We start from the raw sequence: 60948 nt of genomic DNA, 5'->3' as shown, positions 1-60948 counted from the left end.
CGGCTTACGTCCGAGCAGGTTGATTTACAGTATTCATTGTCGTTTTTCAATTGTTTACCATCTTTGACTTGTCATTTAATCCTCAAATACTTCTAACCTGGGTTTCAAGCCCACGCTCTACAAATCATATTGTTTAAGGCTCATTGGGCCTGAGCCCGTAACTGTTCTTGGGGCCAGGTGCAATTGTGCACTTACAGCTACTAAACAATAAAAAAAAAACTATCTTTACACAAGATTTTCTATCGAAACAAACAAAGAGCAGTTACCAGACCCATTGGACCTATTGAAATAAAGATTTCATGGCATGTACGCAACACAGTATCGTGTCAACTCCAAACAGTGCCTTAAGGTCCAATTTGTAGCCAACCACTACCAAACTGCCACAACAACACACGTGAGGTTCGATCAATACCAAGTTTCGCATTTCTTATTTTCCCCAAATCTCCAAACCGAACCGCCGAGAAAACCCCTTTTCTCTCTACAATTCTTCCGATTCCTCTGCCTACCCAACACATCTAACCATTCACCAAACTCAGACTAAATCTCGACCGTTAAAAAAGAACCCGCCGCCGCATCATAAAGTTTGCGCCGCCGTCGCACCGAATTCCCATCACCTTTCATCTCTCAGGTACTGCAAGTAAATTATTTTCAGCTACAAATATATGTTTTTGAGAGAAAAAAAAAAAATAGTTCTTTATTTTATTTTGGTTTTATAGGATATTGAAATATATTTAATTGATTTAGTGAGTAACCCAGCTGAGCATTAATGTTTATCCAATTGGCTATAGCTTCTTTTTTTTTTTTTTTTTTTTTTATTGTGTTTGATGCTATACTTTATTGAAGGTTTGTTTAATTTCGTATTATTGAATGAAGAATTTGCTATCAGCATGCTAACTAGGAACGCTGACAGAGACTCAGACATGCATACACATATTGATTTTCACGCCAAAAAGAATGTACCCATGTTGATTTTGTACTAGGAATCAGTTAGAAGTTCACATAGAAAGTGTGTGGAACATTGATGAAGGGCTGGTACTAATACTATGTTGGTTTGGCAGTTTTTTGTTGAGAATATGAGTTCAAGAATCTTCATTTTGATATTGTACTGTGCTTTATATTTTTTTGAGGCTTATTTTGGTGCTCAACTATGAAGAGGGACATGGTTGAAGACTAGGTTCTGTTGTTGAGCATTGGTAACAATGTTCTGCAGCTTCCTTCTGTTTCTTTTATGCTTAAGGTTTGTTTGGTATCCGCTTATTTTGCTGAAAGTATTGTAAATAAAGCTAACTTAATAAAGCTAAAAGTTAGCTGAAATAGTATAGTAGACCCATGAATAGTACTAAAAAGTGTAGTGGGTCTATGAATAGTAGAAAAAATAAGTTGAATAGTAAAATAAGTTGGCAAAAATAAGCTAGCCAAACAAACACTTAATGGTGGGGAGGATCATGGTTTTTCCTGTTGCCTTCTGTTATTGAATCTGCTGTTCATGCTCAATGTTTGATATGTTTATATCAGTATGTAACTTCACGTTGCGCATTAACATGAATTATAAAACTATGAAAGGTTGTTCTTCATCAGTTGCTGCTGTATGTTTGTCTCAATTAATTTTTTCCCCATGTCTACTGAAGGTCAGATGGGCAGTGGTGAGCCTAATATAACAGGTCATCCACAGGAAAAGGATATCGAAAATGAATGTCAAACATCATCCACATTGGTGATTGATACAAAGCAGGAATCTCAGAGCCCAAAAGAATCCTTCGTTGAACAGGGTCACGTGGTTGTTGGTGGTGAGCATGAGAGTCAAAGTCCTACTGTTTCTTCTGTTGACAAGAGTCAGGTAGTTATTGACAGTGATCATGATTCCGAGACTCCAAGTGTTTCTTCTGTTGACAAAAGTCAGGAGGAAATTGATGGTGAGGACTGTCAGACCCCAAGGGTTTCCAACGTTAGCAAGTTTGAGATGGACATTGTTGGTGAGCAGGAGTGTCAGAACCCAAATGCTATCTCTGCAGGGGTCAGCGTAGTTGTAAAGAGTGAGGATGATGTATATGTGATACCAAAAGTTGGCATGGAGTTTGAATCAGAAGATGAGGCATACAAGTGCTACAGTAGATATGCTGTTCTGGAAGGTTTCAGCATTCGAAAAGATTTTGTAAACAAAAGTAGGGTAAATGGTGCAGTTGTCTCTAGAAGGTACACTTGCTACAGACAAGGTTATCGGCCTACCAAATATAATTCAAATGTGAAAAAATCCCGGCAGGAAACAAGAACTGGTTGCTTGGCACATATGACTATTGCGCGTCAGCCTAATGGTAAGTTTCGTGTCACTCATTTTGAGACAAAGCACAATCATGAGTTTGTTACGCCATCTACAGCTCATAAGTTACCTTCACAAAAGAGATTAAAATTTGCTCAAGCAGTCGAAGCTGATTCAACCAGTCATTCTGGGATGGATGGGGTACCAAAACTTGGGATGGGATTTGACTCAGAGGATCATGCCTATGAGTTTTACAATACATATGCTGGACGGGTAGGATTCAGTGTCCGGAAAGATTATGTAAATAGGAGTAAGATAGATGGTGCTGTGGCATCTAGACGGTTTACGTGTTTTAGAGAAGGTTTTCGACAGAAGGACAAGCGGGATATGAATGTGAAGAGACCTCGAAAGGAAACAAGAATTGGCTGTTTGGCACAACTGGTCATTTCTCGTCAGCCTGATGGTAAATATCGTGTCACTCACTTTGAAGAAAAGCACAATCATGAGCTTGTTGCAGCATGTAGAGTTCGCATGTTACGATCTCAAAAGAGACTAGCTGTAGCTCAGGCTGTTGATGGCAACTTTGTTGATGGTTCTAAGATCGAGCCAAAATCAGCCTGTGAGTTACAATATAAGATGATTGGAGATTGTGAGTATATTGGTTATGACCCCATAGATTATAAAAGTAAACTACCTTCCCGTCGTATGAAGGAGTTGAGAGAAGGAGAAGCGGAAAGGATGCAGCAATATTTTCAAAGCAAACAATTAAAGAATCCCTCTTTCTTTTATGCTATCCAACTTGATGCTGATGATCAACTAGCTAATGTATTTTGGGCTGATGCAAAGATGGTGGTGGACTACAGTGATTTTGGTGATGTGGTTTGCTTTGATACAACTTGCAGATTATATAGAGATTGCCGACCTTTTTCAACTTTCATTGGGATGAACCATCATAAGCAAATGGTGATTTTTGGTGCTGCACTTTTATACGATGAAACTGTTGAATCTTTCAAATGGCTGTTTCGAACTTTCATAGAAGCAATGTCTGGGAAGAAGCCAAAGACTATCCTCACAGATGGAGATGCAACAATCACTGAAGCAATTGATTTAATATTGCCTGGAACACCTCATCGAATGTGTGTATGGCATGTGTACCAAAATGCGCTTAAGCAACTTAATCACATGGTTGTGGGCTCAGATTCTTTCATAAATGATTTAAGCAGTTGCTTTTTTGAACATGAGGACGAGGATGATTTCATTAATGGATGGAAGGCTATGCTAGACGTTTATGGTCTGTGGGAAAATGAGTGGTTGCATGAGATATTTGAATGTAGAGAGAAATGGGCTGTAGTATATGGAAGGCATAACTTTTGTGCTGACTTAAAAAGTGCACTATTGCGTGAAAATTTTACTGCTACCTTAAAGAAGTATCTAAAGTCTGACTCAGATGTGCTTCCATTTTTCAAACATCTTGGGAAGGTGGTGAATGAATGGCACTATAAAGAATTAGAAGCTAATTTTGATATGAGCCAACATATGCCAAGACTAATGGGGGATGTAATTATGCTGAAGCAGGCAAGAGATATATATACACCAAAAATTTTTGAATTGTTCCAGCTAGAATATGAAACATGTTTAAATATTGTTGTAAACCAATGTACTGAGAGTGAATCATTGTTTGAGTACAAAGTAAGCATATATGGGCAACTAAGCGAGTACACAGTTACTTTTAATTCCACTGATGAGACTGTTGCCTGTAATTGTATGAAATTCGAGTTTATGGGAGTTTTATGTAGCCATGCATTAAAAGTGCTCGATTATAGGAACATAAAGCTGCTACCAACCAAGTACATCCTGAAGAGGTGGACAAAAGATGCAAGAGTCTGAATAACAGAGGAAATTTTGGGGCTCCAGATAGGAATATTACAAGTTGGCTGCAAGGAAGCTGTTGCTTGCTAGGTTATGTAGCAGAGTTTCAAGTTCATCAAAATGGCTGCTGCATTCTTCATGGTGCATGGCAACCTGAACTGAGGTCCCAAATTTGAGCAAGATTTAATGTACTTCCAAAAGCAAATGAATCATTGCTTATTTTCTGACCTAGGTGACATTCATTTCCTAATTGTCAGATATACTTGGTTCATTTCTGTTACTTTAACTGTGTAAAGGTGTAAATAAATTGATTTCATTACCAGAGTACTTTCTTCAATTTAAATTATTGCCTTAATGTGGCGTTTGGTATAGGGCAATGTTTTAAGATTCTTAGGAATGTTTAAAGATTCTCATCTTTGGTTGCAAATCACGCTAGGGAATCAGATGACAGAAGAATCTAGATTCCCCCTTAAACCCCTCTCAGGAATGTGAATTTTCTTTAAAACAAGTGGGAATTCAGATTTTCAAGCTTAAAAGAAATTGTATTTTTTTTATAAATTGACAATATTAACTATTTTTTCTTATCATTTAAGCAATTAAGATAAAATGTAAAACAAATCATCAATATCTTTTCTCTGCCAAAATAATATAAACAGGATAGACAACTATGTTGATATATTTTTTAACAAAGTTTTATTTAGGTTTCACGTGTGGAAAAAAAAAATTATCAGGTTATTTTGTTATGAATTAAACTCTTTTAAAAAATTATTATTAAGAATAAAAGCATTTGAGAATTTAAATGGTTATTTTTGTATTGTACTTGTCATTTTGTCATTTTGAAATGTTAAACTATAATTTTAATAAATTTATCATAATTAATAATTGATATTTGGTTTTTCATTATTTATTTAGAGGAAGATTTTTTTTAAAGGACTTGGTAGTTCACATTCAAATCTAAGGATAGAATAGGAAAATAAATAATTTATTTAAGATTCCTAGAATAAACCAAATATTATTATTTCACATTCCCAATGAAACTAAACATAGAAATAGTTACATTCCTAAGAATTTGGATGTCAGGAGTAATGTAGATTCCCCGTACCAAACACCACGTCAGATTACTGAAGCAATTGCAAATAACATGTGGAGTTTGTGTTAGGGACTCTGTTGGGCTAAGGCCCAATGTAATGCACTTATATTGTGTGTTTCAGGATGCTACAAACTTTAGAAATAAATGAACAGGTGCGCACTTTGAAACTCAAGTAGTAACTTGGATAAAAAGTTTCAAGGGTAGCACAAGTGGTCAGGGACCATGGCTCATGAAGTGATCATCATTGATTCAATCTCCCCGTCGTTCTCCTCATGGTCATTCACAATAATGGGAAGGAGAAGGGGGAAAGAAGAGCATATTGGTGTATACATGAGAGAGTGTGACTAATTCAAGTCATAGATTAGGTTTAGACACAATAGTGATATAAAATTAATTTTCAAACCCATACATGCTCAAGCTTTAGGCTTAAAGTGGTGTATAATACCTTATATCAAGGTCTCACTTGAAAATTCTCGAAGGTGTTTATCTCCACGATAAATGGTATTAGAGCTGACCGTGGGTTATGGCATGGTGGATGATAGTTGTCTACTTTCCCTTTCATAGTTGAAGAGATTAGAGTGGCTTGCAAGGGTAAGTTTGTAAGTGAGAGTGGTTAAATCCATATCAGGCAATGGTATTCACAAGTGTGATTAATTGACATATTAATATGATAACAATGATTGTTGTTTATCTCGCCAAAAAAACTTGGGTATAATGACACTGCACACGTGCCTAAGATATGTACACAGCATGCCACTTTTCAGTTACAGTGTTGTTGGCTATATATTTGAAATTTTCTAGTTGTCAAGGCCTTATGAATTCCACATTAGTTCCCTCAAAATCCTAGCAAATTTGATTTTTCTATACAAGTCTAGATATTCATAAGATGAAACCCTTTTCTAAATTCACCTCGCAACTCCACATGGCAGGCGGGCTTCATAAGGTACACAATGCATGTAGTTAAAGTATTTGGTACAGACAAAGGAAAGTAATTTACAATACAAATGTCTACCAAGTGCTAATTCTAGAAAGAAACTTTGCATAAATGTTGGAATTTACTCTACACAAATGGTCCCATATTGTTGGCAATTTCCTATTGGTATCCAGAATCCCCATGCAAGTCTGAAAGTCCTTGAAGCTTCAAGCAACAGTGGCATTACTGAATAATATTGGACATTGTTCAATGATATTCTTCTCTCCATATTCATTTGTAATAATTGTAGTTCTGGCTATCCATCTGAATATTTGGAGATGTATTCTCAGGAGTATCCACTACAAATTGTGAAGTAAGAGAATGAGTCGGAGTTTGACTATCCTTTCCCTGGACATGCTTGGAGCCACTTCTTTTGATTGAAGGCCTCTCTACTATGATGCGAGTGGGCTTTCTACCTAACATGGGTGACTGAGGATGTGTTACTGGAACCTGCAAGAAAGAAGGGTGGAAAATATGCTAAATTAATCATAATTTTCATAGACTAAAATGACATCACTCAGAATGGCATTTATGCAGAATTTCTGTATATATGAAAATTTTGAAAGATGAACTATGAAATAAGTTGTAGTTATTTTTGCAAGAGCTATTGTTGGAGATGAGCTGTAACTTTTGCGCAGCAGCTGTTCTTCGAGAACCTGAACATCTTACCCATCATGATGTGATGAGGAAGTCAATGATCACACTTCCTCAACTATAGAATAACTTTTGATAAAGCCATATGTTCTTAAATTGATATTTCCTAGCTGCTGTATTAAGTTGATGTATTTCTGGTTGCTTTGTGATCTGTCGTGAGTACTTATTGTGGGTATTATCCGGAGCTCCGTAAACGATTGAGCCACTATAATTGTTGCAGCAGCTCTGTTTAATTATACCAGATAGCCTAGTAAGGTAACAAAGATTAAAGGTACCTTCTTTATCTCGTCCTTTGGCTCTCTCCTTTCCTTGTAAAAATTAGGCAGTGGCCTGGCTTTGAAGCAAAGGGTTTGGCGCAATTTTCTAATTTCTGTTTCTGCTTTCTCCTGCACAAATGGTCATGGGTTCAATGTCATTGATTGAGCCAAGTTATTCCAACTAAATTTAGCTTTTACTGAATATAATGCAAAGACTGCCATAATTTTCCATTTAAACCCATGAAGCTGCATGGCATTCTAGTTTACATCACAGTATGCTTAGGTAACTCATATAAAACAGATCTGGATTCAAATGAAGTTGGTAATGAGATAATAACCTTGAGTGTCGTTTGCAGCTGCACCTTTTGTGCCTCATTAGCATTGAACTTCTCTTCTAGCTTCTGAAAGCAACCAAGGAGAAATAGCAGAGTTATACAAATGCTTAAGATACATATCTGTAGTCCACAAAATAAAGTTCATTCTATAAAAATCTGAAAGCACCAAGATCAACCCTTGCCTTCTTTCTTCTTTCGGCTCTTTCTTCTGTCCTAAAGCTGAAAGGGGTGGATAAATTTGGGGACTGCATTTTGTTTCTGCATGCACTCAAATATTTGGAACAACTGGCATTAAAAAAAACTATTATCAGAAGAACTTAAAGGACCTTTACTTATGAAGAAAACACACACAACTCAAAGGGCCTTTAACTCCTTAATGTTAAAAATGATATGGTCCACATCAAATATTAGTTAACTAAATGTTTGCCTTGGTCTTCTCAACAAAAATTATGAAAATTTTCTTCAGTATTTTTTTTCTCTGTTTAGTCTTAAGATAGGTTCTTACTCATTTCCATGAGTTCCATTAGCAGTAGAATGGGATTTGATATGCTGATGCTAGTAATTCTTTTTTTTTTTTTTTACTATCCCTAGTTTCACGATATCAGCTCTATTTAACCCTAGTTCCATGCTCTACTGTCCCTAGTATCATAAATTCTCTATGTAGTAAACAAATGCAAACAATTTCTCTAAGTGAAATATTCTTACTCAGAAGGGAGCAAGCGCCATCTCTGGCCGACCGTTTTACTTCCGGAGGCTGAGGGATGGATTGGTGTTCTGGCCCTGTGAATTATAGATGTCACAGCATTTATGTACAGGAGCTCAAAGTTTTAAACAAATACATAATCATTTAGAAGGTATATAACATTCAATTTATATATTTATTTTCTGATTCTACTAATTTCAGTTACCTTCTCTTCTCTGACCAAGGGGTAGCTGAAGATTGCTTTTCTACGTCATTTTTAGATACCTGAAGTTTGAATATGAACTCATCTTAGTGCAAAGTTAGTAGTACATTTCAGTGAAAGAAAGTGTTCAATTTAATTGAGAGGCCAACTGGCCAAGTGCAGGGAGATAAGAAAGCACCATAGTTGGGGTCCTCAAAGGAGTTGAGCAATCCTTAGATGCCTTGGAAGAACTAGCACCAACTCTTGAACTTTCAATCTTCCTCATAACTGTTGAAGTGAATCTATTAAGTTCTCTAATAGGAGTGAAATTGACTGACTTATGAATTGATTTTGGAGTTGATCTCTTCCTATCTGTACAGTCTATTGCAGGCTTCTGGTTCATTGGAGTGGCATTATAATCCTTCTTGGGACAGATTGGAACTGTGTGTTTGGCAGGTGAAGATGGGAGCTTAGATGCTCTATTATGAATCAATGGCTTCGAGGAAGAAAGCGATGGTTTCTTCTTGCTCATTGATGCCAAAGAATCTTGATTTGATTTGGAACTCTATTGCAATAACAATCAGGTCAGCACTATGACCTCAAATTCAAAACCAAAAGTCATGGACATAAATCAATAGTGTTTACCTTCAATAGAGGTTTCTCCATTTGGGGCGTTCCCCCAAGCTCCGTTTCAGTTACCGTGTGATTGTCAGCATCATCTAGGTGGTTTGATTGTTCAACTTCCAAAGAATTCTTCACAAAAGCTTGGTTTTTGGGTTCCGGGGCAGCTACATCCACAATATTACTTTCAAATTTATCTATCTCAGCATTTGAGCTATATTTATTGTCATTAACAATGGAATATGCCCCACTATGTGGGGCCTTGACCTCATGTTGTTGGTTGACAACCTCGTCGGATTTTGAACTTTTCGTCTGCGAATTATTGGTACTAATATTGTTAACAAAATCTTCTTCAGCTGGTTTTGGGGCATTATTTGATGCAGCATTTGCTTGTTCAAGCAAGGCTGCTGCCTTTTGAGCAGCAATTTTCTTGTAATGAGCTTCAAAGAAAGCTTTCTTCTGAGCTACTGAGCCAGGCCTGGCATACCTTTCAGCTTCTTCAACATAGCGGTTGTGGGAGAAGCTTGACCACTTCTCCCAGGCTAAGGACTCTGACATGAATCTCCCAAATGAGATTGACTGCCCCAGAGCATGTATGGGGTTTCCCTGAAGCAAGCAATGTTTCTTAGAGCCATCTGAAACTTAACTATAGTAATTTTGAGCAATTACAAAAGATTTGATATTAATGAAACCATGGAAGTGGAAAGGTGAAGAATGTGCTGGAAAACAAATGTACTTCTTCTCAGTTTTAATTTAGTGAGAAAGCTAGTAAGTACTACCCAGTTGAACCTCATACAATTACAACTAAAACTTTCAGGTAAGGGTAATTCAATTAGTAAATGCAGAAATAGTGCATAACATGCAATTTCTAGCTCTATTCTTTTCCTCAGCTTCTCAGCAACCAAAATTTTTTCCAGAGAAACAAGAAAAGCAAAGCAAAAATCTTCAGCAGCCTCATTATGAAAATAATGCAAGATAAAATCTTTGAATTGCAAGCACCCAATATATATACAAGATAGAAAAACAAAACAAAAAAAGTACTCAAATGGAATAGTGAAGCTTAATGAACTGACCTCATTGGCTTCATTGGGAATGCCAGCAGTGTAAGAGAATGGTTGCATGAGACAAGCAGAGTCTCCCATGCTTATTCAACTGTTAAAACCTCAAAAGATCCAAACTTTAGAACTCTTGTGCTTCTTCTCTATTATTCTATGTTGTCTTTCTCATATGGGTATGATTCAAATTTGAAATTCAAATGGAAAGCAACATTGAGCCTATCTTTGTGGAAAAGTAGGACACAGCCAGATGAGGAAAAAGTATAGTGTAGTGCATTCTTTTATTTCTGAAAGTAAAGTGGGGTCTCCCAACAATGTTTGGAGTAGCTCCAACACTTTTTAGCTTGATGTGGGTCCCACATGTTTGACATTAAAAAACAGGATCTCTACAACGTTCAATTGTTGGTTAAATTTGAATTTGAAGAGTCCTCTTCAATATACTCTAAGCATTAATTAAGTACATTTTACTTTTACAGTTGAATTTTTATTTATTGGTCTAATGTTAATGTGAGAGAGAGAGAGAGAGTGGTAGTTAGATTGGAGAAGGTGGAGATGTAACCGGCTGAACAACCAGTAGTTGCAACATTACCATAAACAACTAACGAAACAAAATGTTGTTGAATGTGGACATCGACATACATCCTAGGTAGGATAGCTTGGTAAACTATGGAACACAATGGCCTTTAGTTAATAACACGAGAATGCACGTAAAAATAAATAAAAATGTAAAAAAAAGACATAGGAAAACTTTTATAATTTGTTTCACAATATCCTAAGATATAAAATCGTCATTTTATTATAATCCACTGCTCATTAGACTTATTATAAAATAGATTATAGTATACTTTTAACCCTTAATTGTTTAGGATTGTTTTCATTTTTGATCCTTTACATTTTAAAATTTTCATTTTTGTCTTTTATGTTTGATTCCGATTTCTTTTTTTTTTTTTAATTTCAATTTCATGTTAGTCATACTATCTATGTGGTATCTTATGTATTTGCTACATGTAGCATCTCTATCATATGGAGCATACACAACAAACAGTGTTCACTAAGGCCATTTCTGATTTTATATATATAAATAAATAATTGTAATCAGGGCCGGCCCAACAAAATTTGGGGCCTAAGGCGAAAATTTTATATGAGGCTTTTTTATATGTAAACATTAATTAAATAAATATATATAATACAAATTAAATTAAGACTAATTTGATGTAAATACAGAAATTGATGAATAATAATAATTAAACTAAGGTTAATTTCATACAAAGGATTGAATATCATAGTTAAACCATAAATTTAAACAAAGAGAACTAGAAAAAATATTATTTTTTAAAAAAAGAAACTTATTATAACTTGGATATATAACTATGCATAGTTAAGTACAGTTGTAATCTAAATTTTAATTTATATATTCTTTTTAAGAGAAAGAGATAGATAAATATTATTTGGTGCGTGGGTTTGTAAGATATTAGTTTACAAAAATTAAGATCACAAACTATTAGAGGAGATTAGTCATCATTGATGTTCTATCACATTTGCAGTATTTTTTTGAAACATTTTAGGGTTTCAATTGGTTTTAATTTCTATTGGTCTCCTATTTTGGAAGCCTTGTTAGAAATGAACAATTGGTTTTAAAAATGTTCACAATATAATGTGATAATGACTGTAATTGATAAAATTCAACAACTTAATTTATTTGTGTTTGAATTAATTTTTTATGTGATTGGTGACATGTTAGTTAAATTTAAACTTAAACCTATAGTAAAATTTGTAGTATCTTTAACATCACTTTTAAAAAAAGTACTAATTATTTAAAAAATGTTATATTTTTATAAAATTTTGGGCATTTACAAATGGAAATGGGGCCTTTTTTAGTAGGGAATTTTTTTTTTGGTTGTGGGGCCTTAGGCCTAGGCCTAAGTTGCCTAGGCCTTGAGCCGGCACTGATTGTAATGACTTTATAGTGTGTGGATATTACATATTGTGAGACACCTATTAAATATTGAGATCTCATTTTTTGCTGTCTGATAACGTGATGTGGTTTTTTATTCAGTCAACCCATGGCAACTCAAATATTATGTCACAAAACATGAGTGTTAGGCCAAACTTGCACAAAGCCCAAATGACTCATTAAATGTTTGGTCACGCAGGTAGGGTTATATATATATATTTGGTTCAAATTCTCTATATGCAGCGAACCTATTTGGATTCTTACGTCACTTCGTAATTGGGCCTCAAAATCTCTGAATTTTTTCTTCACAATATGGATTTATGATGCATGGACTTCACTGTATGCCACAAGGTCAATTTTTTTTAAAGCTCCTAACTTAGTCTCAGCCAATATACCACACATACACTGCAAGAACACTCAAAATAGAATTATCAAGAGAATTCACACACAGTATTTACAGGGCACCAACCCCAACTTTTATTACTCACCAACCCCAACTTTTATTACTCAATATTCAAGTACAAAGAAAGCCTGGAAAATACACACGAAATTCTCTAAACTAAAATACACTCTTGCTGTTGAAAACTCCAATAGCCTAGGATTTATGCACAGAAATAACTGTCACGACAATTACTGCCAACTGACTACCCCATGTCCAAGACTTGCTGCCGCATGTGGTCTGACTTAGGACACCTTTAATTAATGTTGTCTTGACCTACTCTCCACGTTTCCGGCCCCTACACAACAGGTCTAAACATCCAACAAGCTAGGAACTGCTTGATAACTCCTACTGCACACTCTACACATGCCAGCCCATCACTCAACACATCATGAGGCCTCTGCCCTTATTCCAGCAACCCACACATGATTGTTCCATCACGTTTTAGAAGCTTGGCCCCTGCCCAAGCCCTTTTCATCAGCATCATAGCCCACACAGCATGCCCATATGCAGCACACCAAGTAACTGCCATTAGCCCACTCACACAAGTCCATGCATTATACCAACACTAACCAGCCCAATGTCTTGCACAGCCTATGATCATCACAATAGTCTAGCACTGCCTTGCACTCAAGCCACCAATCCCACACAGAAAGCAACCATCAGTCAAGCCACCATGCCATGAACCATTACCTAGGGTCAACACCACCTGCTGCTGCCCATCATCTCCAAAACCATCTATGCCCACCATGGCTCACCTCTACCATGGTCTTGAGGCATCATGTGGAGCAAGGTGCCTCCACATACTACCCCTCATTATGCTCATCATTTTGAATCCAACAAGGAGACAAGACTTATCCCCCTCAAAAAGCAATAAGGAACCTCACTAGATAGGCACGAGGAGTCATTGGTGTCTTGAGAAAACATTGAGCCAAGTGACTAGCCTGATGTTGTCCAAAAATTCCAATTTCTCATGCCATTATTAGCAACTCGTAAAGCTCCTGTGTGTACTTTTCAACCCAAAATATTCTCTTCACTGATTGGGCTCATGGGCCATATCTTCTCTTACTTTAATAATTGGGCTGCTTATGGTCCATACTTCTATTTGCCTCACAAGGTCAACCTCACGGCCCATGGGTTTTTGCCACGTGACATGCTCATAGGCTCACATTTTGGTTTGTGAATTCTCCTACTGTTTGTAAAGAACAATGAATTGCATGAAAGGAAAAACAAAGGACACTGATACTTGAAAACAATTTTTGTCTTCTTGAGGAGCCTCTAATTGCCATTTATTTTAGGCAACACAAGCTTGTATTTGTAAATTTGTATTGCCAACACTAGTTATCAAAAAGAAAAAGATCTGCATGGAATACTTAGCATCCAAATTTCTGTAATATAGATTATGCTTTATTAGGTTAGTGTACAAGCACCAAACATATAACATTAACCAAAGAGTAAGCAATTGTACAATTTGATACAGATAAGAATCCCTAGGTTTTTAAAAATATCATGCATACAAATGCTACCTTTCCTTTTGGGTGTCCTATTTCCCATGTCCATCTTGAGCTTTTGACTACTGTAAAAACTGCTTAAATATATTCGGAGGCTGAACGCTAGAATGGATTTGTCTAGCCGATTCAACGTAGTGTACACTCAACTACTCTACTTCTCATCACTCGTCTCAATCTTCTGATGTAGCCTGTCTTCTTTCATATGGTGTAGTTCCCAAAATATAACTCCCCAAATAAATGTCATAAGGATGCATCAGCACTGCGAATTTGTCTATCACGTCCATTCATATCCGAGTATCCTGAATATGAGGATCTTTTCTTGTTTCTGTAAATTTTACCCCTTGTTCCTCTTCTTTTAGGACCAGAAAACACCACAAACATGACTGCTAAGAAACCCAGGCCAGCAAACACCCATAGAGCAACAACCCAAAACCTGAAAGAACTAAATGTCCCATCTATCATAGCAGGTTTTGATGATTTGTGAGAATTATTCTTTGGCATCTGGTTGCTTCTAGAAGCAGATATTTCATCAAAGCTACCGAATTTCCTTGACATTGTGACATCCTTGCCTGAATTCAAGTTGGAGGTGGAAATGGTACTAGGATCAGGGCAGTTCCTTCTCTTATGGTGCAGACGTAGTGCCTCATTTAGTGTCTTTGCACATTCTATGCTAAGCAGGTCCCGCTGTCGTATGTCCTCATCAGCCTGATCAAGTGTTGAAGGATCTGGTGGGTCTGGAAACTTTTCCCAGCATTTATTGATCATGTCAACATTTCTATAGTTTGCCTTGTCAATGCTCCAATTCCCAACTTTAAACTCCAATCCGTAGTGGAAAACTCTATAACTGACACCAGGTTCAGGAATGTATCCTGGGTATATCAATATCTCCTTGTTAATGATATGCCTTAATTTCAACTGCATGGAAAGGAAGAAGAAAGAGAGTGGGATGGGGAGGTACACTGTCAGAGTATTATAGTCATTTCATAGAAACCTAAAACTCTTCTAGGCATATAGATCATTTTGCAACATTCTATGACAAAACTAGAATCCACACAAATGAGTTGCTTCACAAGAAACAAATTACCTCTGCTGCACCGAATGAGTAACCATACATCTCACTAATCCATCCAGATGCATATATATCTCCTGTGATATTTGTAGCATAATGAGCTTTGTCAGCCCGGACCTCCTCGGTTTTATGCAACCATAGCATAGCAAACTTCTGGAGATCATCTATATGCATGATGATTACACCTCCAACCTTGTCACATGCCTCAGGATGGCGGGTATGGAGTCTCGCGAGCTCATTATCACAGCCAATGAGGTAGCTGGCATATATAGAGCATAATACAATAGTTATATAAAATCACATGCAACTTCCAATGCAGGCATAACACTTCAGCATAAACTCACAAACATGTGCTGAAGCGCCCTACATGCAAAAGTACATTACACACAAAGCAATGCCCAAATTATACTTGAGTGCCTACACAAAAAATGCAAAAGGGAGATATAGATTACTGTATCTTACTCATAGGGAGTTGAAACTGGCCGCCCACGTTCTGCTTTGAACTCCCATGGTGTAATCGGACCTCTCAAGATCATATCAGCATCAAGAATTACTATGAACTCTGCATCAATGTTTGCATGGTTAAGCCAGTGAAGGACTGCAGCAGGTTTATTGATTGCTGGATACCTGACATGGAACAAACAAAAGCAAGATTATTATCCTCCTCTACTTATCCTGCCATCACTTCTACTTGTCTGAGGAGGGAAATCAGTGTTACCAAAATCAGTATCACAAAAATTTGTCAGATTTTTTTTTTCCAGGGGGTGGGGAGGGCGTTTCTTTCTCTCTGGGGACATGATACACATGGAATGTATGTATGTGAGTTCAAAATAATTCAATCAAAGAGTTAAATAGATATTTTGGAAGAACTTGTATAGTAAAACTGAACAAAAACAAATTTGTCAATATTTTTATAATAATTAGAAACATCAGAAGTAAACTGGTCAGATGAAATGGTGCAGTCAAGTTAAACTAAGGCACATTTGCTTAAGTCAAGGGAGTAAAGGAAATTTAAAAAGTATAACAATTAGATGACAGTTGCTAAAGTTCAAATATTTTTTTGAGCTTAACAGAAGATGTTACTGAGGATAGTGGTAGATACACAAACTAAAATCAGGACAGCACATTTACATTAAACAAATGGCTGGATTCCAACAGTGAAATGAACATCATGACCTGTAACGAATCTATCAAAACTGAAAGAAATTTTATGAAGAATATAGAATTACCAATCGCCTGTTAATGGATGTCGACTCATAGATGGAACATAATGGGTGGGAACCAGATCATGACCAGTATACTTCTTCAAGTCTTCATCAGTACAGCTGAGAAGTCGTGTGATATTTCCTGGTTGGCCACTTAGGTGAAAGCTGTGGACAAGTCCTACAGTCTGCCAATCAAAGTACGTGGTACATTCTGTGGAAAAAATGGTGTGAATTTTTGGATGTTTCTTCCCAGGCTCATCAATGACCAGCTTCTGTACAGTCTGTATTGATTCATCCATAGTTTGTAGAGTAGGAGTCAAAAATCTTGGTCGAGTAAGTTCGGCAAAAGTTTTGCTCCTTAAAAAGCTCAAATATTTTGACCAACTAGGTTTAGAGCATCCATTTGCTTTGTGTTGTAATAAGAGACCCTCATTCAAAGTGTTAATGCATTCTATACTTAAAAATAGGGACCGTTTTATATTTGGATCAGATTCCATGAGTTGCACCTGCACAAGGAAAGGATCTTAAGTTTCCCCCATACGAACTACAAAAACATCATTTACCAAAAAAAAAATTCAAAAAAAAAAATCAAACTTTTGAATGTAAATTTTCCATGTAGATAACTGCATTGTATTGAATCTTTAGTATGTGGGCTTTGACACATAATTAATGGGCTGCTACTTAACACAAATTGTTTCCTCTACTAAGATGAATAATTATTTTTTATTGATAATATACCTCTCTTGGATACGGGGGTTCAGGAAAGAGCCGACCACAGTCATAGACTATATCATCTTCATGGTGATCTAATTTACTAAAAGACCAATTTCCCACTTTGAATGGCAAGCCATAGTGAAAAAGTATAGGCTCAACTCCCTCTCTTGGAATATAGCCTGGGTATATCATCAAGTTATCATTGATCTTGTGATGAAGTCCAACCTGAAAATCCCAAGGAAAATTAAAACATCAAACCCATTAAGATATTGAGTACAGCTCAAGTTTAAGATGGGTAGAATGGAGTTGAGATAAGTGTTAGGTTCACATCTGGATTAGAAAAGGGCAGAAAATTTGTTGAAGGGAGATATTTAAACCAACTTACTTCTGCTGCACCAAAAGAGTATCCATACATCTCACTGATCCACCCTTTTGCATAGATATCACCAGTTATATTGGTTGCCCAGTGAGCTCTATCTTCTCGCACTTCTTCTGTTTTTGAAAGCCACATGGGAGCCAAGGCTCGAAGATCATCTATATGCATGGCTAAAAGCCCACCAACTTTGTCACATAGCTCCGGGTGTTCTGTGTGCAACTTAGCTAGTATATTATCGCATCCAATCAAATACCTAAAGGAGAAATTTATTGCTTGAATATGAATTGATTGCAACAATCCCCAAAAGGGGCCAAAAGAACATAGAAATCTGAATCAAGATAAATCTACTGCTTCATGAAATCCTCCAAAGTAAGGTTTAAGAAGAATGACCCAAATGCCAGAACAGAAAAGCTCTCATGTTTTCATTTTTTTTTTTTTTGGCCATCTTCATCTGACAATTGCCATTTACAATGCTAGTCCGTCTCCTTCATGTAACATCTTAAGAATGTCAAGTGCAAACATTATAATGAAAGTTTTTTACAAGGAAATAAAAAAATTGATCCTTATGGTCATCCCCTGATTGCAGTAAATTCAGAAAATTACCATGGGAGGATACCCTGCTTTGACACAGTATAACTTATACCCAAAAGAGAGAGAGGCAGAGAGAGATTTTAGATACCCATAATAAGCTGCAACAGGTCTGCCTTTCTCAGCACCAAGCTCCCAAGGTATTATTGGGCCACGGATGATCATGTCTGCGTCCAGAATCACAACCCAATCAACATTCTCTGCATCTTTACTATTTTCAAGCCAGTGCACTACTCCAGCAGGTTTGTTAATCGCAGGGTACCTGCAAAACCAATCAAAAGATTTTTACTTTATTTTGCCCCCCTTTATAGAAAGGGTTCCCCAAAACTGTAAGGTATAAAAATGTTTTCTATAGAGAAGCAAGCACCAACACAAAAATAAAATGAAAAAGTTTATGGAAAGACAACTTTTATTGTAAAATTTGAGAATAACATCAGTGTGCAAACAACCCACTAAGAAGCATACAGCAGAAGGAATAGGAATCGAGAGCAAGAAACAAAATAGTTGGTCTGTTTAGGATTCGCTTATTTTGCTGAAACTGAAAACTTTTGTTGAAAGTACTGTAGATAAAGGTAAAAGTTAGCTGAAATAGTACTGTAGAACCCATGAATAATACCAAAAGTGCAATGGAGCACATGAATAGTAGCAAAAATAAGCTGAATAGTAAATTAAGCTGGCAAATTTCATCCATGCCAAACACACACTTAGGGTCCGTTTGGATAGAGCTTATTGCTGAAAACCTATGAAGCACGGGTGCGGCGTTTGGGCCGCCGCACCCGCGTCGGACGCGGCGACGCGCAGGCGACGCCGCTGCCTGCGCGTCCGTGCCGCGTCCAGCAATAAAAAATCATTTTTTTCGGCGCGATTCACGCCGATACGGCGCCAATTCGGGCCGACGCGCGCGAAATCGGGCCGATTCGCGCCGATTCGGCCCGAATCGGTCCGTATCGGGTGAAATCGGTCCGGCCGAAATTCAAAAAAAACAACAACAACAACAGGTGCTTATGGCTGAAAAAAAAAAAAAAAAAAAAAAAAAAAAAAAGGTGCAAACGCACCGTTTGGAAAAAAACCAAGACCCAACCCTCTCCCTCTTCATTTTTCTTGAGCCTCTCTCCCACTCTCTACCTTCACTCTTCAGCTAGGCTCTCTCCTATTCTCTGTATTCTAGTTATTATTTACCATTGTTCTTAAATTTGGTATATATTTATATAATGTGAAAAATGTATGTTTAGTAATATATTAAAAATATTTTTAATAATTTTTTAATCGCCGCACCCCGCCGCACCCTACTTTTTCAAAAATTGCCGAGTCCCGCACCCACACCAGCACCCAAATCCCGAAACGCACCCGTGCTTCATAGCTGAAAACTGAAAACACTGTAGCAAAATAATTTTTAAATGTGTGAATAGTGTTGTGGGACCCATTTTTAATATTTTTTTCTGAATAAAGTGCTTGTGGGTCCCATGAACAGTGCGTAAACAGTGTGTGAACAGTGAAATTGGTCTCCTGCACAGTAAAATACCGTGCATGAACAGTACCGTACTGTTCATGCACGTTGAAAGAAAAAAAAAAAAAAAAAAAAAACGCAGAATCGCTGGACGTGGCCACAAAACGCTGTATCCAAACTCAGCCTTAATGCCTGTATGCTGAAATTTTGTAAGGCAGGCCCTTCTTTTGGTAGATAAATTGAATTATATAGAATGATCTCAATGAGCACAATTGCACAAACACCAAAGAAGCTCTTGAAAATCTTATATCTTCCACAAAAAGCAAAAGATATAGAAACCATTTCCACATACTGTAATATCAGAACCTAAACATATGATGTAAGAAGTCTATATTCAGGAGAACTAAAAACTTTTTCGGCATTATCAGCAAGATAAGAAACATAGCACTTAAACAACATTACTCAATTGCCAATGCCAAGCCAATGCTGCCACCAGCAAATAAACCATATCCACCTTTAACACAGAGTAGTTCTTGTCCCTTCTTCTCTCTCACTGCTAACCAGACTTACACCCAAAATGGTTTGATGTGCTTTTTCACATAATCTATGGTTGTGCCCCCTAAACTCAAATGTTGCAAATCCCTTCTTCTCTACCTTAGCTATATCCCTCTCAATTTTAGTCTCCCTTATTCAGTAAAATTTTATTCTATCCCTGTCCCCTGTGCTATCTTCCTTCTCAATTGTCCCACTTCACCTCTCCTCCTACTTTGCACAGCTTTACAACATTTTGCTTCCCATGGCACAAAAATAAAATAAATCATCAAATTTTCACCTCTCCTTTCCACACCTCTAAACCATATCAAATCAGTATTGACATAAAACAGGAAAAGCACCAAGTACATTAAAACTTCAAAATTTGGCAGAAAGGAAAAAGTCCCATCCTGTTAGGCTTTTAGCCCATTTCCAAAGCAAATGAAAGTTGATGCATACAACAAGTTAGCAAAATTTGCAAGATGATAGCTAAGTATTCCATTTTTAGCCCAAACCCACTATTATTACCCAAAAAACTAATAAAGAATTCCAAAACAAAGAGTGCTCTTGGGGAAGTGAAAGAGATAATCATGAATTGCCATAAACATGACTCATATAAGAGATTAGCAAAACTTGCAAAATCATAACTAAGCGTAACATTTTTAGACCAACCCATTTATTATTGCCAAAAACCAATAAAGAACTCCAAGGCAAACCCATAATTTAATACCAAATCCAGACACCAAACTACTAAAAGAAGAGTGCTCTTGGGGAGGTGAATGAGATGATCATGAATTACCAAAAACATGATTTATATAAGAGATTAGCAAAACTTGCAAAATGACATTTTTAGACCAAACCCATTTATTATTACCAAAAAACCTATCAAGAATTTCAAGGCAAACCCAGAATTCAATATCAAATTCAGACACCGAACTACTAAAAAAATAGTACTTTTGGGGAAGGGAAAGAGATGATCATGAATAAACAAAAACATGACTTATAGTAAGAGATTAGCAAAACTTGCAAAATGATAGCTAAGTATGACATTTTTAGACCAAACCCATTTGTTATTGCCAAAAAAACTATCAAGAATTTCTAAGCAAACCCAGAATTCAAACACCAAACTACTATAAAAAAAAAAAAAAAAAAAGAGTAAAGTGAAAGAGATGATGATGAAGAATTACCAGTCACCAGTCCTGGGGTGTCTACTCATAGAAGGGACCTCAAGAGTTGGAGCCAAATCCATCCCTCTGTATTTCTGCTTCTCCTCGTCCGTACAGCTGAGCAGTCTTGTTATTGGCCCTGGTTGCTGGGCCTTCTTGAAGCTATGCATGAGTCCCACAGTTTGCCAATCGAAGTAGTTCTGGCACTCCACCGAGAACAGCGTGTGAATCCTCCATGGAGCCTTTTGTCCCGTTTCCACGCCTTCAATGCCCAGACCCACCAATCCCAACACCACCACTAACCCCAAAGCTATCAACTTTGCCATTGTAGCTCAAAATTCAGGCTCAGATTTCATCTGGGTATTGTCTCAAAGGTCTAAATTTCCATGGCTTTCAGGTCAAATTTGGAGGTTTCATATATAAATAATTATGTCCACCCTGTAACATGGGCCATATGTATTACTAGTGGTTACTTTCCGTTTGACTTTTTGTTTGTTGTGGTTGTTATTTTTAATTTAATTAATAACATTATCAAAACATCTTTGGTCGTTGATGCATGAGCATGGATTTTAATTTTGTATATAGAAAAAATGTTTAATATAATAGAAATCTGACTAGTAGAAGAAATAAACTACTTCTCTCCACTGTAGCTCACATGACAGGAAGTACATTTTTCCAGCTTCAGTTGCTGTCTTGCTGACTCTTTCTAATTTATTATTGTCTTGATGAGGGGTTTAAGCCAAGGCCAGATTTATTGACAGTGAATTTTTTGGGAGTTGGAAATAGTGGGAAAAACGATAGCAATTTTAAAGTCTTGAATTTTTTTTTTTTTTAATAATTCAATAGTTATATTAATTGAGAGAGAGATTCAACTCATTATTTCTCTTTAATAAAGCAAAGCCAGACCATATGTAGAGATCAAAGTGTGATATAAAAGTTTAGTATTAAATTCTTGTAAATAAAAAGTTGGACTTTTAACAGACTAAATAATTTCCATATGAGCTTATCCAAAAAAAAAAATTATATGCAGAGGTCAATGTGTGATATAAAGTTGGATGATAAATTCTTGTATATATAAAGTGGGAGAAATTATTATTTACACCGAAAGAACTGTTGATGTGATCCTTCCTAAACAATGAGATGATATCATCTAAATATATGTATGAATTCCCTAATCAGTACAATGAATAAAAAATAAAAACTACCGGATGATATCTGTTGAGGTCTAAAAAATCATGACACAAAGCCCAAAGAAATAGTACATTAGGTCAACCCCATGGAAAGTAAAATTAAAAAGGGGTTGAGCTCACAAAAGGAAAAGATGGTAGGCCCCAAGATCCATGAAGGGGCAGGTTTTAGAACCCATGAAACAAAGGGAAGAAAGAAAATGGTCTAGCCTGCCAAGATCAGAGAACTGAAGAGAGTCCAGTAGAAAGAACTAGGCTAGGATCTTGGAGACTACCAAGGGCCCGGGATCCGTGGGACGTGCAGCACAGCCAAAGTGGGATTGAGACAGCTCAAAAGAGGAATCAAAAAGCACAAGAAACGGAGGACAAATATGTCCTTCTCAAGCACTCAGTGATGCAGTAAAGAACCAGAGGGTTTGGAGAGCAACAACTCACGAACAAGGAAGCTGGTACCTCGGGGAACCCAGGAACAAGAACTGTGAAGGGAAGTAGCTAAAGGAACTTTCAACCTGGTAGGAATAGAATTGGCCCACTTAGGAAAAATAACAAAAAGGAAGGGCGACCAAAAGCTGAGTCTGGGAAAGGGAAAATAGAGAAGCCTTGTAAAAAGAGAAATTGAAGATCAACTCCCCCAAAGACATCTTAAAATGGAAGGCCAGCAAAGGACTTTTGGAGAAAAGATATCAAAAGAAGGAAACTGTGAGAAATAAGGATGGATTAGCCACCAAAGCCACTAGCACGGTGCGGGCTCTAGGACCAAGGGGAGCAAAGAAAGGGAACCAGTGGTACCTCGGAGCCCTAAGATGATGTTATAAAATGAGGAAGCAGCAACAGTGAAGGGGCCTTCAGTAATAGTAAAATCATAATAGAATCATTAAGAAAACTCTGTCAAAAGTCAAAGAAAGTAGGGAAATATCGTCCGGTATCCTTGAAATAGCCATTATAGTACATACTTGGATTCAAAATGATTCAAAAGGATTCAAACTTTGCAAGTCTTAGATGCTTAGATAGCCATCTAAGTCTGTAATTTTTGAGCTTATTTGGACCTTGTATCACGTCTTAATGAGCACATTGTAATTCATAATTAAGAAAATTAATGGAGTATTTCTTATTGATTTGAGGATCCTTAACAATTATTTTGTGTGTTTCTTTATTACATTGCCTTCCTTTGTTGTTTTCTTGTTATTCAATATATATATATTCTCACTTGCTAGTGTATAAGTATTGTAGGAATCTTGCTTTGTGCACCACTTGGTTTTATAAACAGCCCATTTAGCTACGGTGAACTAAGCCCAGTCCCTTTAAACTGCAACAAGAGGGCCCGGGGTTCATGCTTAAGCTTGGGCCTGGACATCGTCCAAAAACAGACCCTCACAATGTCACATTTGCATAAATAATAACATTTTATTTGTTGAGAGGTTAGAGAAGACCACGTCAGTAGTCCTAAGGGACCTAATAATTTCTCGGACTTTACTGTTTACACAATAATAATTTCCATATGTAGATGACTTTACACACTACTTTCCTTATTTTTCTTCTTATTTTATTTTAATGAATCCATTGAAATGTATGCTAATTTTCAGATTATGGTTGAGTGAACTTTGACTTGTTGAGATTGTCCTTATTGCTTGTATGAAGTATTTTGTAAAACTATTTCCTTTCTTATCACATTCTGTTATCTAGTTGGATGACTATATTATGAAACTCTCTTTGTGTCCGTGTGCATTTCTTTGATTTGATTCTTTGCTATGAAATAATTTTAACGACTGCCCATAGTAGCAATAGATGGACCATAATTTGGATTATTTAACAGTGTGAAAGTTGGGTGTGTTGTTGAGATAGATGTTGTGGTTGTAGTTGATACCTTAATAGTTTATGATGATTATTACTTTCCAGTAACCCCACTCATGTGGTAATATATAGGTTGAGAGTGTTGCTAAAATGGATGTTAAGATTGTAGTAAATGTAAATGTAACCCTACTCATGGGGGTAATATATGGGTTTGATCCATCCTATCCAATACTAAAATATGACATCTTATATATAGATAGCAAATATGTGACATGCATCTATTTTATATTATTTATACCTTTCTAGTAATCAGTTTTATTATGTCAAAGGCCTTGTAGCTGAATTGACACCTCCCCATATACAAAGTGTTTGGGGGTCTAGGGGAGAAAATGTTCAAGCTGTGAAGTTAGCAGCATATTGTAATTATTTCTAAAAAAAAATCAATTGTATTATAAATAATTATGATGTTGTGATTTATAGAATTGATTCATATATTCTAAGCCACTTATTTTAGCCTCGTTTATGTTCTATTTGCTTTCTTATTTTTGTACAAACCTAGTTGCTCGTTTGTTACCTCATTTTGGTAGTGTGTGATTTATCACTTACTAGTCTTTAAGCTCATTTCTCTATTTTCCCTACATTTTCATATTAACTGCCAATATTTGTCACAATATATTGTGAGGACATGATCACTACATCTTCGAGTGGACTATCATTGTGATTTGAAATGTATGATAAGGCTTAAAGAATTATGTATAAGAGGTTTAAACATTATTTTAAGAGTAATTAGTTAGGTCATGAGTGTTATTGTTTATGTTTTATCTTAGGTAGTCCAAATTATTTTGTTTTTTTGGAGCTTTTTAACGAATTATTATTATATGTTTGGATTTGTGAGTAAATTTAGATATTCTGAAACATTTTGACTTGATGGTTTTCTTAGAATGGAAAAATAAATGTTTCTTTTCCATACTGCCCTGGTATCCCTAGTCCCATGTTCCAACTTCCAATGTCTCCCTCTTTCTATTTTATATGTTATAAATAATTAAATATCGACCACTATCCTAGAATTAGGAATGCTCTACGTATTAAACAATTATGAGGTATCTGTTACAATGTACAAAAGTGAAATATGCTTATGAGGAAGCAAGTCTACACGTTGAGGCCCAAAGTGCTATTTTGGAAATGAGGTTTGGTTTGCATCTAGTACTCCAATGGAACATGAATATGCAGATAAAATGGCCACGTGTCCATATTGTATTATGCTCAATGCATTAGATATTTACCTTATTCTTAATATAATTATATTTGTGGGAGGGGTAAGATCCAAGTACAGAATATGGCTTGTGAGATGGAAGGGCCCGTCCACACTTAAGTTCTAACCCAACCCATGGATGAGAATTCGAGGAGGAAGGATGAGGAGGTCAACTCCCAGAGGAGCCCGATGAGAAAGCCTACCTCAAGAAGCATTAAGTGAGCCACTTGCACCAAAAGACAGAATACCGAGGAAGACAATAAAGACGTGCAAGTAAAGAAGAAGAGAAATATTTAGATAAAGTAGTCATTACCTTCACACTTAATACACTATACCAATTCAGTTGGCCGCATTAATGCAAGAATGATTCCTGAACAGTAATTTTACAACTAACGGCACACTCTACCACCTCCAGCAAAGCCTTGACGGGACAAGCATCCAAGCTAAGGCCTTTGGTTGTACAAGTAGAGGGTTTAATTGACTATTTAAGGAAATGAAATCTCTCCAAATAGGGGGACGAAGAATTAAAAAGAGAACACAAAGGCAGTGTAGAATAATCCTGTGTTCGAGACTTGAAACTTTTTATGAGCTTTTGCTCCTCGACCAAATCCGAGGTAGTGTTAATCCCAATTTCAATCTCTCTCCTTTTATGATTCATACAGCTTTTCTTTCCCATTTATCTAGCAACTAGACCATAAAAGTGCATTAAAATTGACCTTAGAAGTCCATTTTTTACAAATTAATTGCATTGGACCTTCTAATCCTAACTCCACTACTCTAAGTGGACTTAGCCTTTTTTGGGCTCGTGCAATATTAATAACTATGATAATCATATTCTTAGTAACATAATTACCATGGTTATGAAAATCATGATTACATTGTTGTATGTCCTATTTATTGCTTATTATGAAAATTTTGGCCCTTTTTCACTAAGATATGAATAAATAAATACCACATCAGAATAAATAACTAAAAAAGAAAGGTCCAATGGCCCACAAATGCTACAAAATTACACCCCAAACCCTCAAAACTTCCAATATGTGAATAGCAAACAAACCCCAAACTCCAAGGCCCAAACTTCGCAGCTGGATATTTGATAATTGGGCCCGAAACCCTCTTCCCCTCTTCTTCTTTTCAGTTTTCGTTTAAAACGCCCTAAAAAAGCTAAATTACGCTTAATTCCCAAATCATCAAATAAAATAAAAACCGAACCAGTCCTTCCTCACCGCTGCCCCTCAGCTCCGCCGTGCCGTTTATTGCCGCCGCGTCTGGGTCCATCTCATTCTCAGGTAAGCATGGTTTCCTATTTCTAGAATTTCATCTGTTTCTTGTAATTGGGTTGTCGTGAAATTGGCTTTTCAAAACTTGAATTCAATCTGTAAGTAACCATGTCTTTTTTCAAGCAGTTGGGAAGGAAAGACATATGGGTTTTAGTTTTTGTGACTGTTTGTTTGAGTTTGAGATATTACAACGTTTGTTACTTACTTGTACCTCAGTCATAAGACCGCCCAAGTCTCTCTCTCTCTCTCTCTCTCTCTTTTTGTTTTTGTGTGTGTGTTGTTCTATGCTTTTGGCCAAATTAATAATGTTAGCATGAATTGAAGCTCTATTATGTCTGCGCCAAGTTGTTATTATTATTATTTTTATTTATATGAATTACTGAATAGACAACTTCAATGAGTTATAACTAAGGCTGATGCTGAATTGTTAAATTTGTAAAGATAATTGATTCTGATGATAACTTCTTCATGTAGTGACCCTAAATTTGCATTATTTTGCTTGGTTTAAGATAATTGATACAATTGAAAATTTTTTGTTTCCATTTAATATTAAATTTGAGCTGAAGTTCTAGCAGGTATCCATTCACTAAAACTCTGCTCTCTCTCTCTCTCTCTCCCCACTAAATTTAGTTACGCTTATTGGGCTAATGCTTTATTTTTTTTTTATGCGATACACCAAACTTCACTTGCTCTTGTATCCATCTGTATATAAACATGATTGTTGCAGCTGGTATCATGTGAAACTGATCACTGCCGTCGTTGTTTAGTTGGTATTTTTTCTTCTTGTATATAATCTGAACACGATTGTTGTTATGTTTTCTTCTTGTATATATACCAAACCTTACATCACTACACAAAACCCATACAATTTCTTCATAAACAATTTTTTTTTGGTTTAAAATTTAAAATTTTCTCCTTCTTTATCTTAATACCTTCAATATATAATTAGATTAACATGTTAATTTCTTTTACTCTCTAAAATTCTAACATTACAAGCATCAGATTATTTAAGAATTTTTTTTTTGAGGGCATATAAATAAATTATCTCAGGGTCTGACCAGGGTTCATTTTCAGCTTTTTCTGGCTTATGTACAATTTGTTAGAGCCTTATGTTTTTTTAGCTGCAGCCATACTTATTTTGTTTAGCTATATATGAACTTGTTCCCACCTCTTTTTTTTAATCCAATAAACCAATGAAATACTCTCCCAAACGATTACTTAGCACTTAGTGTTAAAGTCCTAAGGAAAGGATGTTGCCTGTTGCTACACAAGATCCAGTGTTGTTAAGTAAAACTACTTCCACCACAAAACCTTAGAAATGATCCCAGGACACATTCAAACCTATATATAAATATATTTTTTTAGTTTTTTCCACCTCCCTAATCAAAAATTATCTCATAGATCTGATATATGAATCCTCTTTCTCATAGTGTCTGGACCCCTACAGTTGTGTGTGACCCACACATTGTGAAAGAAAGGATGCATATATCCAATGCATGAGACGCATTCTCCTCCCCAACCTAGAACTAACCCCTCATTGCACATCAAATCACCAAATTTGCAGAGCGTTAGAACCTCCGTCACCGTAAGCAATGATAGCATGTTCATCATCAAAATAGTGTCAGTCTTCTTTTTTTTTTTTGATAAGTAATCAGAAAGCTTATAAAGAAAAGAAAAAGAAAGACATACAAGAAGTTCATGATGATGAACAACAAGAGAATGAGAAAAACTACTAGGGAACAAAGCTAAGAGAGGACATAAACACTGAGAGAGAAGAACAATTAGTAAACCCCCAACACCGAGACCACTCTAATAGATTACGCTGGCATAAAAGCTTTAGCTCAAACAAGGTCTTCTCTTTGTCCTCAAAGGAACGGCGATTCCGCTCCAACCACACAGTCCACATTAAGCACCCTGGTATCAAATTCCATATGTCCGACTTATCCTTTCCATGCCACTGATGTCAGCAAGAGATCAATTCCGCCACCGATCCTGGCATAACCCAAGGAATCCCAAAGGCCTGAAGCATCGAATACCATAGAGAGTGGGTAACAGGACAGTGCAGGAGAAGGTGGTTAACCGACTCCCCATCCATGCAACACAAACAACACCTATTAACCAAAGGCCTACCCTTAAGCATGAGGTTATCCAGGGTGAGAATCCGGCTATGAGCAGCAGACCACAGAAAGAACGCCACCCGCTTAGGGATCTTAGGTTTCCAAACCCCCTTCCAAGGAAGCCAAGAATCCGAAGCACCCCGGATCGCTAGGTAATAAGACCGAGCATCAAACATACCATCCCCTTTGAGCCTCCAATAAAGGATGTCTCTCCTACTACCCTGAGGGATACGAGCTTGGATAAGCCGGAGAAGAGAATACGAAGCCGCCAACTCCCAATCCTCAAAAGCTCTATAAAACGTTATATTCCACACTCTAACAGTACCCCCTTCTGGAATCCACAAAACTTCTGAGATACAGGCATCCTTGACCGATGAACACTCGTAAAGCTCAGGATAGAGAACTTTTAGAGTAGCATCACCAACCCACCTGTCATGCCAAAAGCGGATACGAGTGAACTTCTTTGTCTTCCTCAATAGATAACGCTGAAGCCTTTGTGCTTAAATACTGAGGGAACCAAGAACTTGCTTACTAGGGGGCAAGCCAAAACCAGCTGAAGGAAGAGCTTCATAGCCTGACTTTATTATTAGATTTCACAAAAATGCTCTCTGATTTTGGTCCAAAGCTTCTTTTAGCTCATGATTCATTCTTTTTTCTTTTGACCTGTTTCAAAACAAGCTGGTTTCCCTGTCCTGACAAAGGGACAGAGTTGATTTTATTATCTGAGGTGGGCTTTGGCCTCACTGCCAAAAAAATTATAATATTTAGTCATATTACAAGAATGTTTATCTTACGAAAATTCCATTTGTTATATTTATGATTTATCTCATCTGTAGGTTTCCTTCTCTTTGTCCTTTAAAGTGAGGATCCTATGGCTTTCCAATTTTGAGTCTTTTACCTTTAACCGGTGCCAAATGGGTGTTTTAGGCTAAGCTTTGTAAGGACTTTTGTTGTTTTGGGTTCCAAATATTAAACCTTTTGTGATTCAGCTTTAAATTTCATGCCATTTCTTCTTCTTCTTTTTATCTAGGTGTTCCTTTATTTGCTTCTATCTGATTCAAAGTGCTAAAAATGAATAATTGGGATTTCATGTGTAGTTAATAAATTAGATATGCTGAGTAGTTATTTTTGTATTTTTTAATTTCTAACTATTAATGATTTGTCTATGCAATTTATTCCAGCCCACCCAAGTTTGAGGCAGCCTTGATGTGCCAGTTGGAGGGCTATGAGTTGCAAGCATTAGATACAAAATAGAATCCTTTGGAATGGGGTGTTTTGGGTAAAAAAGGTAATAGAAAATTTAGAATTTGTTCCCTTACTTGATTGGTTTGATAGGGCATTGAACACAAAATACAAATGGATATGATATGGTATATATCATATCATATACTATATAATAAAAGTTGGGTACTAGTAGAAGTCATAGTTGTGCTATTGGGTACCATAGATTAAATTTAATTACCAAAATGTCAATTGACTTATTTATTGTTAGGATAGTTTACCCCGGTCAAGTTTAAAGAGATTTAAAATTCTATTACCAAAAGTTTCAATTAATTTGAAATCAAATTTAATATTTATTTTAATTATTTTGATTATATATCATAATTTTGTGGTCTAAAAAAAAAAAAAACTAACACTGCATATAGTGATTGCACAAAGTAGCTCAATATAGGTATGTATACACGTCATGAATTAATGTGTTTTTGTGCTCATTAATTCTTAAGATAATTAATTTACTCTAGGTGAAACTTGGTTAAAGTTTTAAGTAACCACCGCGCACCCTTGATACGGTGGTGGTCACTTTACAAGTATAAGTGCTTGTGGGGCGTAGAGGGTAAGGGCCGGGGTTCAAGTCTTTAGGAGGAAGCTTCACACACATACACACTTAGATTAGGCTAGAGTAGAAATTCTATCTTGTAAAAAAAAAAAAAAGTTTTAAGCAACTCACTAATCATTGAGATAGTTTCAATGATGTTCATAAAATATTTTATTTAATTCACATATAATTTTTAATTATTCCATGCATTGCATAAGCATACTAGTATTTATTAAATGTTATTAGGTATTCTACTTACCCTTTATGGAATTTTGATTTTTACTGTAGATAGTTGGGGAGCACCTATTGTTTTAAAAAAAGAAGAAAAAAAGTAAGGAAACCTGAGAAAGAAACAATAGGCTGACCCTTGTTTCATCTCCTCGTGTCAGATTGTTAGTCTCATTCATGGAGCAGTCACTATCAGTTAACGAGAAACCGAAGGCTAGACCCACACCAAAACGCTTTGTGAAGAACCAAATCCCGGACTCCATCCTTAATGACCCAGCTCTCAACGCTGCCATTGCCCTCCTCCCCTCTAACTACAACTTTGAGGTCCATAAATGCGTGTGGCGAGTACTCTCCACGGGCGCCAAGCGCCTAGCCCTCCAGTTGCCGGAAGGCCTCCTCATGTATTCCCTCGTCCTCTCTGACATCTTTACCTCCTTTGCCTCCATCTCCCACTGCTTCGTCCTTGGTGATGTCACCTATGGTGCGTGTTGTGTTGACGACCTCGCTGCTTCGGCCCTTGGTGCCGACCTCCTCATCCATTATGGCCACAGTTGCCTGGTCCCCATCGACTCCACCTCCATCCCCTGCCTTTACGTCTTCGTTGACATCCAGATTGACACGAGTTGCTTGCTCCAGACCCTTGAGCTTAATTTACCCACCACCACAACATTATTCCTCGCTGGTACCATCCAATTTGCCTCTGCTATCAGGGCCATCAAGCCCGACTTGGAGAAAATTGGATTCCGTGTCTCAATTCCGCAATCCAAGCCATTATCAGCAGGTGAGGTTCTTGGTTGCACAGCGCCAAGAGTCCCTAAGATTGAAGGAGAGGATAAGGCCATAGTGTTTGTGGCAGATGGGCGGTTTCATTTGGAAGCGATTATGATTGCGAACCCGGAAATTAAGGCATTTCGGTATGATCCTTATTTGGGAAAGTTATTGTTGGAGGAGTATGATCATAAGGGGATGAAGGAGTCAAGGAGGGACGCAATTTTGAAGGCCAGGGAGGCCAAGAGTTGGGGCATTGTGTTGGGGACTCTAGGGAGGCAAGGGAATCCTAGGAGTCTTGAGAGGTTGGAGGCCAAAATGAGAGAGAAGGATTTGGATTATACAGTTGTTTTGATGTCAGAGATTAGCCCAGGGAGGGTAGCGTTGTTTGAGGACTCTGTGGATGCTTGGATCCAAATTGCGTGTCCTAGGTTGTCCATTGACTGGGGTGATGCCTTCAAAAAGCCGCTCTTAACTACATTTGAGGCAGAGATTGCACTCAGGTTTATACCAGGTTGGTGGGAGAAGAACTTGGCAGTGAATTCATTGGGATGCATGAAAAATGACAAGTGTTGCGGGGGTGAGAATGGGGATTATCCAATGGATTATTATGCTCAGGATGGTGGCGAGTGGAATTCCACTTATTTGAAGAAGAATCTGTCTCGCCCTGTGCGGCGAAATGTCTGAAACTTCTACAGGTCATGTTGCTGTAATGCTTTGATTGATTCACCACTTGCAGTTTTGATCTGGTGTTGTTAATGGTTTAGTTATAAATTCTATGTTTAGTGATTCATGTGTAAAATAGTATGATGTGTTTTATCCAGCCTGATTTCTGTAATAAATAGTTTCAGAAATTGGTTCTTGTCTTTCTCAATTTTGAGCTAGAGAAATTAATGAGAAAATGTCCCTGCTAGTTTTGCTTATAGAATCAAACCAAAGTGGTGACTGGTGGTGATGTATAAAATTCAATTATTTAGTTGCGCCCACATTGTTTCGTGTCCAGCATGCTAGTTTTTCCCTCAGTTGTGGCTTATTTTTTCTAGGTTGACTTTTGGAACAGACGAGTATTTGATGTATCAAGGTGCTATTTGAAATTGTTTCCTATCAAAGAGAAATTATTGTTGTTAGCTTCATTTTTTTAATATATATATTGGCTATCATCTGTGAATAGTTGGTAAATTAGGTAGGATGGACCCAGAACTCCTATAGCAGATTAAACTCATATATGTTATGATATACTACTGAAGGATGTTTTGTTGTTTGGAACAAATTAGCTCTATAATTTCAGTGACACGCTTCTTCTATCAGCTTCTACCAGAGACTTGCTAATCCTTAAACTTCAGTTTACTTTAACTCAAAAAAAAAAAAAAAAAAATCAGGAAAACAGAAAACCTTCAGTGAATCAGTTACCGGCGCACAACCTTGATTGCATATGTAAATGAATTTAGTAGTAATTTGGAAATACAGTCAGGCTCACAGTCCCATTGTTTTTCTGTTTTTCATGTATGCTGAATAAGGATAAATATAAAGAAAGAAAACAAAGAAAGGAACCAACTCGTCTTAATTTTCTGGGTAAAAAACCGAAGAGATAGAGATGGATCCATTCCAAATACAAAAAGTAGCCCAATGGGCCAAGTTGTGGGAAAAGAAATTAACATCCTTAGGAAAAGAAAAAGAAAAATCCCAATAAAAGAGTGAACTAAGAGCAACTTTGACATTTGGGAGAAAAGAGGCAAGGAACCAAGGAGGAGATAAATTGATGTTCTACAAAGTCTCGGTAACTCCTTTGGAATCACCTTTAAAGAGAATATATGAGTACTTGTGGTAGACTACAATCTTGATGGCTTGAAAAGTATTTTGTGTTTCTCCAAGAGTCGGACTAGAAGGAGGGAAGAGATTTGAATGAGCAAATAAGATATCTCCAAATTTATTCTCTCAATAGTATCAGTGATTGTGGCATGAAGTCTAATAGCAACATCAAAATTTATTTTAATCCAATTGGGTTGGGGAGGAAACTATTTCAAGGCCGGACGTTCTAGGTGAGATGTCCAAGCTAGTATATGTTCTGAATAAGCCCGGTTAATTACATCAACATCTTTTATAGGATCAAACATGTGATTTACAAATATTGTTTGGTTCCTAATTCTCCAAATGTTGTCAAAGAGGATTAACAAAATAGAGTGTTCTAGTATCTATCTTTTGAAGAAACCTGTAAATGCTTATGAGGGAAAATTGCATATTTCACAATGTCACAAGGAGATAAATGCCCAAGAGAAGCAGCGATGATTGGCCAAAGAGATAGAGACCAAATAATTGATGTATACGGGTAAGATATTAGAATATGTTTAATGGATTCATTAGAATGGTTACAAAAAACACGATGAAGATCATGCTGAGACCATCTTCTATTTAGAGCCACTTTAGTGTTATTATTTGCTATCACTAGATTTAGTTGTAGTTGTACCATATGGCTTATTGCGGGTGTTACATAAATAATGAGCCTTTGTCATGTGGTTCATTAATTATTGAATTATATTTTAATTAATAATGAGATATTTTTTGGAAAAACCTATTTCATGAACACATAGAATCACTTAATCAGTTGAAGAGTTAGGAATTTGTCCTTGAGGGACTCAAATAAAATTTTGATGATTAAGATTTTTTTAATATATTATATTCCTACAATATAGAAATATAAAATAATACTATAAACACAATTATAGTTATGAATTAAGTACTATATAATCCAATGTGTATTACTAAAAAATATACTTATTAAGTTTCAATAAACTTGAGCCAAGATTGACAAAATTTGTTGACATCTTTAAATATACCTTTAAACAAGTATCATTTTTATAAGAAAGGAACCAAAAGAAGCCTCTTTCCCACTCTCTCCCTTTATTTTCTTTCCCTTCAATTTTTAAGATAATTGACAAGAAAATGTTGTATAAATAATTAATCAATTCAAGTAATTGCTCTATGAAACTCATCGGTAATAAGATTATAATTTTGTTCAAATGAATATGTAGGATGGTTGTCAACCCACTTTTGCTTCCAAGAGCCCACATTTAGAGGGCGTTTGGATTCACGTCCAGCCCACGTCCACGTTTTGGAGACTTTTTTTTTTTTTTAAAGCAGCCGCACATATTGACTTTTAACTATGAACAGTATACAAAATTACTGTTCATGGGTCCCACAAATTTCACTTTTCATCAACTTTTTCATTAAAAATGGGTCTCACAATACTATTCACACATTTAAAAATTATTTTGCTACAGTGTTTTCAGTTTTCAGTTTCAGCAAAATAAGTTCTATCCAAACAGACCCTTAATTAAAAAAAATTTAAGTTAAAGAATTTATGTAGTGAGTACTGATAAAAAATATTTAAAATTTTAGTTCGTTTAATGGTTTGTTTAGGAACTTGTAGTGCTTGAATTCTGAAATTTAGAGTTAATATTATTTTAGACAATGACCTGACATGTGGTGGGCGTGCCGGAGTGGTTATCGGGCATGACTAGAAATCATGTGGGCTTTGCCCGCGCAGGTTCGAATCCTGCCGCCCACGACTTCCTCAAATCTGGTGTCTTTTTACTCTCTTCCATGACATGTTTTTTATTTTTTTATGGTTTGGTTTCACCAGCATGTGGTTTAATACTTTAGTACTTTAATATTTGAATAAACAAAAAAATGAAAAGAAAGAAGGGCTTGGGCTTATCTCAAGTGAGGATCCTATGGTTTTAAGTTTTGAGTTTTCTAATTTTAAGTAGGGTGTGCAGCGAATTTGCCAATCCATCAAACTCGACCCGACTCAACCCAACTCATTGGGTTGGGTTAGGTTACAAATTTATTTTTGATGACAGGTCGGGTTGGGTTCGGGTCATAAAATTTCAAACCCGTGAAACTCAACCCGACTCACCCATATATTTAATATATATATATATATATATATATTTAAAATATATTATATAATTAATAAAAATTTTTAAATAACCAACTCGTTCTATCATATATAAAAGGCAATTAGTTTACACAAACCCTAGAACTTTTTCTCTTAATGTGCTACCTCCCACTCCCCTCTCTCACTTCAATCCCTTTTGAACCCTAATCCTTTCTCCCTTTGCTAAGCTACTACCGTCCATCAGCTATCATTACCGCCTCGGCGGTGGTTCTATCTTTCTGGTGGTAGCTCTCTCTTCTGATGTTAGGTAAAGTTTCTCAATCTTTTCTCTCTCTCTCTCTCTCTCTCTCTCGCTCTATTTCTCTTTCTCTCGCTTCTCTCTCTTGCTCACTCTATCTGTTTATCTATCCTACCATGGTGGATCAATATTTATTTTTGCTCTATTGATTTCTTAGTTTTCTTTTTATTGATTTTTAAATGATTTTGCATTGTCTCAACCACAGGTCTCTTTTTTACTTGGGTGGTTATGTTAGGTGTAGGTACTTGGGTTTCTTTCTCTTGCTCTATTTCTCTTTTTTTGGCTTCTCTTTCTTCTCTCTCTCGCTCTATCTGCTTATCTCTCTTGCCGTGGTGGATCAATGTTTAGCTTTTGCTTTGTTGATTTCATAGTTTCTTTTGGTTGATTTTTAAATATTTTTGCTTTGTCTCAACTTACTCTACAATATTTTCTCTTGTTGACTTGCTGTGTCCCTTTCTCTCTATCTTGCTTTGCAGGTTTGTCTCTTTCTCTGTCCAGCCCATGGGTTCAACGTGACCCAACTTGACCCATGTGAGTTGGGTTGAATTTATGTGATGGGTTGAGTTGAGTTGAATTTTATTAACCCAACCCGACCCATACACACCCCTAATTTTTTAACGGTGCTAAATTGGTGTTTTTGGCTAAGCTTTGTGAGGAGGATTTTTGCTGTTTCGGGTCCCAAGTTTCAACCATTAAAACTTTTGTGATTCAGTTTTAAATTTCACAGCTTAGTATTATTAGTGTTGTTGCTCAGTTCCAGCCATTACAATTCTTTGCTTGAATGTACTTTCTTGTTCACAATCTTATTTGGGTTGCTTTTAGATTTCATATTTTCTGTTCTTGATTCCTCACTACTTTGTTGAAGTAGTCTTTTTTTTTTTTACTGGAATATGAAGTAATTTTTTTATTACTAAATAAGAAAATTAGTAGAGTGAATATGGCAAGTAAGTGTCGTATAGAATGCTTTCAAGGAAATATTAGGTCTTGAAAATTTCGACCTGTGCTTTTGATTTGATAAAGGTTTGAGGATAATTTAAATGGAAGCTTCATAGACAAATGTAACATACTCACTTGTCAACTTAACTTGATCATGTGGTTGCTAGGCGTCCCTATGAACCATGCCAGAATTCAATTCAAGTTATTCCTTTTAAAGGGAATATCTTGTTAGAGTGAGTGTGTTTCAAACACTTAACATTTGCTTTGTGTCCCACATTGGTTAGGAATAAATCTTGTTATGAGTTTATAAGACTTTGCACATCTTAGGTGGTAAGTTGGAACATAATGGGCTAGGTGTTAGCTTGGGCTTGGGCTTGGGTTTGTTAATTGATTCTTGGGTTGCACCTTTCCTCTTACTTTTGTTTTAGCCCAAATTTGAGTTGATTTTTGTTATGTCCGTTGGGGAGCTTCTGAGCAGCCCGTTGGGCACTTAATATACAGCCTGTTGGGGCATTTATTGTGCTGCCCGTTGGTGCAGCCCATTCCTCCATCAATTAGTTTATAAACCCTACAAAACACACTATTCATTACATATTCTTCTCATCTTCTCTAGCCGTAGTAGCTCTCTGCCTCTTTGTTCTGTTTTTCTTTTTTGTGGCTGCACAGAAATTTTCTGCTTCATTTTTCTTAAGGAAAGGAAAGGCAAGTAAGGTTGTTCCTAGTTCTTCTTGCTTGAGTGTGTGATCAACTTGAAGAAATTACTATAGTCTAATCTTGGGGAGTTGTTCGGCCAAGAGAGCCATTCACACCGAGTTTTACTTTGGGTGGCACGAATCAACCTTTAAAGACAACGCATTTTGTGTGATTCTATAGTTTGTGAGATCTTTCTAACTCTATCTATTTAATTTTGTCATTGCTAAATTTTTAGGGTTTGTATTGTTGAATAAAAACTTGTTTATTTAGCCATATTTTCCAACAATTTTAAAGGTTGATTTTTGTGCTTTAAAAATGAAGAAACAAGTTGTTGATTCTCTTAAGGTCATTTCGGAAATTACAAAGCTTGAGGCTTTTGATGGAAATAATTTTAAGCGTTGGAAAGAAAGGGTTTTACCCATCTTGGAATTTACCAAAATTGACCAGGTTCTTTATGAGCCTAAACCGGAAGATGATCCTAAAAATATAGCAAAGTGGGAAAAAACAAATAAATTATGTGTTCATACTATTAAGTGTGGTTTATCTAACAAGTTGTTTGATAACTATTGTCATTTTACTTATGCTAAAGATTTATGGGATGAACTTAATGGCCGTTATGGGTTTGAGGATGAGGGTGCTAAAAAGTTTGCTACGGCTAAATTTATGTCTTTTCAAATGGTTGAGGAAAAAAGTGTTTCTAGCCAAATTGAAGATTTTCAAAAATTAATATCCGACTTAGCTAAAGAGGGTGATGTCTTATCCGAGAGGTTTGTGGCTCATGACCTTGTGTTTAAGTTGCTGGACTCTTGGAAAGAGTATAAACACCGGTATAGCCACCATAGAACCTATTTGAATCCTCAACAAACTATCGTTGATATTCAAATTGAAGAAACAAATAGGATGTCGGAAAAGGTTTCTAGAGCTAAAAAATTTACTTCCAAGGCTAATGTTGTAGAAGGAGGACCCTCTAGACGTCCACAACATAATAAGAAACATGATTTCAAAGGAAAAAGGAAAATTTCATAATAAAAATGGCCCAAATCCTTAAATCCAAAAGAAAAAGGGTAATTGTTTTATTTGTGGCAAAGTAGGTCATTATGCGGCAACGTGTTGGGCAAGAGGTAACTTCAACAACAATAAGAACAACAACAAAGGCTCTACATCAAATAAGGCAAATGTGGTGCAACCTGAAGAGATCATTGCGGCGGCGGTGTGTGAGGCACACTTGGTGACAAAAGTGAAGGGATGGGTAGTTGACTCGGCTTGCACGAGACACATTGGTGCATTCAAAGAGGAGTTTAGTTCCTACACTCCTATGGCGGAAGGAACCGAATGTGTCTATGTTGGGGACAATAGGTCCGTGCCAGTGAGTGGTAAAGGGAAGGTACTCTTGAAGCTAACTTCCGGTAAAACTCTTTCACTCAATAATGTCCTTCATGTACCTCACTTTAGACATAATCTCATTTCGGTACATTTACTTGGTAAGACCGGTATTAAAGTTTTATTTGATGGTGACATAGTTACTTTAACTAAGAATGAAATCTTTGTTGGTAAGGGCTATGATGATGAAGGTATTTTTGTACTTAATGTTGATCAAGTTATTAATGAAAGTGGTTCATCTTCTTGTGCTTATTTAGTTGATTCCATTGATGTTTGGCATGGTAGACTTGGACATGTAAATCTTGGCTATATAAAGAAAATGAAAGAATGTAGAATTATTAACTCACTAAGTGAAGAAAATATGAACCAATGTGAAATTTGTGCCAAAACTAAAATCACCAAGAAACCTTGTAAATCCATAACAAGAGAAACCGAGCTTCTTGGATTGGTACATAGTGACTTGGGTGATTTAAAACACACCATGACTAGAGGTGGTAAAAGATTTTATGTGATCTTTGTTGATGACCACTCTAGATTCACTAAACTTTATTTACTAAGAGCCAAAGATGAAGCTTTGGAGATGTTTATAAAGTATAAAAGTGAAGTTGAGAACCAAAAGAATCAAAGAATTAAAAGACTTAGAACCGATAGAGGTGGTGAATATGAGTCTAATCCTTTTAAGGAATTTTGTGAACAAAATGGCATAATACATGAGGTAACTCCACCTCATTCACCGGAATCTAATGGAATAGCCGAAAGGAAAAATAGAACTCTTAAAAAGATGATGAATGCTATGCTTATTAGTTCCGGGCTATCTTCCAACATGTGGGGGGAAGCCATTCTTTCGGCTTGCCATATTCAAAATAAGGTACCTCATAAGAAAACCGGTAAAACTCCTTATGAACTTTGGGAAGGGCGTAAGCCTAACTTGGAATACCTCAAAGTGTGGGGGTGCTTGGCTAAGGTCATGCTACCCGAGCCTAAAAGGAGAAAACTTGGTTCTAGAACATGTGATTGTGTGTTTATTGGTTATGCTTGTAATAGTTCATGCTATAGATTTCTTGTCATCAAAAGTGATATATTAGAATCATACACTATTATTGAATTCGAAAATGCCATATTCTTTGAGCATGTGTTTCCTTTGAAAAATAAGGAAAAAGTATTGCATGATTCTATTGATGATGTGCAAGAAATAAGACGGAGCAAGCGAGCTAGGAAGGAAAAGGATTACGGTAACGATTTCCTTGCCTATGTTGTTGAAGATGAACCTGTAAGTTACTATGATGCAATTAAATCCATAGATGCACCTTTTTGGTTGGAAGCAATTAATAATGAATTAGAATCTATTATATTTAATCATACTTGGGAATTAGTTGAGCTTCCACCCAAGGTTAAACATATTGGTTGCAAATGGGTGTTTAAAAGGAAATTAAAACCGGATGGTACAATTGATAAGTTTAAAGCTCGCTTAGTAGCCAAGGGTTATAAGCAAAAACATAATGTGGATTATTTTGATACTTATTCTCCGGTTACTAGAATTGCATCTATTAGAATTTTATTTGTCATTGCTTCTATTTACAAACTTGTAATACATCAAATGGATGTTAAAACTGCTTTTCTAAATGGTGATTTAGAAGAAGAAATTTATATGGAGCAACCCGAGGGTTTTGTAGTTCCTGGACAAGAACATAAAGTTTGTAAGTTGGTTAAATCTTTATATGGTTTAATACAAGCACCTAAACAATGGCATGAAAAATTTGATAATGTTATGCTTACACATAGGTATGTGATCAATGGTGCCGATAAATGCATATATAGCAAGTTTATTAATAATGAAGGTGTTATTATATGTTTATATGTTGATGACTTACTTATTTTTGGAACTAGTCTTGATGTTATGCATGATGCTAAACACTTTCTTGCCTCTAATTTTGATATGAAAGATTTGGGCGAGGCAAATATAATCTTGGGCATTAAGATCCTTAGGGATAATGATTGCATTACACTATCACAATCTCACTATGCAGAGAAAATTCTTAAAAAGTTTGAACACTTTGATATGCTACCTATGTGGGAGTGGAAGTTGTGCCGCTTCCTATGAGACTTGGGTAGGTCTCTAGAGCTTTCATGAAACCCAGTGGCGCATGGCCTGTATAAGGCACCAACCCGCTTATGGAACAACCTTAGTAAAGAAAGGTATGTGGGTGATAATTTTGGTTATCTAATAGCTTGGTTAAATGAGTCTAACTCTTCCATTGTCTAGTAGTTCCTACTTATTTATCCTAAGTATGGTTAAAACCTTATGGTACCATATTGATGCATGTCTTCTTGAGTTTATTGTCTTTCCTAGTCTAGTGTTTGTAACATGTGGGGGATTGTTAGAGTGAGTGTGTTTCAAACGCTTAACATTTGCTTTGTGTTCCACATTGGTTAGGAATAAATCTTGTTATGAGTTTATAAGACTTTGCACATCTTAGGTGGTAAGTTGGAATATAATGGGCTAGGTGTTGGCTTGGGCTTGGGCTTGGGTTTGTTAATTGATTCTTGGGCTGCACCTTTCCTCTTACTTTTGTTTTAGCCCAAATTTGAGTTGATTTTTGTTATGTCCGTTGGGGAGCTTCTGAGCAACCTGTTGGGCATTTAATATACAGCCTGTTGGGGCATTTATTGTGTTGCTTGTTGGTGTAGCCCAACGCCCCATCAATTAGTTTATAAACCCTACAAAACACACTATTCATTACATATTCTTCTCATCTTCTCCAGCCGTAGTAGGTTTTTGCCTCTCTGTTCTGTTTTTTTTTCAGCTTCATTTTTCTTAAGGAAAGGAAAGGCAGGTAAGGTTGTTTCTAGTTCTTCTTGCTTGAGTGTGTGATCAACTTGAAGAAATTACTATAGTCTAATCTTGGAGGGTTGTTCGGCCAAGAGAGCTATTCACACCGAGTTCTACTCCGGGTGGCACGAATCAACCTTTAAAGACAACGCATTTTGCGTGATTCTATAGTTTATGAGATCTTTCTAACTTTATCTATTTAATTTTGTCATTGCTAAATTTTTAGGGTTTGTATTGTTAAATAAAAACTTGTTTATTTAGCCATATTTTCCAACATATCTATCATTGAAATATTGTCAAATACACCTTTTGTCGAAAAGTTGGATCTTAGTCGACATTGGGAGAAAGGAATGTTCATACATGAAAAAATAGTTCCTTTGCTTGATTATACACATTCTCTAATGAAAATATAGTTCCTTTGCTTAACTCCCTGCTTACCCTCTTCAATATGTAACTATATCTGCAATTTTAATGTTGGCTGTATTTTGTTCAAAGTTGGGTTTCTTTATAATTTAGAAAACACGATTTGGTTAGGCCATTATCTTCAATTATAATAATCTCAGTCAAACCACACTATCTTATGCTTGACTCCATATATTTGTTTTCTTATGCAGAGATTTTGATGTGGTTGTTTATTTTAATTATGACTATACACTTGAGGTTACAAGAACTCATTGAATTTTCAGATGTTTAAGAATGATACAGAAACAAACTGGTACAAGCTTGATATCTACTTATATAAGGACTTGATTATTGCATTAGTGAAAATGTAAAAAAATGGATGATGTAATGCAGTTGTGGGAACTGGGAAGACATGAGAAAGGAGGATTTGTTCCTTGACTCAGACGTACACGAAAGATATAGGGGTGGTTCTTGAGGCATGGATCTCCTACAGATGCAATGAACTTATATGAAGACATGAAGAAATCTCCAGATCCACCTGAGGTGAGGAGTTGCCATTCAAGATTATGTTGAAAGGACTTCTTCCACATCCCCTTTTCAGAAACAGATTCAAGCAAGACTTTGAGGAGCTCTTTCGTGAGCAACACGTGTAAAACCCATCAGAATAGATATTTGGTGTATGCGGAGGTTGGTTTAGACCTGATGTAACATTTTGGTGGCCTTTGAATGTGTCAGAGTTATCAGCTTCATTTAGTGAATACTGGTGTGAATCTGAAATTGATGATAGATATAAATCAGTGCTTCTCATGTACTCAACATGTAGCATTGGTTTAATCATTAAAGGTGGTATTATATACACTTTTTTTTATGCATGAAAACTAAATTATAACCATGAAATGAATTGTCTCCATTTCAAAGAAAATGAAGAGGATCTTTTTCCGTTTGAGTGCATGCCTGTGTGTATTTGCACTGTCTCATTTTGTTGTTTCATTACTGAGAGCTAAGCTCGTATGGTCTTGCATCACATTCTTATTGACCAGGGCTTAAATTATTAGATTGAGTTGACTTCACTTAGTATGCAGAACCAAAATTTGGATTATTAATTGAAATAAAGTAATTTGGCTAGATGTAAAACGAAACTATTCCATTAACAAGGTTAGATTGAATTCTTTCTATCATAGTTTTAAGGTGGTCGGTAAACCTTTATCTAGTTCTACTGCTAACTGCTAAGTATCTATTTCTTGTCTAAAGAGTGCCTGCCTTCTTTCTTAGCACTTCGCTTTAGTTTCAGGATTTAAAAATTGGCCCTTTATATTATTAATAAAGAGCATGGCTAGCTATTCTCAACCAGTTAATGGTTATTGGGTTTGTCAGGACATGACAATCATTTAAGGGGAAAAAAAAAAAAAAAGGAGACAAGAAAGAAATGGGCCAAATACATTGAAGCAGATGAAGCATTTCCATCTTTTAGAGTTCCTATATTTGGAATTCTCACCACCCCAAATTTAAAAGTTTGAAGTTCGACATAAACTCAAATGTTTAGACCATAGTCTATTTTAAGTTCGAACATACCATGTGGTGGGCGTGCCGGAGTGGTTATCGGGCATGACTAGAAATCATGTGGGCTTTGCCCGCGCAGGTTCGAATCCTGCCGCCCACGTTTTTTTTTTATCGTTGTTCTCTTTTTGATTTGGCTGGACTTTCTGCACTCTTTTTTCATATGCATCCTCTGTCATCACCAACAGGTGGACAGACCAGTTTCATTTGTTTGCAGAATTTTTTATAAACTGGTCGGAAAAAGTGGGGGGATATTATATAATTTAGCTTTAATTCTATGAAAGAAGGAAATGTGGGGGTAAAAGCTCTTGAATAAACGTTTAGGTTTTGGGCCTGATTGACTGGTACCAGTTTGTTTTGATCAGAGCTTCTAGGCCCATAAGTCAGTGCACTATAGAGGTCTGAGGAGTTGTCCGAGGAGGAATGTCTCCTCGGACAGACCCAGCAATGACTCTAGGACTTGCTAAATGGGTTAGAGGCAAAATTCTGGAAGAACTGATGGGTAAGAAGGTGATCCAAGGACCCTTTAGAAGCAGGAATATGTGAGAAATATCTAAGGAAATAGCTGCTACCACCACATTAAAGACCCTGCATCTACCTCCCTAGCTGCATTAATGGGGAAATGACCTCTGAACAGTAGAATTCAGCATTCCTGCTATTATTTGAAGACTTCAAGAAGGTGGTGGATGTGACAAGTATTTAAGGGGAAGATTTGTATGACACGTAGATGAACCAGTGAAGAATAAGAAGTATATAAGGAGACGAGAGAGGAAAGAGAAGGACACCTACTGCTGAGCTGACAAATAAGAACTAAGAATTGTAATCTTTAGCACAGAGAGAGAAGTAATATACAAACTCGTCCTCGGCTTACGTCCGATGAAGTTTCTTTTTCATACTTGTTTACCATTTGCATAGATTATAGCACTCTAACCTGTTAATCAAACTTCCAACATCCCAAACCTAGGTTTCAAATTCATACTCTACAAATTTTATTGTATAAGGCTTATTGGGCCTGAGCCCAATACTTGTTTTTGGGTCCGGGTATAATTGTGCACTTACAGAAAATAAATAAGTCATAGATTTATTTACACACAATTTTTACAAACTTTTCACAACAAGTCTATGAGACGACAACTTATGAACGAGTGCCGATGAGTTTCATATAGTTAATCACTAATCTAACGTCAATCATAACTTATAATGGTAGAGAATTCTAAACCAATTGTTAAAAAAGTTGTGGTATTGGTATGTATGTTTGGGAGAGTTTATTTTCATTAGTTTATTGGATTTAAATTAAACTTCACACTTTCTTAAGTTTTAAAACAAACCTTACACCCATTATGGCGACGTTAACACAACATACTTAAATAGAATGACGTTATGTGGTTATTTCTATACATGTGTCTAATATATACGGGCATTATTTTACTCCAAGGCAAATGCCATCATTTTGTTTGAACATTTTCTATTAACAACATCACATATAATTGGCCTCTGGTTTGAATTGAAATGATTTTTAAAGTGTAAGGTTTAATTTGAATATTTTGAGAGTGTAAGTTATTCTTTGAAACCACCCTTAAATTATGGGGTTTAAATATAATTTAAAACTTTAACCCATGAGCACCTCAATGACATTGATGCTTAATTGCAAGGTTTAGCCCATGACTCTTCATAGGCAACCCAAAAAAAAAAGGGTTTAATAAGCAACTTTGACTCTTAATAGGCAACAAAAAAATGGTTTGGTAGGTGACCTTAGTAAGTCTTTTTTTTAAGGATTATCATAAGATTTGTGGTTCAACTGAAATATCAAGTCTCCTCCTCCCTTACAATAAGAGGGGAAAAAAAAAAAATTAAACCTTACAAAATCTTAGATGGTTGAGGCTTAATTTAGGGTTTGTTTGGTTACTTTGAGTAATGTTGTTTGAGTATTTTTGATATATGTGTGTGTGAAAAAGTATGTAAGGTTGTTTAAAATGTATAAAAATGTGTTTAAACACATGTTTTCAGTTTTTAAACAATATTATATGTATTTTCACATATCTTTTTATTCACACTATAATGTTACTAGAATAACATTACTAAACCCCTTAATTTTGTAAAAAAAAAAGAAGAAAAAAGAAGAAGAGAGGAGTGTTTTATGAAGTTGATTATCATATTCATATGGGCTAGTCTTAGATTTTTTATTTATTTTTTTATAATATAAAAAGGGGGTTAATTTAGCCACGTCAAGAAAAGTCAAATGGCAAGTCAAAGAGGCCGAGAGATCCCATGTGGCAACCTCTCATTTGCCTTAGCAGAGGCGTGGCAGTATACCATTAATAGTCTTCTCTTCTTCGAGGCAAGGAAACTCAAGAATTCAGAAATGAAGATAGGGACATGGAGGTTCTCCAATTCTAAATGGGTCTCGCTCTGCTTTTGCCTCTTGCTTTCTCTGCAGATTGTTCAGGTATCTTTTCTGATATTTATATGCAAAACCTATATCAATCTTTCTATGAGATATCTCAAAAACCCCTTGAATTCGATATTGTGGTGGGTTCCATGTAAACCTTGGGTTAGTTACTTCTTTGTTAAATTTACAGCTTTTATAACAAGAACCCATTTTTGTATTGTATACCAACCTTCAAGATAAGTTCCAAAATGTAATGTTTTGTATGTGCAAATTATTTTTGATATAGATTATAGAGGGATGAAAATAAAGTCACTGTGGGTTTGGACACTGGATAGAATTCACTAACCCGTGTTCTACTCAAGTTAGTGCAGAGTGTACTACATTGAAGTAAATATCTTGCTCTTAGCTAAATCTACACTGAAAATTTTTATGACTTTATGTTTACTTATGAATTGATTTTTTTTTTTTTTTGTTTTTGTTTTTTTACTTTGGAGTAAACTGATATTCTCCAATGGCCCTTTTGTAAATTTTTCTTTAGGTTGGATAATCTCAATTGCAGCTCAATTTTACTTGTTTATTGATTTAGTTCTGTATCAGAAGTTGTACAAAATATTTTTGGGGGGGGGGGGGGGGGGGGGGTAAAATCCAAATTACACCATTTAAGTTTGAATGAATTGCCATTATTTTATCATTCCTAAAGTTTAGTTTTTGTTATTTAGTCCTAAACTTTAATATTTCTGCCAAATTGGTCATTCCATGTGAATAGTGTCAATTTTATAAATGTCAATGGACTGAAGGACCAACTTGACAGGAATGTTAAAGTTTAAGCACTAAAATGACAAAAAATAAACTTTAGGGATGAAATTGTCAATTCACCCTAGCATAAAAAGTGTAATTTGTATTTAGCCCTTTTTTTTTTTTTTGGTTCTTTCTTGAACCCCTTCTGCAATATTTTAGAACAACATTATCATTTTTCTTGGTATAATGAATGTGCCTTTTATACTGCAATATTACTGACCCCTTCCATTATTGTTTGCTGCCCCAGGGTTATAAAGAATCTGAAATTGCAAGGTTAGTGGTTTAGATTGTTGGATTTGAAAAATTGGATTAGGCTAGCAATTTTTGGCGTCTATGTCTTAGTGTTACCTATTTCCTGGCATAGATTCTTTAATTAAGGGGAATCTAAATCGTGAATGCAACCTGAAAAATGTGGCATTAATAACACCCTAAATTTTATAACTGCAAAAAAGTATTAAATGATTGTGTTTTGGTGGCATATATTATCTGCCTCGGTCAATTTGTCAATGTTTATAAGTAATATTTAAGTTTGATGTTCAGAGCTCTAAAGCTGGAGCAGGGGAATGCTGCTCATGAGGTACATTGTTCAAGGGAAAGGAGTAGGGCTGCACAGAAGATAATTGAGGAGGTATCAGAAGATTCTGATTAAAATTTCTAAAAGACAGTATCCGTGGTACTTAATTTGATGACGTTATCTCGTGATGGGTGCAGTATCTAATGCCCTTTGTGGAGAAAGAACGATATCAAATGTCAAGAAGGTGTAGGCTTCACTCAGACAATGACCTTTACGGAGATCAGGAACAACACAAGATCCGTGTAGATGTAAATGAATGGAAATGTGGATACTGTAGAAAAAGTTTTTATGAAGAGAAATACCTTGATCAGCATTTTGACAATAGACATTATGATTTGCTAAATGTGGTATGTATGTGGTGCTATTTTTCCTAGATTGATGGTAATTGATTTATTTTTTTGTTTTAGAACATTTAACATGGTTGGGTAACTTGGGTTGTAAATGACAAATCATACAAGTAATGTCCCATTTGGTTATTTTGTGGGTCTTCATTTTCCTGCATTGAAAAAATAAGATTAACAGGCTTATGAATTGTAATATTGACCCTAGTAGTTGAGATAATTCATAGTGAATCTGATGATAATGATGATGATGTTAGTTATACTTGGTCTCTCTGGTAAGAGAAATGGTACCTCTCTTACTCTTCTATGGCATAACCTACGCTATGTAAAATAGACTTGAGTATGGATATTAGATGAATTTGTGGAGGTATGGATTTGTCAATCCATGGAATTTAGGATGAGGGAACATGGCTGATTTTGTGATGTTTTAGATTTTTCCAATCAATCATCTCAAGGCAATATGAAGTGTCTGTATAACATGGTGTGCTTGACATGGGTACCTCATTTTAAAATATTTACATGATGTAGGAGCGGTTTTGATAAGGGGAATTGATATATGTTTTTTTTAATTCATTTGTTGGACACTCCAGTGAAATGCAAACCCAAAAAAGCGGGAATTTCTGGTACACATTATAAGCCTTGTAGCGTCCTACTGGAGGATTTTACTTAAATTTTTGTATCAGGAGGTGTATATATGATTTTGATTGTAGAAGACTATGCATAAAAGTGATCCCTAGGACCCAAAGAAAACCAAAAAAATAAAGAGGGATTAACTTGCATGCCTATGCAAAGCTTTTAACCTAAAAGTCATTTTGAATGTTCTCTCTAAAAGGCCTATATTCATTGACATTCCATAAACCAGACAACTATTAGATCAGCGATCTATTATAGACAATTGCATGACAAAGAAAACATAATAAATGCAGAGTATTTTTTATGAACAGACTATACTAGCATCATCATAAGTATGACACACAAAATTTAGACTCCAATTTTCATTGGTCAAAGTTTATATCCATTTTTTTTAAACCTAGTACTTTTGGGTTATCTTGATAATTTTTCATTTTTGTTTGTGCCTCAAATTTCACTTTACAATCATTGTCATCTCATTTTAATGTCTTAATAACTAAACACTTCTATGGAGCTGCATCTTTTTTCACCTACCATTCTCTCTGTTGATGTCTTTGGCCTGTCTATTTGATTTCCCACATCTTTGGTTCATGGTCTCACGTTTAGATTGCATTTCTTCTAATTTGCTTGGTAATCAAAATTCCTCTGGGACTTTGGCAAACATAGTCCTTCCATTGTCTTGAGTTTAAATGGTACATTGGTAATTGAACCATGGGATACTTGTGCTGAATCCAGAGTCACAGCAGGTGCTTGGCAGATGTATGTGGTGCATTGCATTGTGACCTTGTGATGGACTCCACTCCTCGCAAAACTAAGTGCAATCCTGCTGCTGCTTCAAGGAATCAACATCTGTGTGAGGTGGCCTATGATTGATGTCTTATAAACTGTTGATTCTAGCATTCCTTGTAGTCATATTTTAACTATTCTGTGCAGAGCCTAGCTGACAGTTGTTTTCCAGTCAATGAGGGTCCTTCAGCAAGCCGCCTTCATGGTAATTGTGACTGTCATAATTGCAACTTTATGATCTCATGTACAGTCCTACCAGATAGTGATATTGCATTTTGATGTTATCCAATTGTGACAGAATTCTTCCTACGGCAATTCTGTGATGCCCACACTTGTAAAGGTGGTCAGAAACCCTTCTCTAGGGGGCACAGGGTAAAGTTCACCATCACAATTACTTTGTTTTATGATCAATTATAATTTCCAAGCATGGAAACAAGTACCAAACCATATAGCTCTACATTTTGTAATTGATCTCCTAAAAGTCTGATAGAAGGAAAACAGATATCCTTCTTTTTTTCTACGTTCCTCTGCCACTACGGTCTAACCTTCTTTTTATGGTAAGGTAGATTTTAGATTTTAGGAAACTCTGCAAAAAAAAAAAAAAAAAAAATCATCAAAACCAGATGATTGAAGTAAATCAGATTAATTCATCGCCCTAAAGGGAGCTCTCTGTGATACACACCCCTTATAATCAGACTGAAGTTAGCTTCAAGCATGCTCATACTACATTTGGAATCCTCCACATTTTTTGCATTTGATAAAACTAAACTGTGTATAGAAAAAAAAGTTGTACCCAATGCACATTGTTCATTTGTTCCCACTTTTACGGAGTTTGGGAGGTGATTGGTAGGCAACCTTACACCCTTACCCCTTTTTTATTTTTTAAGAGGCTGATTCCAGCTAAACTGCATATAAGCTATCCTTAAATTTAAAACTTGGGAAGTTTTGTTGGTTCTTTCTTATGTATTTATATACATGCTGTTTCATATGTGCAGAAGACTAGAAATGCGTTCTACCTTATTGTTTCCATTTTGACTTTGATGCTGTTGCTGCTTTTCTACACCTTCATTTATATGCACCGGAGGTATTTACTCTCTAATTTCTTTGTTTCCCTATTTATGGCAGTTTTTCAAATGGATTCACAATGTTTGTTATTTAACTTTGCAGGGGAATGAAAGGGGGAACGGTACAGCTGAAGCGCATCTCAAAAAGTGTGCAAAAGAAAAAGCCCTCGTAGTCGGTAATTTTTCCATAAACCATTATACCTGATTCTTTTTCTATTGGTTTCTGTGAGAGAGAGAGTGAGAGGAGATGTATTGTATCGTTACAATTTAAAAATCAGTTGATATTTCTTGTTCCATTATCTGCATTTTTGAATTTTGAATAGTCTGAATGTAGAGAAGCAAGATTTGTAACAATGCAACTGTCAGGTAATTTGATTAACTTGATAAAGATTTCTTTCATCCCCTCCTTGTATAAAGCTGTTTGTGTTACTTCTGCTTGGAAGGATATGCATGAATGCATTTTAAATAGCTAAATTTACTTTATAAGAGCTACTTTCCTGCTACCGATTGGTAAAAAGGGTTGCCATGGCTTGGAATTTTTCTGCTATTAGCATTGCACAATCACAGAAAGCTTATACTTTTTGTTTTTAACGAGGGTAGAAATGTATAACTGGAAGAATCATTGATTATCATTGACTAAGGATGATCCTATCCCATTTTCTGTAAAGATGCTGGAGGGATGCCACCAACACATTCATTGTCTTGGTCTGAGGCCTCTAGTTATGACAAAGAATCATCATTTGGCACAAGCATGGCCACCTTTCTTGGGTTCCAACGTTTTTCAGTTTTGTCATGGACCCTGGATGATCTTTAGCAGAATTGGGTAACTTCTGCATCAAAATTTGCTTTTCCGTCTAGGTGCTTCAAATTCCTGCCGTAGGGAGGAGATACACGAGAGGTTATCTTATGAGACTATTTGATGAGACCAATTTCTCGTATAAGGGACCCACACATACTGTGAGAGACATCATTTTAGTAAAGGAAAACATAACTTAGACATAAAAGATGACCATAAATAAGTCTCTTATTTTCCAGCACCTAATATATGAGGTCTCATGTCTTTTAAGATAACTTTCTTTGGGGGAGGCATCATTTTAGTGAAGGAAGATAACATAAAAGATGACCATAAATAAGTCTTGTTTTTTCCTCCCACCTATAACCTTGATCCTCTCTCATCATAACTAACTTCATATTCTCAGTCATTATCTTTCTAGTTTATGCACTGTATCAAACTAATGCCGAAAGTAGCAATTGACAAAATAGGACACAACTTGCTTGTAAGTAATGAGCATTAGTTAACATCAATTAATATAAAACGACCTCCAGGTATCTATCATTATCTTTATGAATTTTAATATTGCTAAGTATCTTTATGATATATTTTTTTTATGAGATATGAATTTTATACCACTAAGCAATGATGATGATATATTTGAAAATAATGTCTAATGAGCATTAATTATTTTAATTTCTCTTATATTAAATGACCTCAAAGTATACATCATTAGTCTTATGAATTTAAGACTACTAAGCAATGATGAATATGGTTTTGATATTGACGATAGTGAGGAGTGAGATGACGCAATGCACCTGCTTGAACCATTAAAACTAATTACACTAATCACCAAGTTGATGTTTTTTAGTTGGGGTGTGATTTTGTCAGCTAATGTGGACGACGGTCCATCGAACATGCTGGAATTCAACTTGTTTTTGATTGCTTGCCCCTTCTCTTTAGTTATTTATTTATTTGAATTAATTTCAGTTATTTGCCTTAAATTATGAAGTTTTTTGTAATATCTATTCTAAACTATAAATTTTTTCATTCAATACTTTAATTTACGAAGTCTTTCAACGTTCAGATTAGTGTCAATATTATCAAATTAATGTGCAAGTCACATAGTAGGATGCACTAATTTCTCAAACTTAACATGGTATATGTTAGTTTGTAATGGCCATCCCATCCCACTTTTCTAATTTTACACCATTTTGAATGTTGGGATGCATAATGCAAATCAATATTGCATTAGGCTGGACATTATAAATTAATGACTTTATAGAGGTCAAACCTTGATGTGATGACAAATGTCTTTTACTAAAAAAGCGATAAGTCACCGTTCGAGTCTGGAAATTAATTTTTTCAATAAATTAAAGATAAAACTGTTTACCATAACTTTTTACAGACTCTGTAAAAGTGAGAGTTTTGTGCATTGATTACGACCTTTATTTATTTATTTAATGTTATAGTTTAAGCTACAAATAACCCTATCCTATTTACTTAATTTCTTGAACTATTTTCTAATGAGTTGGGCTTAATGGCCATCTCAACCACAAAATCAATGAACTGGCCCTAGTTTAGTCTAAAAGATAGGTTTTAGGAGACCATGCCTTCGGTAGTTCCGGAATGAGACACAAACTTTGGTAGGAGGAGATCATATATGGGATTCCATGTCGGATTCTTTGCCCTATATATTTATCTATAGGTGCATGCACTAGATAAACAAGAGTGCTAATAAGGTTCCACTTCATTTTCAGTGCTTAGCACGACCTACCTCCAATAACCCTGGCCCAAATGAATATAAAATTTCAAAAAAGCTTTAACAATTCCATATATTTTATTGCAATCAGTCCCAACACAAAGCTCAATAAAAATCAGAAAGCTTAAATAATATATCCTAGAATGATTAAATGAAGCTTGAGCTTGGCAGACACTCATGGTCATCTAGCAATTTATGGTTTCCTTTGGCTGTCCTTATTATGATGTCACATTTAATAGGAGAATAAAAGGACTACAAATATGAAGAATATCAAGAAGTAACCTTGGACACTTCATAATGATGTATGAGTCCAGGGGAAGATTTTACAATTACAAAGGAAACAAAAAAAGAGCTACTCCATCAACACGAGGGGACATAGATCAGGGCTTTAAGCCCCACTGGTTTTGGTTTAGACGAGCTGACCAATCCCAACAGTGAAAGCAAGAAATTACAATGATCAAATATGGATGAACATGACACCATCATAATAAATTATAATTAGTTCCAAGTATTGAACACAACAAGAAGGCCAAGGAAGAAATGGAAAGGACTAGGGAGTTTCTTACTTGAAGATAGTCAATCACAATCGTTTTCACACTAACTTTTTAAACAAATTTATTACTCCAGTGTTAATGAAACTAAAAGACACTTTTCATTCAAAAAGAAACCAAAGAAACTTGGGAGACAGATGAGAGTATGTTCATTGGCTATTTTCCAAGAAAAAAAGGTCTTGTTCCAGATGATTAAAGCCATCCCAAGAAAGCATGGAATCCACACTTTCAACCCATTGTAGAGAGGGAGATTCACCCATGGAAGGGTTACTTGAGTTTTCCAGAGAAAATGAAGTAGAACTGTAGGATGTATTGGTGTTGGTTTCTTGGTTCATCCATGATCCCAAATCCAAACTTCCACACCAGATATCATAATTGTTTAAAAGATCATTTGTTTCATCCAAGGTTAATTCAACTTCATTCCTTATCTCCTCTGTTGATACAAAATCTTGCTTGGCATCATTGTCCTCGTCTATGGACTTAACCTCCGGCTGTCTTTCCTCTTGTTCTTTTGATGAATTTGACTCTAATGTTATCTCATCTTTATCATCACCACTATTTTCATTTTGCTCAAGAGGCTTGTGTGTCACAGGGTCTAAGCCAAGGAGCTTTAACCTCTTCTTAATTCGCGTATTCCAGTGGTTCTTGATTTCATTGTCTGTGCGTCCAGGAAAGTGTGCAGCAATCTTTGACCACCTGCATAAGTTGGTGATTGTGTTAGGAGAAGAAACAACCAACTTACAGCAACTCAGTCAGCATCCTATAACATTGCTTTCAAATTGATATTTGACCATCGCATTTTAGCCTTAACAATGCTGCTATATATCTGGCGATTATTTTGAACGAAAGCAAATAAAGAAAGGCATGTAATACCTGTTACCAAGACGTGAATGGAGTTGAATAATTTGATTTTCTTCCGTTTCTGTAAAACCACCTCTCTTAAGATCAGGCCTTAGATAATTAATCCATCTTAATCTGCAACTTTTCCCACATCTGAGCAAACCTTCATTACCATACATATTGTATTGTGTTAATAATACACTAAACACAGATAAACTAAAGGTTTGAGAATGAGAGGAGAGGGAAGACTATAAGAGAGGTATCATGATTCCAAGGATACCTGCAAGCTTCGGAACCATTCGCCAGCAATGGATACCATTGTTGAGGATGAAGTTCATGAGCTTGTGATCTTCTTCAATTGTCCATGGACCTCTCTTCAATCCAACCTTATCACAACAAGGTTGCCTTCCCATTTTACAAGCTTCACTTACCAAGAAAAAAAAAAAAGTTAGGAACACCCTCGAAACTTTGCAAGTCAGCTATAAAAGTGTTGCTTAAAAAGGAGCTTATAGTCCAGGCAAAGATGCTGCCAGGTCATTCAGACATTTAAAAAGAGGAGGATGTTGTTCATGGGGGGAGATAAATGATTGGATGGAAAGCATTTTGAGTTGATCACTAAAAAAACATGGAAGGTTGTAATTATAAACTGGCCAGCTTTCTTGTTGAGACAATGGAAAAGGTCATGTCTTTGAGAAACATCACAGGAAAGAACCAGACGTGGGGCAAACTTGTTGACAAAATTGCTTTAATGCCTTCTGTTTTTCAATTTTTTTTTGCAGCCAGAGTCATCTCTTATTGGGGTTTTTTTATATGTAAGCCAAAAGAGTCTGAAAATAAAAGTTTTAAAGGATTCCTTGACCCCTTAAGAGCTGGCCACTTTTGTCCTTGAGGGTAACTCTTTCTCATCTCTCTTTGTTTAAAGAAATAGATGCCTTCACCAAAAACATGGAAGTGCTATAAAATTCCAACCATAAATTCATTTGGTATTTGGAACCTTAATAAATAACTAAATTAGCAAGACGACATAGTTAACTTGGGAGTTGGTGTTAATAAATAAGAAGTACGCAAGGAAACAACCAGTGTTGCTTCTGATCTTTACCTAGTTATCAAAAGATCCAATTCTTTCTCGTTCTTGTGCTAACATTTCTATTTCCCAACATTTTAGGTCCTTAAAATTTTGTAATAAGAAATTGATAAAAATTGAAGGGGTAAATCGGCTGCATTACTCATCCAACCGTATTTTTCAAGTCACACATTATCTATTAAAAACTCAGATGCCTGATTTTATTGACAAAAAATATGGGTGTGTCAACAAACTCCACGCAATCAGGCCAGTTCAATTAGAAAAGTAGTTATATCCAGGTGGTATTTGATCCACAACCACAGGAACTTTGTACTTTGTACAATACAACTGAGTGAACTCATTAATCAACATACAAGGGTTAAAAGGGTACGAAAGGAAGAAGAAAGGTTAGAAAAGCATTGGAAGAAAAATCGTGTCTTCACTAGGAAACAATAGTGTCACTTCCTTTAGATGATTACAACTCTATGGCATATTGTTATCTATCAAAAAAAAAAAAGGGCAAAAAACGGACCTTAAGAAAGGTTAGAAAAGTATTAGAAGGAAAATCATGTCTTCACTAGGAGATAGTAGTGTCACTTACTTTAGATAATTACAAAACTCTATGACATATGGTGACCTATCACAAAAAAAGAAAAAGAAAAAGTACTCTATGGCATATCGTGCATAATTATCTCAAGCATACATCATGTCTTCACTAGGGTGTCACTCACTTTAGATGATTACAAAACTCTACAACACATCGTTACCTATCAAAAAAAAGAAAAAGAAAAGGACCAATTTGGCATATGGTGCATAGATATCTCATGCATACAGTATGTACACCATTTTTCATGCCGCATGCGGGTTGCATACGTTATGAGAGGTCAGAGGTTGTTGATGGGTTAAAACGATAAGAAAGGGACCTTAAGAAAGGTTAGAAAACATTAGAAGGCAAAACATGTCTTCACTAGGAGATAGTAGTATCACTTAGTTTAGATGATTACAAGACTCTATGGCATATGATGACCTATCACAAAAAGAAAAAGAAAAAGACCTCTATGGCATATCATGCATAATTATATGAAGCATACATTATATGCACTATTTTTCACACTGCGTGTGGGATGCATACGTTATGAGAGGTCAAAGATTGATGAAGGGTTAAAAAGGTAAGAAAGGTTAGAAAAGCTTCGGAAGGCAAATCATGTCTTCAATAGGAGACAATAGTCAATAACATCACTTACTTTAGATGATTACAAAACTCTATGCACATTGTTACCTATCAAAGAAAGAAAAAAAAGAAAAAGATCTTTTTTTTTTTTGCTATTTGGCATATGGGCATAATATCTCACGCATACAGTAGATTCACCATTTTTCACATCATATGTAGGTTGCATATGTTATGAGAGGTTAGATGATAAATCCAAAAAATGAGATACCTTATCTTAGGATGGGGTGTTCCCCATAATTTTGAATAAATTTTTTATTATATATATGTTTATAAAAGTTTTGAGCTCTTACCCTATGAACTGGCTTCCCTTCAAAAAAATAAATATTTTTTTAAACGAAAACTATATTTTTCTTCTTTGTTTTTTTTTTTTTATAAAAGAAAAAGGTTCTGAATGATATGCTTCTTATCTATTTTTTTATGAGTAATGAGTTCAATTTATGGATGTGTAACATAATACATTTTATATATATATATATATATATATATATAGTTTTTTTAATTGTTTGTCAACATTTGATTGAGACTGAAACTGCTAAATTCTTTGTAGTGCTTAAAGGAATAATCAAATATGAGAGATATAATGTTATATAATACCAATAGAAATAGAAGGGAGATTTTTTAAAACACTAACTTTAAATAATGGTGATTTTGTTTGTTAGAATTTTTAAATTGGGAAATTTAAAAACATTAAATTAAAATTGATGAGAGCTTCATTTGCATATGATGATGGAAGAATTTTATTTTATGAAAAATAATCATCGAGCATAACTTTAATGGGGGATGTTTATTTATTTGGATATTTTTTGCACATATCATAGAAAACTAGACATTTTTATATACTAATCAGAGTTTAGGCTATTCATAAAAAAGAATAATAATAATTGGGTTTAGGAAGATAACAAGGTCTCTTCATTCTTTTATGTATGTATTCGTGAGAACTTCCGATTACACGAATTTCTTGCATATGATTATCTATTAAAAAATAGAAAAAGAAAAAAGACCTCTTGCACAATTATCTAGATAATGTAATGTATACATTATATGCACACGCTTTCACACCATATTTGGGATCCATACATTGTGAGAGGTTATATAATAAATCGAAGCATGATATGCCTCCGCTTTTTTTTTTTTTAACAACAAACACTGTCTGCTTTTTTTAAATAAACTTATAAAAGAGAACTGGTTTCAAACGATGTACTTCTTGTTTATTTGTATATGAGTAATGAGTTCAAGATATGAATCCGTAACATAAAGAATTGTAATATATATATATATATATATATAATTAATTTTCAATTATTTGTCTACATTTGATTGAGACTTCTAAATTAAACGAGTTCAAACTTCTAATTTGTTATAGTACTTAAAAGGAATAATTAAATGGAACAGATATAGTGTTGCACATAATATGGCTGGAAGAATAAGGAAGGTTTTTTAAAACTTTTCTTAAAATGCAGGTGATTTTGTTTGTTAGTATTTTGAATATGGAAATTTAAAAATATTAAAATAAAATTGATGAGAACTTCCTTAGCATATGATAATGGATGATTTTATGATTTTTATTTTATAAAAAAAACATCACCAAGCATAAATTTAATGAGAGATGCTATATTATTTTTCGCACATATCTATAGAAAACTAGACATTTTTATATACTAATTAGAGTTTATAATATTCATAAAGAAAAAAAAAGGAAGGTGATAAGTTTTTGGGTAGTGTATTATTACTTAAAGTTATAATATACCACTCAATAACTTGTTATAGAATTTATATTTTAAAAATCTTATCGTTGAATCACATGTTCTATATGTTCTTAATATGTATGCCCATTTTTATGTCAATTGAATGTTATTTACTATTCGATTCATAAACTTATTTTTTATGTATTATTTTAAACTACAAAAACTTAAATTTAAACAATTGATTGATGACATGGCTATTAATCTTTGATCATTTTGAAATTTTGCAAGTATGGAGAATATACGAAGATGATGTAATTTAAGGGTAGATTTGTTTAAATTCATATCCAATTAAAAAACATTAAGTGGTGTAATATTGCTTAAAGTTACATCAAGTATAACTTGAATCCAAACCATATATATATAATGCATAAAAAATTTCAAGGTGATCAAAGATTAATAATCATGTTATCAATCAATTGTTTAAATTTAAACTTTTGTAGTTTAAAATAATGCATAAAAAATAAGTTTATGAATCGAATGGTAGATGACATCTAATTGACATGAAAATTGGCATGTATATTAAGAACACATGAAATATACAATCCAATGGTGGAATTTCAAAGTGAATTTAATAACAAATTATTGAGTAGTGTAACAAGATAAATATAGACACACAGACACATGTAAAAAAATTGCATTTTGAGTTTATCTTTATTGGTGTATTTTTAGCATAATCCCCCTCCCCCTAAACAAAAATTTTAGCTTCATCATTAACAACATAGTTAAAGATTACCAAGTTTAGGAGAACAACATCATGCATGAAAATGCCTAAAAAATAAAAAAGAAGAAGCATCTAAAACCCAAAAAGGAATTGTGATAAAGAGAATCATATATAATATATTATCGCGAGAGTACAATCAGGATCAAAATTGAATTCATTTGTATTTTTTGTCAACACTTAAAAAAAAATCTTGTAAGGATATTATTTGGTAGAATATTTAATGTTCATTTTTAAATGTTTTAATCTTTTTATTAAAAAATATTACTTATTAACTTAGTTTTTGCTACTGTGACAAAATAAATTTATTTCATCTGTTTTTTCAAATAATATTTTTACCAAATTTTAAAAAATTAATATGGTATACTTTTTCATTGAAATTTATATTTGAGCTAATAAATAATATTTTGTATGAAAATCTAGATTAGTTTTAAATGGATTTGAAATTATTTGAAATGAGATTTAATTATAATGGGTTAGAAGTAAATTTAGATGGATTAAAATAATGTTAAATAAGTTAGAAGTATTATGCATTCAAAAGTTTTACATAAAAGTATAATAAATTTTTAATTGAGCATTTTTCTACATGTAAAGACATTTGGCAAGAAATTAGAGATAGAATGACACTTGGCACAAATGAATTCAATTTAAAAGTAAAATACACTTGGCATCAAATTAGTGGACAGTTAGAGGGACACATGGTGCAAAATTGTTGTGTAATTAGAATCTAATTTTATTTTTTATTGAACTTTCTCTCAACTTCCACTTTAATATAAATACATATGATATGATATAAAAGCTAAGATGACCAACTTACTCACTTAAGTAAGACCTCCTTATCACCACTACTATGGAACACACGATTACAACCTAATTATCTTAACAAGATAAACAAAAGCAAGTCATCAAAAAGAAATTGAAACATTATATATATTTTTTGGGGTATACAAGGATGACCCATACAGTAGTCAGTACCATGTAATAGAGAATTTCATTTCCTAGTAACATTTGATACAACATAAAAAAGAAATTGAAACCTTATATATATTTTTTGGGGTATTTAAAGATGACCTATATCAATAGTCACGTAGCATGTAATAGAGAATTTCATTTCTTAGTAACATTTGATACAATATCAAAAAGAAATTGAAACATTATATATATTTTTTGGGATATTCAAAGATGACCCATATCAATAGTCAGTAGCATGTAATAGAGAATTTCATTTCCAAGTAACATTTGACACATCCCTTCAGAGTATAATATAGTTCATATTTCAGAATTAGCAAGCAATCATTGCCTATAGTTTGGTGAATGCGTAAGAATATTCCTATAATTTTTTTGCGTGGGCCAATATTTGAGATGGTGTACAACAATTATAGATATGCCTAAGATGACTATCTTTGTTAATCATTTTCATTTGCATTGTAGACTAATTTACAAAGGATTTGCTCATATGATTGAATGCCTGTATAGCAATACCCACGTCATGGATGTCGTCGTCCAAGAAAATTTCAACCTTCCTTGGTTAGCCTATATATATAATTTGTTGAATGTGAATGTGATCCAACAATCATAAAATTTTGCATTAGATTGAATAACTTGGACTAATAACAAACTTATACGCATGAAATAGCAATTAAGTTAATGACTCTCCAATTTTCTGCTAATTTAGATTTTGATTCCCTTCCAACTCTGCCATTCTATTTGTTTGTATATATATTAAAAAACAAACAAAAGAACCATTAGTCTCCCTTTTAGTCTATTTCTCTATTAGGAATATTGGACCAATCGCAACCAATGAGGTCATTGGTGCAAGGAGTCAAGAACAAAGATTTACTAGATGGTGACAAAACCTCCCCTAGACTTCATTTTCTTTGGGCAAGTTGCTAGCTGCCCCATAATTAAGAGCATCAAATATATATATTCTGTCAGTGCGAGATTCATCCTACCTAAATAACAACTCCAAAATTATAGCAACAAGTTCTTATAAATTTGTCAATAATTCCTACCAAATACAAGGAAGACAAAAAGGAATTTGCTAATGAATTAGGAAAGATGCTTATGAACTGAAGGTGCTGACAAAATAGATGAAAGTACTGTGCATTCTTGGTGCGGTGGTTACTCCATAAGTATAAGTGCTTGTGGGATGTGAGGTGTGGGGGGTAAGGGCCGAGGTTCAAGTCTCCTGGAGGGAGCTTCACACACATATACACTTAAATTAGGTTAGAGTAAAAATTCTATCTTGTATATATA

General features: G+C 35.2%; 6 protein-coding genes and 2 non-coding genes across 14 annotated transcripts; 5 read left to right on the top strand and 3 right to left on the bottom strand.

Moving 5' to 3' along the window:
* The first annotated feature begins 385 nt into the window (after window positions 1-385).
* LOC142630833 (protein FAR1-RELATED SEQUENCE 5-like) lies at window positions 386-4450 on the top strand. Of its 2 annotated transcripts, none has more exons than XM_075804984.1 (2): window positions 386-628; window positions 1634-4450. In XM_075804984.1, the coding sequence occupies exon 2, from the start codon at window positions 1634-1636 to the stop codon at window positions 4142-4144; it is 2511 nt and encodes an 836-aa protein (XP_075661099.1). In that variant the 5' UTR covers window positions 386-628; the 3' UTR covers window positions 4145-4450. The 2 variants fall into 2 exon arrangements, with proteins under 2 accessions (XP_075661099.1, XP_075661031.1); XM_075804916.1 differs by having other exon boundaries at window positions 1629-4450.
* Window positions 4451-6094: 1644 nt separating this feature from the next.
* Window positions 6095-10247, bottom strand: LOC142642507 (protein WVD2-like 7). 3 transcript variants are annotated; one of them, XM_075816876.1, is made up of 9 exons: window positions 10014-10247; window positions 8965-9546; window positions 8519-8884; window positions 8344-8402; window positions 8141-8215; window positions 7618-7720; window positions 7439-7501; window positions 7119-7229; window positions 6095-6639 (listed from the first exon to the last, which is right to left on the bottom strand). In XM_075816876.1, exons 1-9 carry the CDS (start codon window positions 10080-10082, stop codon window positions 6421-6423), a joined length of 1647 nt encoding a protein of 548 aa, XP_075672991.1. In that variant the 5' UTR covers window positions 10083-10247; the 3' UTR covers window positions 6095-6420. The 3 variants fall into 3 exon arrangements, with proteins under 3 accessions (XP_075672991.1, XP_075672999.1, XP_075673006.1); XM_075816884.1 differs by having other exon boundaries at window positions 7618-7693; XM_075816891.1 differs by lacking the exon at window positions 8141-8215 and having other exon boundaries at window positions 7618-7693.
* A 3514-nt stretch (window positions 10248-13761) lies between these two features.
* LOC142621511 (peptidyl serine alpha-galactosyltransferase) lies at window positions 13762-21425 on the bottom strand. The gene is made up of 8 exons (XM_075794779.1): window positions 21017-21425; window positions 17943-18113; window positions 17273-17516; window positions 16912-17112; window positions 16198-16679; window positions 15431-15595; window positions 14984-15227; window positions 13762-14814 (listed from the first exon to the last, which is right to left on the bottom strand). The coding sequence occupies exons 1-8, from the start codon at window positions 21319-21321 to the stop codon at window positions 14140-14142; spliced, it is 2487 nt and encodes an 828-aa protein (XP_075650894.1). The 5' UTR covers window positions 21322-21425; the 3' UTR covers window positions 13762-14139.
* A 4956-nt stretch (window positions 21426-26381) lies between these two features.
* Window positions 26382-32431, top strand: LOC142621717 (2-(3-amino-3-carboxypropyl)histidine synthase subunit 1). Of its 3 annotated transcripts, none has more exons than XM_075795065.1 (3): window positions 26383-26514; window positions 29804-29910; window positions 30828-32431. In XM_075795065.1, exon 3 carries the CDS (start codon window positions 30844-30846, stop codon window positions 32119-32121), a length of 1278 nt encoding a protein of 425 aa, XP_075651180.1. In that variant the 5' UTR covers window positions 26383-26514; window positions 29804-29910; window positions 30828-30843; the 3' UTR covers window positions 32122-32431. The 3 variants fall into 3 exon arrangements, with proteins under 3 accessions (XP_075651181.1, XP_075651180.1, XP_075651179.1); XM_075795064.1 differs by having other exon boundaries at window positions 30727-32431; XM_075795066.1 differs by lacking the exon at window positions 29804-29910 and having other exon boundaries at window positions 26382-26514.
* Window positions 32432-34917: 2486 nt separating this feature from the next.
* Window positions 34918-34999, top strand: TRNAS-AGA (transfer RNA serine (anticodon AGA)). The gene has a single exon. It is a non-coding gene; the product is annotated as a tRNA-Ser (tRNA).
* An 8450-nt stretch (window positions 35000-43449) lies between these two features.
* On the top strand, window positions 43450-43531 carry TRNAS-AGA (transfer RNA serine (anticodon AGA)). The gene has a single exon. It is a non-coding gene; the product is annotated as a tRNA-Ser (tRNA).
* A 2210-nt stretch (window positions 43532-45741) lies between these two features.
* Window positions 45742-50426, top strand: LOC142642780 (uncharacterized). 2 transcript variants are annotated; one of them, XM_075817205.1, is made up of 9 exons: window positions 45742-45874; window positions 46863-46888; window positions 47156-47243; window positions 47327-47536; window positions 48896-49018; window positions 49094-49151; window positions 49245-49318; window positions 49942-50030; window positions 50114-50426. In XM_075817205.1, the coding sequence occupies exons 1-9, from the start codon at window positions 45791-45793 to the stop codon at window positions 50181-50183; spliced, it is 822 nt and encodes a 273-aa protein (XP_075673320.1). In that variant the 5' UTR covers window positions 45742-45790; the 3' UTR covers window positions 50184-50426. The 2 variants fall into 2 exon arrangements, with proteins under 2 accessions (XP_075673320.1, XP_075673327.1); XM_075817212.1 differs by lacking the exon at window positions 48896-49018.
* Window positions 50427-53083: 2657 nt separating this feature from the next.
* Window positions 53084-54473, bottom strand: LOC142622687 (myb-related protein 315). Its single transcript, XM_075796216.1, has 3 exons — window positions 54216-54473; window positions 53969-54098; window positions 53084-53791 (listed from the first exon to the last, which is right to left on the bottom strand). The coding sequence occupies exons 1-3, from the start codon at window positions 54346-54348 to the stop codon at window positions 53245-53247; spliced, it is 810 nt and encodes a 269-aa protein (XP_075652331.1). The 5' UTR covers window positions 54349-54473; the 3' UTR covers window positions 53084-53244.
* Window positions 54474-60948: the final 6475 nt, after the last annotated feature.

The sequence above is a fragment of the Castanea sativa genome, chromosome 1 (genome assembly GCF_040712315.1).
Source record: "Castanea sativa cultivar Marrone di Chiusa Pesio chromosome 1, ASM4071231v1".
Taxonomy (NCBI): Eukaryota; Viridiplantae; Streptophyta; class Magnoliopsida; order Fagales; family Fagaceae; genus Castanea; species Castanea sativa.
Note: the sequence above shows the minus strand (reverse complement) of the source record. Positions and strands in the feature narration are given on the sequence as shown.

What these genes read in the sequence shown, in the direction of transcription:
- LOC142630833 (XM_075804984.1), top strand. Translation starts at nt 1,634, where the DNA reads ATGGGCAGTGGTGAGCCTAATATAACAGGTCATCCACAGGAAAAGGAT.
- LOC142642507 (XM_075816876.1), bottom strand. Translation starts at nt 10,082, where the DNA reads ATGGGAGACTCTGCTTGTCTCATGCAACCATTCTCTTACACTGCTGGC. An exon ending in TTCCCAATGAAGCCAATGAG is followed by an intron (nt 9,547 to 10,013) that starts GTCAGTTCATTA and finishes TGCTTGCTTCAG; the next exon opens with GGAAACCCCATACATGCTCT. An exon ending in CCTTGGTCAGAGAAGAGAAG is followed by an intron (nt 8,216 to 8,343) that starts GTAACTGAAATT and finishes TATAATTCACAG; the next exon opens with GGCCAGAACACCAATCCATC.
- LOC142621511 (XM_075794779.1), bottom strand. Translation starts at nt 21,321, where the DNA reads ATGGCAAAGTTGATAGCTTTGGGGTTAGTGGTGGTGTTGGGATTGGTG. An exon ending in CCTGTTGCAGCTTATTATGG is followed by an intron (nt 17,517 to 17,942) that starts GTATCTAAAATC and finishes TTTCTCCTTTAG; the next exon opens with GTATTTGATTGGATGCGATA. An exon ending in ACTCATTCGGTGCAGCAGAG is followed by an intron (nt 14,815 to 14,983) that starts GTAATTTGTTTC and finishes CTTTCCATGCAG; the next exon opens with TTGAAATTAAGGCATATCAT.
- LOC142621717 (XM_075795066.1), top strand. Translation starts at nt 30,844, where the DNA reads ATGGAGCAGTCACTATCAGTTAACGAGAAACCGAAGGCTAGACCCACA.
- LOC142642780 (XM_075817205.1), top strand. Translation starts at nt 45,791, where the DNA reads ATGAAGATAGGGACATGGAGGTTCTCCAATTCTAAATGGGTCTCGCTC. An exon ending in CACAGAAGATAATTGAGGAG is followed by an intron (nt 47,244 to 47,326) that starts GTATCAGAAGAT and finishes TGATGGGTGCAG; the next exon opens with TATCTAATGCCCTTTGTGGA. An exon ending in CCTTCTCTAGGGGGCACAGG is followed by an intron (nt 49,319 to 49,941) that starts GTAAAGTTCACC and finishes TCATATGTGCAG; the next exon opens with AAGACTAGAAATGCGTTCTA.
- LOC142622687 (XM_075796216.1), bottom strand. Translation starts at nt 54,348, where the DNA reads ATGGGAAGGCAACCTTGTTGTGATAAGGTTGGATTGAAGAGAGGTCCA. An exon ending in AATGGTTCCGAAGCTTGCAG is followed by an intron (nt 54,099 to 54,215) that starts GTATCCTTGGAA and finishes ATGGTAATGAAG; the next exon opens with GTTTGCTCAGATGTGGGAAA. An exon ending in CATTCACGTCTTGGTAACAG is followed by an intron (nt 53,792 to 53,968) that starts GTATTACATGCC and finishes CAACTTATGCAG; the next exon opens with GTGGTCAAAGATTGCTGCAC.